At 38.8% G+C, this 72089-nt stretch overlaps 2 protein-coding genes across 2 annotated transcripts in view; both read left to right on the top strand.

The window, feature by feature from the left end:
* Window positions 1-14977: 14977 nt before the first annotated feature.
* IMPACT (impact RWD domain protein) lies at window positions 14978-41044 on the top strand (the record flags this gene model as incomplete). Its single annotated transcript, XM_079718256.1, has 11 exons — window positions 14978-15013; window positions 16179-16307; window positions 17315-17367; window positions 18553-18615; window positions 26052-26137; window positions 30424-30546; window positions 32413-32510; window positions 34602-34675; window positions 38044-38134; window positions 39896-40030; window positions 40976-41044. 11 exons carry the CDS (start codon window positions 14978-14980, stop codon window positions 41042-41044), a joined length of 957 nt encoding a protein of 318 aa, XP_079574382.1.
* Window positions 41045-68385: 27341 nt separating this feature from the next.
* The window catches only part of HRH4 (histamine receptor H4), a gene marked incomplete at both ends in the record, with an annotated part of 14565 nt that continues 10861 nt past the window's right edge, over window positions 68386-72089 (top strand). The window contains 1 exon segment of the mRNA XM_079717081.1: window positions 68386-68578. Within this exon segment, the coding sequence (XP_079573207.1) occupies window positions 68386-68578 (193 nt within the window).

The following is a 72089-nucleotide window of genomic DNA, read 5'->3' on the forward strand; positions in this document are numbered from 1 at the left end:
CAATTTACCTTGTACTTACTCCTATGATAACATTTGTCACATTGTGCCACAAATGCGTCTTTATTTGTCTGTATCTTTCATCAGACTAGAAGTGTACTGAAGGCAGGGAATGCCTTGTTCAGCAGTTCACCCCCTTTATCTAACACAGTGAATGGCACATATTAGAAAATCAATAAATATTTGCTGAATTAATGAACTTGGACTTTATGTCTAAAATGTTTTATCCAAGGTAGGAGGCAGCATAGTAAAGTGGCAGGTGCATAAAATTTTGAATCAGAAACCTGAATTGAATCCCAGCTCTCTGCCTCTTAACCAGCTGTATGACCATGAACAATCTATTTAACTTCTCTGAATTGAGAACATACCCAATGCCAGGCACTGTACTGAGTGCTTGCAAGGTAAAGAAAAAGAAAGACATGGTAACTGCCATCAAGGAAGCTGAGTCCAAAACAACGTGTAGGAGGTGGGAGGAAAGAGCATCCCAGGTAGAGGGAGTAACGTGTGAGCACTGCAGGCGAACAATTGATCATGTGCCTTCCCAGGGGAAGTGGATATAGGTCAGTAAAGCCAGAAGAGAAGGTGCAGAACAGAGAGTTGGGATGAAGCAATGAGGCTGGAGAGATACAAGGAGCCACGTCATGAAGGGTCCTTTACAATGTGTCACAGAGTTTGAGATTCATCCTCAAAGCCATGGAGTCAAAACCCCAAAGAGTTTTAAGCAGGAGAGTCACAATATCAGCTCTCTATCAGAGAAAGAGCTACATCTAGTGGCGAGGTGGAGAATGGGCTGAAAGCCAGTGAAGTCAGAGGCAGGTTAGGAGGCTGTTGAGTAGTCCAGTCAAGGGGCCTCAGCTTTGGCAAGGACTTTGAGGATGGAGAATAGTAGTAGGAGACTGATTCAAGAGACATACATGACAGAACAGAAAGAACTCGATGACTGACTGCATGAGAGGGGTGTGACACAAGGAAGAGTACAGAAGGCACCCAAGTTTCTGGTACAGGCAATTGGTATACAGAGGTGCCACTTACTGAGATGGGGACTGTGGAAGATGGAAAGGCTTTTGAAGAGAGGACTGATATGATCAGAGTGATCCTGCAATGAGAGAGTTCTGTTGGCAGGAAGCAGGGTGGGAAAGGGACATGTCTGGAGTCGGGAAAATGAGCTAAGAAGTCACTGCAGTAGTCTAGGGGGAGCTGAGAGGGCCTGAAGGTGAGCAGTGGGAATGGAAGGGAAGGTGGAGTAACAATAGACAGGGTTGGCAGTTACAGTGGAGAGTCCTAGAGGGTAGGATTACATAGCTGCATTAGGAGGGCTGACCTGAAGGTCTCTGAAAGCCAAGCAGAACTGAGACTTGATGCAATAGGAAAAAATAAAACTTTACACTATTCCTGAACAAAGTAGCACGTGAGGAATACTAGTCTAGCGATAGTATGCAAGGAGTACACTAGAACTAGAATGAGAAAAGGATGGAACCAGAACTAGAGTGAGGGGAGAGTGGAGGCTGCAAGGGGAATTGGTTACCATTCCAATACAGCACTGTGAGAAAGTGGCTATTACCAAGGAAGCACCTGAGATGCAATACTCGTGACTCATTTTGTGTGAGATGTAAAAAAGAGGAAACAACTGACATGTAACCATGGTACATGTAACATTCATCAGACTATGGTCTTCTTGAAATCAGAAACTGTGTCTTATTTATATCTTTAACATATAGTCCAGATTATGGCATAGATCAAGACTCAGTAAATATTCTGAAGTGACCAACTCAATGAATAAATAAGTTGGAAGGGCAGATTATGCATGAAACCAAGGTAGTTTGGGGATGGTTTTGAATTTGGCTGTGAACTGAGTTTAAGATGACATCTAAAATGTCCACTTGTAAATGTTTTATAGATGCTCACAAAAAGAGTAAGTGCTCAGAAGCTCAGTAGAGAGAAGAAACCCAAGAGGTACACCAGGCCGTCATCAGTATTAATCATCCCCACAGCCCCCTCCCGCCATCTGCATCTGAACAAACAACACTGCAGCCTCAGTGGCTTCCTGTTACAGTGCAGTGTGGTCAGGATGGAGGCTCTGCTCTGAGTAGCCATTCAGACCCGGGTTCCTTCCACGTGAACACCACCATCGTCAATGCACGGTCCCCAGGGTCACTGCAGGAGAGTGTAGAGGATTATCCTGCAGGTTTTACGGAGAGGCTGGAAAGTGGTTTATATCACTCCATCCTCCCGTTTTTGTTCTCTCAGGCAGGCTTCACAGAGCGCCGTTCTTGACTATCCATTTGCCTTTTCAATCCATTCTCTGCCCTCCTCTACTGTGCTCTGTGTCCTGGGAGGCTGGCCCCTAGGAAGGCTAAGCATTCTGGCACTCTGGCTTCCAGTTGGGTTCACAGAATGAGAGGAACCAGCAGGAGAGTGTAAACAGAAAGAGAGAGAGGGGCTTCCCTGGTGGCGCAGTGGTTGAGAATCTGCCTGCTAATGCAGGGGACACGGGGTCAAGCCCTGGTCTGGGAGGATCCCACATGCCGCGGAGCAACTAGACCCGTGAGCCACAACTACTGAGCCTGTGCGTCTGGAGCCTGTGCTCTGCAACAAGCGGTAGTGAGAGGCCCGTGCACCGCGATGAAGAGTGGCCCCCGCTTGCTGCAACTAGAGAAAGCCCTCACACAGAAACGAAGACCCAACACAGCAAAAATAAATAAATAAATTTAAAAAAAAAAAAGGAAGAGAGAAAGGTTGAGGTATCTATCACATCATTACCCTCACCCTTTGTCAAGAACTCCTGACAGTGGCTGCATTTTTCTATAGCCACAGCTTCTGTTGGGCAGTCCCTGTTCTATGGCTCCAGCTCTTGCTGGCCTCCAAAACTCTATTCCTTCAATTCTGGGGGTCTTAGCAGCTTCCGGCACTTAATAGTTCCTGGCTGCTTCTTGTGGGGTCCCTTAACCTTGCCCATTCTTCTGTAAACCGTCCCTTCTTAATCTCCCTTCAGTCAAATCCTTTGAGTGTGCCATTTGTATCCTACTGAAACCCTAACTGACACATTGTTGACTAGCTCACATTCATTCCATTTCAGATACCAATGTGCTCTTTTGTGGATGATTTAATTAATTTGTTCTATCAAAGAGTACAAGTGGACACTGTAGTCAAAATTCCACTTTAGAACCTCATCCTGAAAGCTTTAAGTCCACATACTCTATAGGAAGAGAGAATCCCTTCTTTTCATTAGACTCTAGAAATGGTTATGCAGATAACTCTTATCTTCCTCCATAGCTACAGACACTCCATAAAGTGACATGAGTCACTCTATTCTCTTTCTCAGTAGTTTTAGTCTTCCTTTTCCTGTTGGAGACCATTTCCACTTATGCACCCAAGGAAACATCATAGATGTATTTTTAGTAATACTAGATACCGTTTTCTGAAAGCTAAGACACATGCTAGGTGCCCCATTATTTAATTGTTTAACAACTTTCAAAATAGATATTAACATCTTTATTTCATAAGTAAGGAAACTAACACTTGGAGAAGCTAAATAACTTGTCCAAGGTCACACAATTAGTACATGAGTCAGGATATGAATCAAATACTCTACTTTTTTTTCTTTTTAGTTTTTTAAAATATATAACCCATTCGTTTTATTTAATTTTATTGTTTTTTAAAAAAATTTGGCTGCATTGGGTCTTAGTTGCGGCATGCGGGCTTCTCTCTAGTTGTGGCGTGCAGGTTTTCTTCTCTAGTTGTGGTATGCGGGCTCCAGGGCACGTGGGTTCAGCAGTTGTGGCGCACGGGATTAGTTGCCCTGCAGCATGTGGGATCCCAGTTCCCCGACCAGGGATCGAACACAAGTCCCCTGCATTGGAAGGTGGATTCTCCAGCGTTGGACCACTGGGGAAGTCCCCAAATACTCTACTTTTAAAGCTCATGCCCTTAACCTCTATGCTATCTTGCTAGGACCTAAATACCCATAAACCGGGTGATGTGCTTAGAAATAAGTGGTGGGTAATTGTAAAACAGCAGTAATGGGAAGGAGAGAGAGAGTGGGTATATAAATGAGTAGCTGTCAGAGAGATTTGCTTGGCATCGTGCAAAGACCAGGGTTAACAGAGCTAGAGTGGTGGCAAGAATCACTTTAGATAATCAACGTAGGTCACAGGAGACGGGAAAGAGGAAAAACTGATTTCATGTACACATTTAGAAAAAATAGATAAGAGGTCGAGTTTTGTTCCCACCAGCAGCTGCTGAGCTTCAGGTGGGAACTCCTTAATGGTAGGAACTGTGTCTTACTGATACTGATATCTCCAGCAAGCATGATGAATCTTCCACACAGTGTGCAGCAAAAAATATTCACTAAGTTAGATAGTGAAACTTCATACTGTTTTCTGTATGAAGTATTATAAAGATGTTTACCTTATAATGTTTATTACTTATACAGCTCTGTAAACTGTGATAAAAATAGTAGTAACATACAATAAGATGTTAAGATACAATAAGACGTAAGATACAATAGTAACATAACATACTATAACATAAACTATACTAAAATAATAATATTTACTGAATGTTTATTATATGCTAGGCAATATACTATGCCCTTTACACAGGTTAGATCATTTCATTTCCACAATAATCCTATGAAATAGATACTATTATTGTCATCCTCAGTTACAGACAAGGAAACTGAGGCACAGATCTGTTAAGTCACACAGCTAATTGTTGGCAATGTCAGTATTTTTATCTAAGCATCCTGGCTCGGGAGCCCTTCCAAAGTATGTGAAGAAACTATATACCTACTGCAGTTTAAATGTATCCCATAGCAAGTTTACAAGATGATGCTCAACAGTGCCTGGCTAAGGCTAATGATTCTGAATCTCTTCAGTGCAAATTAGTTAGGGTAGTTCAGCGTGCCACAAATAGTTGAAAATAGGTTTTGAAAAAGGCAATTATGTCTTTTCCTTTATACTTTCTTAGCTTTCTTGGAAATGAATTGCATAGTGTCTTGCACATAGCACAAAATAGGCACTTAATAAATATCTACTTAATTTAATGAAACTGGTAACTTTTCAGTAAGAAAAAGTATAAGAAGATGTTAAAAGCAAAAAAAAAAAATGGTGGTAGTAAAATATGCAAATAGTAGATATGAACATAAATCATCACTATTGCCTCCTACATACAAATTTTGCTACCTTTCGGAAGATGTTTCAATGAATATTTTCAAGACTACTGTTTAAAATGGTCACTAAGTCTTTAAGTTTTTAACTGCAGTAGAGAGCACATTTACCTGGAATGCTTCCTTTGAAAGCATCAGAATGATTTCCAAATATACCAGAGCCTTTTAATGAGAGGAAAAAGAGTTACATTCATTAACATTCTTTTCTTATGTAGGTGAATCTAGGGCCTGGACATTAAAACAAAAGCTCTGAGAAGACACTTTATGATGACCATTGTATGAAGGTGATTGAAAGACCTTGTTTTTTCAGGTTCTACTTCCTGAGGGTAATAACAATCCAAATTGACAAGGACTAGAATATCTTCTGTACCCATCTAGACAGGGAAAATTAGATTTTAACATCTCACAATCTCACAGGGCTCTTCAGTTAGAATTCAAAAGGCCATTCATTCTAGGGTTAGTAGTTTCCCAGTCTCCCAGATCAGACATCCTGACACAGGCTGACATGGCACCCAGAGGTGACTGGAAAGGGCTGCAGCATCAGGCATATGCTTCGCACTTCCTCACTTCCTTTCATGAAACTCTCTCCCACCTCCAGATGAGCCCTTCCCCCAAGCATCTAATTTATGCATCTTTTCAACTAATATTTATTGAGTATTTACCATATGTTGGGGCTGCATTTGACGTTGGAGACACAGTGATGAATGAGATGATACCATGTCCTCCTGCAGCTAATACATACATATTGAAGAAGACAGATCACACATATATTACAAATACGTAAGTTAGATCATTGTTGGATATAGATTCATAATTTGAAGAAATTACACAGGATAATGGGACAAAGTGGGAAAGAAAAAAAATCACCTGTGTGCTCGGAGCTGGCCTGGCACTCACAGCTAGACCATGGTGTTCTCTGGTCAAACATAATTTTACGGCACATCAACATGAGAGAAAGTCACTCTGTGACTGCGATGGAGGCCAAAAAAAGAAAAAAAACTACTACTCTGTAATCGTGCCTCAGCAGGCACAAAACCAAAACACTGTGCAACCACTAAAATCACCAACAGCCCCCCTCCCAGCTGACATGAGCGAATGCTGCTTCTTCATTAACTGCAGCGTTAGCCCCACTCTGCTCCTCCTGCTTCCAAGATAAAGTTCATTAAGATACCCAGTCAGACAATTACTCCCATTTCCTGACAGCCCCCAATCCAGAGCAAACCCCACTTCCTTCCCAAACCCTTAACAAGCCCCATGGTAAGACTTTCTTACTGAGATGTCCGATGTTTCGTCAAGGTGTGCAGTCTTGCTTCCTGCTGGGAGCATCGATCAACAAGCCCCACTTTGCTGGACTGCAGTGTGTTCCTGGTGATCTTTGATTAACGGGCATCAACAATAAGGAGGGGAAAATTCTTTAATTAGGGTGGTTGGGGAAGTCTTTGATGAAGGGAAGCAAGTAGCATATACATATATGTATACATATACATATACATGTTTTTTGTTTTTTGTTTTGCTGTGCCACACGGCTTGCAGGATCTCAGTTTCCCAACAAGGGATTGGACCTGGGCCACAGCAGTGAAAGCCTGGAATCCTAACCACTAGGCCACCAGGGAACTCCCACAAACAGCTTATATTTTTATCCAACATTTTAAAATTTCACATAATCATCTCCTTTGGACACTGATTTTGGGGTAAGGGAAGGGAGCTGATCCTATTCTCTGTTTCTACTTTTAATCCAAGGAAAGCTTTTACAGAAAAACAAAACTGAAGTAACATGTAAGAGGTAAGGAGGTGGAAGGTGGAAGAGCCTTGCACTGAGACAGGGTCACTGTGCTTGATGCTGAGGAAGGCTGAGCCCTAGGTTCATCCTTCTCCATTTCCCATCCACAATCCTCTTCTCTGTTGGCTGTAACTCAATCCTTCCTAAGGTTTTAACAACTAACAATAGAACTGGTAACTATCCCTTCTAGAACTTCATTCATTAAGAAGAGTTTTCTTAAAAATTAAAAAAAAAATTTCAAAAAGCCAGAGTTAATATTTTTGGCAAGTGGGGATCCAGGTCCTTCTTAATATTGGACCAGAAATAGATATAACAGTGACCTTTAACTTCTACCCCCAGGGGAACATGAGGTATTATGATGCTAAATGGGGGTAGTGCTTATCAAAATGTGTTCTAGTAATTCTACTGCTCTAAGATTTTAGGGAGTGGAGGGAGGGGGGGAGGATTCCTTAGTTAAATTCTTTCTGAAAAGCTGGATGTTACTGTCCTCTCTTGGAGATTTATACTATACATTAGAATATTAAGGGTTCTAAGAGTTTTAACATAAAATTATCAGATGAAGTGTGTTTAGCACAGAGATGATAAACTCGATTGACCACAGAACACCTCACTTTACCACCTTCTACTCTGAGGGATGAATTTCTGTGGAATACACATTTGGACACACTGCAACTGGGAAATCAGCCACTGCCCTTGAGACCACTGAAGTGGCTGCACACCTTGTTAGGAGACAGGGGTGCCTATTTCTGAAATGGGAGTGCTAACTGGATTAGTGCTGTACCAGGATCCTTACTGCACGGTTCCACTGTAGATAAGCTCTAGTATTACGCATTAGACGTCACTCTTTCACTCCCCTCAAATCTCCTGAAGTCAGGAAATGCCTGGCATCATTATTGTTTCTTACTACTGTTTGTATAATTGCCAGCTAATCTTCCCAGGCTGCAGTGTTACTTATTTATGCAGACATTAAAATATTCAAGGATTTCCTCCTGTCCCCAGTAGCTTGCTAATCTTGACTCTGTTTCCTCGACTATTTTTTTTCTTTGAGAGCTTCTCCTTAAAACTTATATTTTAGTATCCAGCATGTTAATCTTCCTTTGTACCTCTATCACATTTCTTGGCCATAATTGGTCAAACCGTTGGCCAGAACACAAACAAATGGCGCAAACAGAACCTATAGCCTCGGCAGTCACTGGCCTGGGTCTGCCACATTGGCTTTCACTAGCTGGGAGCACACAACAAACACAGGGAAGTGGGGAAAGACTCATTATTAATAGTGCACCAAGGTGTTTGTGTTTTGTTTCTTTAATATTTTAAGGACATATTTCCCTAAGAGAAATATTTTAGGAACAGATAATATGACTACAAGTCAATACTATATGGGCAGAATTCTGCTGGTCTGGGTCCTGGAGAGACAGATGCCAACATGAGGTTGTATGTGAAAGAAATTTGTTGGGGGAAATACCTGTGAGAAAAAATAGGAAGGAGCCTGAAGAGGCCCTGAGAGCCATCAAACGGATTTAAATCTGACCCTAAGCAGAGGGAGAGAGGGAAAGAAGGGACAAAGGAAGGCTATGTGACAGTAAATCTAAGGAAAGTTCAGCAAGACTTTGGGAGCCCAGGAGCCCAAGTCCCCCATCAGAGGAGTGTCTTATCTCCCAGGAATGGGTCTGTTTTGAGTAACTCTGCCATGTGCTTGCCTGAGAGCAGTCCATGGTAAGTACGGTCTCAGGACAAACAGAGTAATAGATCTCAGAGCACAGTAGCTGGGGCCGTCAGTCAATGACTCTCCCTACTCTCCAAGATCTGAGAAGTGCTTTCCCATGGTCATCACACAAGATCCTCAAAATTTGATGCGCATACAAATCACCCAGGAATCTTAGTAAAATGCAGATTCAATGGGTCTGGGGTGAGGCCTGAGTTTCCATACTTCTAACAAGCTCTCAGACAACATGATGCTGTTGTTCCAAAGACCTCACCTTAAGTATTTAACAAGGTTCTAGAGAATACTTAGAAGAGCCCCACTCAAACCATCAATGTAGGCTGAAGTAGGTTTTGTGGAGAACTGTTCACAGGCTTAATTCCTCACCGCTGATGTGACAGCCATCTCCGTTGCCATCAGAAGATGTATATACTTCCAGGTTAGGTTTTTTTCCATTCAAATAACTCATTCCCCTTCCTCTGATATCATAGCTGTCAACCCCCTCTTGTCACACTGCTTGCATAACCTGTTAATGATCATACCATGTCATCTCTCTATCTATATGCACTCATTTTGGTACCAAGAGAGACCTTTGGTCCTTTGTGATCTAAGTAACATTGCTTCTTCCTCCAAGTATTTGGTTTGGACAGTTTGTGTTTCTTAATCTAAAACAAAAAGTTTTAAGCACCTCTTTCCAACCATATTGGGTTCTAAAGTCCACCCTACAGGGACTTTCCTGGTGGTGCAGTGGTTAAGAATCTGCCTGCCAGTGCAGGGGGACATGGGTTCGATCCCTGGTCTGGGAAGATCCCACATGCCACGAAGCAACAAAACTCGTGCACCACAACTACTGAGCCTGCGCTCTAGATCCAGTGAGCCACAACTACTGAACCCGTGTGCCACAACTACTGAAGCCCATGTGCCTAGAGCCCATGCTCCACAGCAAGAGAAGCCACCACAACGAGAAGGCCGCGCACCGCAATGAAGAGTAGTCCCCACTCACCCCAACTAAAGAAAGCCCGCATGTAGCAACGAAGACCCAATGCAGCCAAAAATAAATAAATAAAATAAACAACTTTATTAAAAAAAAGATAACGTTCACCCTACATAGAAATTCTGGTGCAGCCAGTCATCATATTTCTCTTCTACGTAAGAGTTCTGAGGGATCTGGCCACATGCATCTCCTCCACATTGCCTGAAGACTTCTGCAGTTATCATCCTAATACCACGTAGCTGTCCATCTATTTTTTTAACATCTTTATTGGAGTATAATTGCTTTACAATGGTGTGTTAGTTTCTGCTTTATAACAAAGTGAATCAGCTATACATATACATATATTCCCACATCTCCTCCCTCTTGAGTCTCCCTCCCACCCTCCCTATCCCATCCCTCTAGGTGGTCACAAAGCACCGAGCTGATCCCCCTGTGCTATGCAGCTGCTTCCCACTAGCTATCTATTTTACATTTGTTAGTATATATAAGTCCATGCCACTCTCTCACTTCATCCCAGCTTACCCTTCCCCCTCCCCATGTCCTCAAGTCCATTCTCTACATCTGCATCTTTATTCCTGTCCTGCCCCTAGGTTCTTCAGAACCTTTTTTTTTGTTTTTTTAGATTCCATATATATGTGTTAGCATACGGTATTAATTTTTCTCTTTCTGACTTACTTCACTCGGTATGACAGTCTCTAGGTCCATCCACCTCACTATAAAAAACCTCAATTTCGTTTCTTTTTATGGCTGAGTAATATTCCATTGTATATATGTGCCACATATTCTTTATCCATTCATCTGTCGATGGACACTTAGGTTGCTTCCATGTCCTGGCTATTGTAAATAGAGCTGCAATGAACATCGTGGTACATGACTCTTTTTGAATTGTGGTTTTCTCAGGGTATATGCCCAGTAGTGGGATTGCTGGGTCGTATGGTAGTTCTATTTTTAGTTTTTTAAGGAACCTCCATACTGTTCTCCATAGTGGCTGTATCAATTTACATTCCCACCAACAGTGCAAGAGGGTTCCCTTTTCTCCACACCCTCTCCAGCAATTATTGTTTGTAGATTTTTTGATGATGGCCATTCTGACTGGTGTGAGGTGATACCTCATTGTAGTTTTGATTTGCATTTCTTTAATGATTAGTGTTGTTGAGCATCCTTTCATGTGTTTGTTGGCAGTCTGTATATCTTCTTTGGAGAAATATCTACTCAGTTCTTCTGCCCATTTTTGGATTGGGTTGTTTGTTTTTTTGATATTGAGCTGCACGAGCTGCTTGTAATTTTTGGACATTAATCCTTTGTCAGTTGCTTCATTTACAAATATTTTCTCCCATTCTGAGGGTTGTCTTTTTGTCTTGTTTATGGTTTCCTTTGCTGTGCAGAAGCTTTGAAGTTTCATTAGGTCCCATTTGTTTATTTTTGTTTTTATTTCCATTTCTCTAGGAGGTGGGTCAAAAAGGATCTTGCTCTGATTTATGTCATAGAGTGTTCTGCCTATGTTTTCCTCTAAGAGTTTTATAGTGTCTGGCCTTACATTTAGGTCTTTAATCCATTTTGAGTTTATTTTTTTGTATGGTGTTAGGGAGTGTACTAACTTCATTCTTTTACATGTAGCTGTCCAGTTTTCCCAGCACCACTTATTGAAGAGGCTGTCTTTTCTCCATTGTATATTCTTGCCTCCTTTATCAAAACTAAGGTGACCATATGTGCATGGGTTTATCTCTGGGCTTTCTATCCTGTTCCATTACCATTGCAACAAAAAGAATAAAATACCTAGGAGACCTAAGGAGACAGAAGACCTGTATGCAGAAAACTATAAGACACTGATGAAAGAAATTAAAGATGATACAAACAGATGGAGAGATATACTATGTTCTTGGATTAGAAGTATCAACACTGTGAAAATGACTCTACTACCCAAAGCAATCTACAGATTCAATGCAATCTCTATCAAACTACCAATGGCATTTTTCACAGAACTAGAACAAAAAATTACACAATTTGTATGGAAACACAAAAGACCCCAAATAGCCAAAGCAATCTTGAAAGAGAAAAACGGAGCTGGAGGAATCAGGCTCCCAGACTTCAGACTATACAACAAAGCTACAGTAATCAAGACAGTATGGTTCTGGCACAGAGACAGAAATAGAGATCAATGTCCATCTACTGCTAAACAGATCTGTTCTCTTCCTTCACTCTAGTTACTGGCCTCTTTGTATATCTTAACTCAACCCCCTACACAGTGTCTATGGTGTAAAATAGCAGTTTTCACACTTTGTTTTCTAAAGCCATGGAATTCAAAGAAAGCTTTAAAAAAATAGATTAGGCTGGTCTGGCTAAAACAGGGGAGATAAAATTAGAGAGGTAGCCAGGAACACACCTTGTGTGTTAAGGTGTTTAAGCATTACCATGAAAGCTATGGGGAGCAAATAAAGGATTTCAAGGGAGAAAAAACACATCAGACTTGTGCATTTTGAATGATTCCTCTGGCAGATGTGAGCAGGGTAATTTTAAGAGGGTCCAGACAGAATCAGAAAGACTAGGAAGGAGAATATGACGAATGTAAGGGATATTAAGGAATCAGAATCAATAGAACGTGCTGTCTGTATATGAAGGCAGTGAAAGAGAGGCGTATAGTATGCCTCCCAGGTTTCAAGCTTGGACAATTATTGATGCAGGGTTCAGGGGTTGCCAATTATGGAAATGGGGAAGATAGGAGGAGGAACAGATTTAGGGAGAAAGACATTGAGCTCACTTTTGAACACAATGAGTTTGAGGAAGATACCTAGTAAACCATTTGGGTAAAGGGATGTAGAAATCAGCAGAATCTGGTTTAGATACCCTGCTTGTATCCAAGTCTATATTACTATTTGCATACTATTCTCAGCCTCTGCTTAACTGCTCAAAGTTCATATTAAGTAAAGTCTTTTTCAACTAAATTGTCTATAAAGTCTTGCTTTCTTCCAATATGTTCTGCAAAATGTAGGTTGTCTGCCACACTCGTTACTGCAGTAATTACTTCTCTCCTTCTCTTTCCAAAGTGCTCTTTGCATAATCTGAGTTTTGAGCCTTATTCAGGGTTCTCTGCATTCAGAGAAATAGGGAAGGTTTTGCTTTGTGCACTTTGGCAGAAACAGTAATTTCCATCTAGAATCTGAGCTCAAAAGAAGATTTAAAGGCTCTAGCTATGAAGAAACAGGAATTAATAGAAAACCATGGGTGTAACCTGCAGAAGGTAAAATAGACTAGGTTGATATATGTGGTAAGCAAAGAGGTGCTATGTATAATAAACAAAATATATTATGCTTTGTTTAGAAGGTTAAATTGTGCTATGCATTGTTTTCTGTTACATTTTAACATGGTAGTTTTCAAATTTGGGTTGAAAGTCTTTGAGGGGCCACTGGGAGGGAGGGATGCTAGGTATTGATAGCTGGGACTTCAGGCCCATCACCACTATTTCAGCCAGAACAACCTAATCTGTTTTACATAGGCTTTCACTGAAGAAAGGATTCTATGGCTTTTTTTTTTAAGGGTGAAAATCACTGTTTTTTGCAACAGAGGCTGTAAGACATAAGAAGAGGTCAGTAGATGGACATCTAGATAGTATTAGGATGATAACTGCAGAAAGTTTCAGGCAACCTGGAGACACACAGTGACCAAACCTCTTGGCACTTCCAAGCAAATTCCTCACCAAGAAGAGAAATATCGTGATGGACTGGCTGCGCATGGACTTTGGGGCCCTACTTGGTTGGAAAGAGGGGCTTAAAACTTCTTGTATTCAAGATGAAAAATACACTGTCCAAACCAAATAAATGGAGGGTGGGGATGTTACTGACATGACAAAGGGCTAAAGTCCTCCAAGTCCTCTCTTGGAACCAAAATGAGTGCACATGTGCAGATTTATGGAGACAATCATAAAGGGATTATGCAAGCCATGTGACAAGAGGAGGTTGACAGCTGTGATGTCAGAGGCAGTGAAATGCAGGATGTTCCTTAAATGGGCCACAAATTGTCTGCCAATATTTTTTTCTCCATTTGGAACAATTTCCTTCCTTTTTCAATTAACTAACCTCTACCTCTTCTTCAATAACTCGGTTCAAACATTGTCTGAAACAAGAAGCCCAATAAAAGTTGAATAGATGGCCTTCTTTGTGATACTAACAGGACATAATTCTGGTCCATTTAAATACTGATTTACTTTTGTTCCCTCACACCTTAGCTTCTTAAAGGCAATGCACGACATCTAAATCTGCATTTCCAAAGTTTAGCACATAAGAACCTAATGTCTGTTGAATTAATAAATCCACAAGGCTTATGTTAAGATCTCTTCAAAGTAATTCGGGTGGAATTATTTACGGAATTCTCCTGATTCAGCCAAGTGTTTTAAAGGGGAAATAAAACATGCCCGTGATTAAGGAAGACGGGAGAAAGGAAAGATGTAGTATTTTGAGTTTGTGTGTGTGTGCGCGTGTGTGAAGAAAGTGAGGCAAGAAGTGATAAAAATGCCTCTCGAATAAGACATTAAGTGACTTAAGGTATCTCAACTAAAGTTACAAATATAAGTCACAACCAATGCATTGGAATGTACGTGTTGGGGACACGGGAGAAATGACACAAACTTATTCAAGTTTTTTGGATAGTGAAACAACGACCTTCATGTTGACTGGCAAAACTAGCGTCCTGAACAAAAGATGCTCCCAGACAAAATGTCCAAGGACACCAAAGAAAACTATCACAACACAACGGCGAGTGAGTTGTTTTTCCGCACGCTTTCAAAATTGCCTTCTGCTCTCTCCTGCTCTCCTGCTTTTGGTAAATCAAACCCACCCTTGCTCAAATCAGACAAAATATCTTAAAACACTTAAAACAAAAACACCGTGCCTTGAAATGCAAAGATGGGTCTTGGGCTGTGGGCTGCGGTGAGTCCCTTCCTGGGACGCTGCGGTGAAGCTGACTCCCCAATGTCTCCGGGGGGTTCCGATGGCACCGACTGCGCCGTGGGCGAGCAGAAGCCCCGGCGGGTTTCAGGAGCAGAGCCCAGACACCCTCCTGCCGCCGCTTGGGCGGGACGGCGTCCCCACGACCCGGCGGAAGACGAGGGGAAAGGCGGGCGCAAGGCCAGAACAGGAAGCCCTGGCGCCGGTATCCCCCTAGCCCCACCTGGCCCGCAACCCGGAAGCAGATGCGAGCCGCGCTGCGTGGCTGGCTTGCGGTTCCGGGTCAGGCCGCGCTGCGGGCAGCGCTGCTGGCCGCGCTTGGCTCACAGTCGCAGCGCCCCGCCCCCGCGCTCCGGACCTGGGCAGGCGGTGGCCGCTCGGCTGCTCCCGGGGCCACATGGCTGAGGGGGACGCAGGGAGCGACCAGAGGCAGGTGAGGCCCCGGCGGGGCGCCGACCTTCAGGCTCGGCTCGGCCTCGCCTCACCGTCCCGGGCCTCCTCGGCCGAGGGGCCTCTGTCCGGGGCCGCCCCCGGTCTCGCCCGCACCGCCCCCGCCCGAGGCCGCGCCGTTCGCTCCGCCGCGTCCCATTGCCTCGGCGCTTGATCTCAGCCGATCGCTCTCTGGCCGGCCGCTTACAGGTGTCGGCGCGCTGGGCCTGCCTTGGGCGCCGTCATCGTCAACCATCAACACGCGATTGAGCAGCTCCCGGCCGGAGGCAGAAACCCGGGTTCTGCTCCCCGCCCTGTCCCCGCCGGGTCACCTTGGACAGGTCACTTAAGAACCGTTTCTGCTTTCGCAAAACGGGCAATAGTAACACAGACCCTGGAGTCACTGAACCTTCCTCCTCTTGGTGTTGAGCTTTCCCCAGCGCGTGGCTCACGTGGGCGCTCTTAAAGCTTTTCCGAATGTGCTATGAGGACAAAATGAGACGATACAAAGTTGAATGTATACTTTGCTTCCCATTTTTACCTTTAGGTCCGGTTTTACTCTTCTTTAAGCCGAAACAAAAAGAGTAATTTCTGAAATGTTTCGAGGGTTTGATGACCAAAAACCCCAACAACCGCCCAGCCTCGTGCCCAAATTCAAAACAAAAACAACGAAGGAGATAGCCAGTAGTAATATAGGGAGAATATAATAAGTAACAGTGCCACCAGGGAGCGGGGGCGTGGGGTTACCTGTTAAAAAGAGAAGGTGGAGCGGAGGAGTTAATGTTTATCCTTTCATTTGTAAATCTCACTGCAGGATATGGGAGTGCATGTATATTTTGGCTCAGTAGTGGTCAAAAGCACAGTGATGTAGTGGCAAGGCTGGTGCCAGTCATTGCAATCGTGTCTTGTACCCAGAGTAGAACGTGGTGACCGGCTGCTGAGAACGTTTGGTATCGTTCATTCAGGGATCCTTCATCCAAGCTGGTGATGTTAAATACAAATACCTTATAAAGCAATATGGAAAACTCAGGTTTTTAGGGTCGGTGCATTCTTTGACTGTTTTTAGGGTCGGTGCATTCTTTGACTGTTTTTAGGGTCGGTGCATTCTTTGACTGTTTTTAGGGTCGGTGCATTCTTTGACTGTTTTTCCCCCCATCAACCTCTTTCAGAATGAGGAAATTGAAGCAATGGCAGCTATATATGGCGAGGAATGGTGTGTCATTGATGACTGTGCCAAAATATTTTGTATTAGAATTAGCGACGATATAGATGACCCCAAATGGACACTCTGCTTGCAGGTATTTTTGCCCTTCTCTACAGCCATTTTCCAGTTACAAGGTTGACTCTTGTATGATTGACTGCTATTGTATTCCTCTAATGATTATTCTTGTGTGACTTGTTCTGAATTGTCTTTTTGTTGTTGGCTTTTGTTAACGATTGATGATCTAAACATATGGGTAATTAAATCTCAGATCACTCTCAAGTAATGCTTTCATAGATAGTCTCAATCTTTTCTCTCCCAATTATTTTATTTATTTAAGTGTTCTTAATGTACCATTGGCAGACTTGAGCTTCACTTCCTTTCACTATCCTGTACGTTTAATAGAAGAGAGTCTAAACCTGGGAAGAGGACTGACATTTAAGAGGAAGAATAGGTTAGTTATTTAGATGGTTCATAGAGTAGATACTCATTTCTTTGTTAGTTGGGAATCAGTTGTGGTTAGGATAAATGAAAACATCAGCTATGGCTTTCTATTTTAATGCTTATTCTTTGATGACTACCTATACTTCCAACATAAAAGATGCCAAATTGAGTTTTTGTCAGTATTTGTTTTTATAGTAATACTGATTTGAAAAGAAACGTGCATGGTTCTCTATTAAGTGTTAGCTATTTAATGTATTTAATAGTGTCTGGTAGGATTTTTTTTTTTTAATTTCTTAAGAAAAATATCTGGAACATGTTATAATGCCGCTCTTTCATTTGGGGTTGGGGTATAAAGCCCCTATTTCAGTTTTTCTTTTCCTTTTGTCTTTGTCCTCCCCACTTATTTTCTAATTTTCATTGCTTTTGTACTTTCTCTGCAAATAATGATCTCCTTCTTAAAAGATTGGCATCATCTTAACAACGTATTTAAGGCAGAAGCATAAATATGAGGTGGGAATTCTCTCCTGAAGTTTAACAAAACAATGGTTTTGTTTCTTAGTTTGGCAAGTTAGAAATCTGTCCAATGACTGGCTTTATGAATGTTGTTATTTTTGAGCCATGATGAAGTATAAGCAGATTTGTTTTTAAACTGCTTTGTAGGTGATGCTACCGAATGAATACCCAGGTACAGCGCCACCTATTTATCAACTGAAGTAAGCTATATTTCTACATTTATATTTTTTTATAAAAAGGTTATACTTTTCAAAGATTGTTTCTCTGTACTGTACATTGTGTTCATATAGACTACCTTATCAAAATGTATATAGAAATTAAAAACACCTTTTGGACTTGATATAGAGCATTTAAATTTAAAAATTAAATTACGTAAAAACACTTTGAAGTTTGCCACTTAGTATAAAAGAGAATCAGAGGATCCATAGAGGGTAAAATAGCTACAGAATTATCTTTAGAGACAGGGAGGGAAATCTTCCTCTTTAGACAACCTAGCAATCTAGAAACCTTGGCCTATAGAGTTGCTCCTAACCTGGTTCTGCTGACCTCGCCAGTTCCTTGACATGCTTCTGTGTAAGACGGCCTGCCTTCCAGGAATCACCCATGGTGCTTGTGGTGCTTGTCCTGCCCTTGTTGTGGAGGAGCCATCTCAGCAGCCCAAGCGCAGTCTTAATGAGTCATGACCTGTTGATTGCAACTAACCTTTGCTCCACCTTGCCTGCTTGACCTACTAAGCTGTATAAACCTGTGCAGACAGAATTGCATTAAATCTCAATTACTAAAATTTTTACCTCCCAGTGGGATTGTCTTTTGTATGAGTGTTTTAAAACCATAGCGGTAAAGTTTGTTATTACTCATGGTTCTGTAATATTTCATTTTTATTGACAGTGAAAGATATTATAGAATGCTTGTAAACATCTGTGCCCTTTTCAGAAATAGTTGATTGTTTTTCTTACAGTCATGTGGCAACTGACTTATTTGTTAGAGTTGTTTTTGAGACACCAGTTAGAAAAAATTGGGAAGTCCTGATAGTGTGGCAAATACTGTGAATCTGGAAATTTAGATTCTGGAAACTCTTCTGCCTCTTAGGTAAACTAGGGCAGATTTATGATATCCTATGAACTCCTCTGTTTTTTAAGCCATATTTTAATTGAATAATAATGGTGTTGGCTTCATCATGGTTTTGGGGGAGGAATAAATGAATTAATGCCAATGAAAGCATTTTGGAACTATATCGATTTATACAACATAACATAACATTTTGATGAAAATAGAAAAAATTTTAAAGTTAAATAAAACAAGTTTGTGATTAATCAGTATTTTTTCTTTGAGATATAAACACAATCTTTGAATAATCTTCTTTATTTTGTTGTATTTAATCTTAGTGCTCCTTGGCTTCAAGGGCAAGAACGTGCAGATTTATCGAATAGCCTTGAGGAAATATATATGTAAGTGATGGATAATTTAAAAAAATTCTGAGTGACTCTATTGTGGGCCTTTGTTGGAATCATGATATGTTAGGGCCTTTTCTAAACTTTTTGTTAAGCTGCTTTTCCATTAACAAAAAGAATATACTTGAAAAATCCTTGAAAGATTGGTTATATATGTAATTTTATATATACATTTGATACGAATTCTGCTTAGAAACAAAAATACACTATTATTTAGAACTAATAGCTATAAAGACAGTTAGCCAGCTTGTGAAAGTAAATTCAGAGATACTGCTCTTATTTTGCTGTTTTCATAGGCTATGTTGAATGAAACTGGTAACAGCAGAATCCTAAGCATAATTATTCATTAAACTACTATATATTTTTAATGGTAACGTTCTTGTATTAGGCCATAAGACTGAGAGTCTATTGATATACTGTATTTTTCACTCTTTCATTCATTCAACAAATGCTATATGGCAGGCATTGTACTAGATCCTGGATACGCATAATTAGCAAAAACAGAAATGGTCCCTGTTTTCATTTAGAATTTGCAGGTAGGGGAGATATTACTCATAACATTGTAAAAATGAATGTCACACTGCAGCTGTGATAAGTTCTGTAAAAGAAAGATATTAATATACAGTACTAATTGAGTTTGAAAGAAGTCCTGACCTAGTCTAGGAGGTCAGGGATGGCTTGTTTGACTTAAGAGCTAAGTTACTTAAGTGAAGATAACTCCAGTGAAGGGCCACAGCATGTGCAAAGGCTCTCTGTCAATGAGTTTGGCACATGTTAAGATACAACGTAATGGTGGTATTAAGTGGGAAAAGAGAGGGGAGGAGAGAAGGGAACATGGTGGGAAAATGACCTAGTAAGGTAGGCAGGGGAAGTTATGGAGAGTCCTGTAGGCCACGTTGAGGATTTTTGTCTTTATCCTAAGACCTTTGGGAAGCAGAGAAGAGTTTTAAGTGGTGTGATGCCATGATAAGATTTTCATTTTGAAAACACCATTCTGTTTCTGGGTGAGAACTGATTGGAAGGGAGCAAGAATAGATGTGGGATATCAGGAGGCTAGTGAAGTAGTCCAGAGAAGATATTTCTGTGATTTGGGTTAATTTTAATGAGATACATTAATTTAGTACAACAAATAATGTTCTGGAACATCAGTTTTACTGTAATCCAGGAACTGGTAAGGATCGTCTTATATGTTGTAGGTGGCTACCCCATTTGGCACAGTGAGAGAACCCCCTTTGTATCTGTGGGATCTAGACCAGGTTTCTTTCCCTCACAGAGTATTTAATTTAAAAAGTCTTCATGGAATTGATTCTATTTGTTCCTTCCTAGAGGAAGTGTGGTCTTCCTTGAGTTCCTAGGTTTACACTTGACTCTGGAAGTAACCAAGAACTGGACATATCAATGGGAGAGGCCCCCATTTAGTGATTCAGTCATCCTCATCAGAAATGTTTTCTGATACCTGTCCCTGACCTTACTGGCCACTCCAACTTTTGTGCCCCCAACAAACTTCTTTCTGTAATCTTTTATTTATGCCTATTTACCAATTTATCTCCCCCCTAAAGTAGAATAAGATAAATATACTGCAAATTTGCTCACCAATGATGTTGTAATTATACATCTTACAGTCATTTTTCAGTTCTTATCTTACTTGACCTCTGTAACTTTTGGTGGTGTTGAACACTTTCTCTTCTTGAAAAATCTTCCAACACTTGGCTTCCATCCTGTTAATCATATTCATCAATTAGATTTTTCTCCTATCTATGCACAATGTCATGCACTCTGAAATGGCTTCCCATCTGCCTTTTTTCTGCCCCAAAAGTGCCCCCCTTTATTAAGAGATACCCTCCTATAAGGACACAACTTGCTGTTCTCCTTAAGTAGTTCACTTGAGCTACTTAGAGAATTAGGAAGGATCAGAAATAACAAAGGAGTTTGTTCTAAACATAGGATATGGTTCATACTGTCTTGTTTATTAAAAACACTTGAAAATAACCCCAGTCCAACAGTAGTATTTTCACACATGTGGTCTAAATAGAAATATACATTCTGTTTTTAAAAGTTTTATGTGACAACTTTTAATCATATTTTCCCATAAAATCCCAGCAGCGGGCAACAAGTGAAAAACCCTATTAGTCATTGAAAATTAAACATTTTAAATGTATGGATATAGTTCTTAATGTTTATAGTTTCATTATGTTCTAAATATTGTAACATTATCAAGATTTTCATATTTATTTGGCATCATTTTGAATGCTAAATTTTATTTTTGCCTATATAAGAAGATGAACTATGTTTTTTCTTATGTAAGGAGGGACGAAGTCTGAAAACTAAGTCTTTCCAGTAAACATTTTATGAGTATCTCCTATATGCTCGCACTCTGTTAGGAGTTTGGAATTTTAAAATTAATATACATTAATTGTGTACCAACACAATATAGTGACAATTACTGAGAGGTTTGGACCAAGTGCTATTGTTTTTAGAGGTCTCTGGGCATGTGGTGAGGTTGTAAAGGAGGGTTCCATTTTGAAGGTGACCTTTGGGTGTGATGTTTGGCAGGTGATCAGAGGGGAAGAGATTTTCTGATAGAAGGAACTGCATGAGCAAAATCATGTAGGTGTGAAGCAACCTGGCATCTTCAGAGTTCAGCAGATAGTTCAACATGCCAGGGATAGAAATTGAGGTAGGTGTAAGAAAAAAGAACCTGTAAGCTGGTAAGGAGTGTGGGCATTATCTTATAGGCTGTAGGCATTTTAGGCAGGGGAGCAATGTAATGAGATTTGTGTGGCAGTGTGGAGGGTGGGCTGTGAAGAGTTTGAAGCGAGGGACACCATAGGAAAAGCAGTCAGTAACTAGGAGGGAGATAGTGGAGACCTTTATTAAGGCAACAAGAATGCAAGGGAGAAGAACAGTCAGTTAAAGAAGTACTTAGGAACATAAACTAGGATTTGGTGATTGTGTAGATTTAGACTCATTTGCTTATCATACCTTATTTTTGTTTAAACATTTTACATATGGATATTTTGAATATATGAAAATAGTTTAATAAAACAAAAGGTAAATAACAGATTTAAAAATACTTTGAACATTATATAATTGGTGTTAAGAGAAAATGAAAAGGATTCAAATTTTTTTAAATTTGAATTTATGATAGTCCATTTCAACACTATTTAATTTAAATCCAAGAAAATGATTAATTTCCCACAGCTCTTCACATTCTGATGTATCATGAAGTCTTAGGTTTGGAACTTGGAGAGTGAGGCTTGTCAAAGCAGAAAGTGCACCGGACCAAATTAAACAGGCAAGGAAGACTTTCTTCAGGACTATTGCAGCAGGGGAGAGAGGCAGAACTCAGTCTGAACTCCACTTCCTGAAACAAAAGGCAGTACGGTTTTTAAGGGCTGGGATGAGCTGTAGAAAGTACTGGGGGATGCTGGGGGGAGGTTGGTCAGTGAGAGTGTCCAGCACATTAAGTTTCTTCCTGAGTTTGCAAGTGTGTTTCTCTGTGATTAGGCTATCTGTGTTTGCAAATTGTGGCTCATCAGGAGTTAGGCCCCTACTAGCCAACAGAGACTGGGAGATAGGGCACTGTCTTCCTTGATGACTGCATTTCAAAAGAATGGCTCCCAGGTCCTTGAGAAAGACACTCCTAGGTTCTAACACTGACAGAACTTCTAAAAAGATGTCCATAATTCCAAAGGAGCAAAGGAAGAATTTACAGTGACAAGTTTTGTAAAGAAAATGCTCTAAGAAGAGAGAGGTCAGGACCTAGAGTCAGGAAGCTCAGCCTGTCTGAAGTTTAGTCAAGCTGATGTTAAGGCTGTCTTTGTCAGGCTTCTGGAGTCAGTTTTTGAAATAGTGTGACCTCTTTCTCATCTGTAAAATGAGGATAAAAGAATAATATCGGGCCTCCCTGGTGGCGCAGTGGTTGAGAGTCTGCCTGCCGATGCAGGGGATACGGGTTCGTGCCCCGGTCCGGGAGGATCCCATATGCCGCGGAGCGGCTGGGCCCGTGAGCCATGGCTGCTGAGCCTGCGCATCCGGAGCCTGTGCTCCGCAACGGGAGAGGCCACAGCAGTGAGAGGCCCGCGTACCGCAAAAAAAAAAAAAAAAAAAAAAAAAAAAAGAATAATATCATTGTAAGGATTAAGTGACATAATCCATGTAATGTATTTCAACACTATATAATAGCAGCTCTCAATTTGGTTGTTCTTGTTAGAAGAATCATCTCATCCAGTTTTGTCATTTTGAAAATGAGATGATGGAAACTCAGATCAAGTGATTTGTCTAAGGTCACACAACTTAGTAGTACATTGTAGTGAATAGCTTTACCCTTAAGTCAACAAAGATAAATATTGGAATATTAAAGATACAAAAATTAGAGCCACAAGTAAAACAAGTAACTTGACTTTTGTTTTGATCATTCTGAATTGGATAATAGTTATTTAAGTGTATTTAATCGCAGTATATCTCAACTAAAATATCAGTTTTTAATCCAAGTTGATCTTTTATTCAGTTTGAAACAAATTTTGTTCTAGACTTTTTATATTCAGCTACTTTACCATAACTTAATTTCATAAATAAAAGCTTAGCATCTCACCCTATAATGAGTAGTTCTCAGATTTTGTACCAATTTTTAGGATCCAGCTGACTTCCTCAAGGACCATTGGGTGAGGGGAGGAAGGGCATAGGAGGGAAGCCTACAGCTTCTGTCTGTTTCTGTGGGAGATTTCATTACAGCGAAGGCAAAAGTGTGAAAACCACCAAATCCTAGTCTGTAGTTAAAAAATATGAACAATCAACTATACTTGAATCAAAAAAAAAGATATGAACAAATTATTGTCATGAGAGAAAACACAAATACAGCAGTAATAACAACAACAATAAAAACACCCAAACCACCATCAGTGATGAATTTGGGGGTCCAGGGGAACAAATAATTTAATTTTCATTTTCTTTAGGAAACGTTTCACATCCACTACAAGTTCCTTAAAATGGATTTCAGTAGGTCTAGTTAAATACTAGGGAAGAAGGAAGCATTTAATAAATGATTATGGGCAGAATGCTGTTGTATATTTTTCTGCAGGAAGCCATGGGCCAGAGGAGAGGAAATTTGGAGTTAAGGTTTAATTTCTTTATTATTAGGAAAAATTACCTATTAATTGTGAAAATTCTTCCAAGGTGTTTTCCATCGTCCCCTGCCTCCAATAGTCCCCTAACAACAATAACAACAAATCTGAATGTGAATATAGATTCACAGAGGGATGATTTTCCTGTCTCAAAGGGTGGTTATGAATGAGGATTAAGAGAAGTAACAAAGCATTTTCTACATCTTATATAGTAGGTGTTCAATACATACTGGATATTAGTGCTACTACTTTTGGTGATGATGATGTGATGAATTAAATAGAATGAGATTAGGGGATGGAGAGAATTACATATAAAACCATACATTTGTAAGGATAATAACTGTAAACACTGAGACAGGGGACCCTGTTTTCTCATTCACTACCATACCCCCAGGGCTGCACGTAGTACTTGGTGTATAGGCAAGGCCCTTAAAGATCTGTTGAGTGAATTAAGATAGGTCCACTTGAAAAGAGACTACTTTTGTAAAGTAAGGCAAGATGCTGTGAATCTGTTTTATAGGTGAGGAAACTGAGACTCAGAGTTCAAGTGTCTTACTTGCCTAAGGACACAGCTGCTTGATAGGAGAGCAAAACGCAGTGGGCGACCTGAGCTTTGGAGTAAGTCTGCATTCACTTTCTGGCTCTGGACTTCTTACTGCTTATTGTCTTAGACAAGTTAATTGATCTTTCTAGGTCTGCTTTCTCATCTGTACAATGGGCAAAATAAAACCTACTCTATTAGACAATTATGAGCATTAAATGTGTTGATACATATAATGTACTTTGGGCTTAGTATATACTCAGTACATTTTACCCTTCTCTGTCTCTATACCTCTAAATCTTTTATTGAGAAGAGAGGATGGGGGTAGGAATTGTTTAAAAGAAACTCAACCAACATTCTCAGTTTTTTAAAACCTTTCCAATTGACTTTTGCTCTCTCTAAATAAGACAGGTTGCCAAAGGACACGGAGGATTGTTTTAGTACTCAGGAGCTATGGGTGAGATGGGAGGGTTTGAGGATACAGAATTATTTGAAAACAGTGTTGTTTTCTTCTGAATGCTTGTTCTGAAATTTTCCTTTGGGTGCTGATGAGTGGTGATAAAAAGATGATGGTTTCAAGAGCAACTGTTAGAGGAAGGAGGTAAGGTGTCGTGAAGTAGTATGATGATTTCTTTAAACACTTATTAAAACTTATCTAAAATTAGTGTCATTTCCTAAGAGTAGACACTTGGGCCTTTATTTTATTGCTGTTGCCATCATTTAACATAATGCTATGGACATGAACTATGACATGTTCTTTTTCTCAACGAGCCTTTGAGATGGATTTAATTATCTGAGGCAGCGAGACAGCTATTTGGAACCAAAATGAATCAATTTGGGCAATAGAATATTTTGTCCAAAACAAAATAAGAATATAAAGTTTTCCATTGATTGTCTTTTAAGTCTTGTAAATTGGCTTTCTGAGGGAGTTTCTCAAATGCTTTGTATTCTTATTTGTTGAAATAAGTACATAAAAAAGTGGTTTGAAATTGTTCAAAAAGTTTAGAAAAGCAAGCAATGACTGGGCATCAATACTACAATTATATTCACTGACAGAAACTAAATCATACTTATATCTATGTTAATTCATCGAGTTCAAGTTCAGAAATTTTCTTTCCCCTCTTTGGTTGCAACTCTTCTACTTATTTTAAGTGAGCAATGTTAATTTTAACTTGGGAGCCAGTTGGAATTTTTAATGTTGATGTATTAAATACTCATCCACAAATGTTAGTAAATTGCATGTTTTTATAAATTCCTCTTTAAAAGGCATGGCTAGGGAATTCCCTGGTGGTCCAGTGGTTAAGACTCAGCTCTTTCACTGCAAGGGCCTGGGTTGAGTCCCTGGTCGGGGAACTAAGATCCCACAAGCTGCACGGCACGGCAATCCTGCTCCAAAAAAAGGCACGGCTAGATTGCATATAATTTCTTAGATTGTAAATATGTCTATATTTTCTTGAACTTGAGAAGGAAATTTTTTTAACATCTTTATTGGCATATAATTGCTTTACAATGGTGTGTTAGTTTCTGCTGTATCACAAAGTGAATCAGCTATACATATACACATATCCCCCATATCTCCGCCCTCTTGTGTCTTCCTCCCACACTCCCTATCCCACCCCTCTAGGTGGACACAAAGCACCAAGCTGGTCTCCTTGTGCTATGCAGCTGCTTCCCACTAGCTATCTATTTTACATTTGGTAGTGTATATATGTCCATGCCACTGAGAAGGAAATTTTTAATAACAGTTTTTTCCCCTGAATTTTGTTTAGACAGAATATTGGTGAAAGTATTCTTTACCTGTGGGTGGAGAAAATAAGAGATGTCCTAATACAAAAATCTCAGATGACAGAACCAGGTAGGTTTGCTCCTTTAATTTACAGTAATTAAATTTTCGTGTAGATATTTTCATTGAAACTTCTAATGAAGATCTGTATGCTGTTTTATGTTTTTATATGATAAAATATGTTTCTCTGGAAAGTTATTTACTCATGTAAATATGGTTATTTCTTTCTATAAGCTTTAGCCTCCTTGGTTTCATATTACTATAAACTCTTATAGAAATAGAATTTTATGTTTAAAGAACTTGGGTCAAAAATCTTTGCTTTCGGGCTTCCCTGGTGGCGCACTGGTTGAGAGTCCGCCTGCCGATGCAGGGGACGCGGGTTCGTGCCCCGGTCCGGGAGGATCCCGCATGCCACGGAGCGGCTGGGCCCGTGGGCCGTGGCCGCTGGGCCTGCGCATCCGGAGCCTGTGCCCCGCGGCAGGAGAGGCCACAGCAGTGGGAGGCCCACTTACCGCAAAAAAAAAAAAAAAATCTTTGCTTTCTTTGACTATTGTCATGGTAATATGAACCAGGTAACATTCTTCATGAATTATTGGACTATGTAAGTTAGACATTAGCTTCAAATGAGTGTAGTGTTTATAGAAAAAGAACTTTGGAAAACACACGGACCAGTATTTAAGATATAAAAATTGACTTTGAAAGTTGATTCTTTAATTGAGATAGAATTCACATACCATGATTATTCACTCTTTAAAATGTATAATTCAGTGGTTTTTAGTTTATTCCAAAGTTATATAACCATCACCACTATATAATTTCAGGACATTTGAAAATTGATATTTTGCTCTATTATTATAGTTTTATTGAATCATAATATACAACAACATAGAAATTTCTTATGTTTTCTATTTACTTTGCTAGTCTTTGTTCCAGTTACTACAAAAGCCCTTTAGAGAGGAAAATTACTAAGCCTCATTTTATTTCCAAATAGAGTTTTATTATTATCACTGATAGAATTATTTTCAATTTGGGGAGAAGAGGGATTAAAAAAAAAAGAAAACCCAATAGTCTGTTTACTAATTTTTAGAAGGTTATTTACATGGAACCAATTATTAAGGATTCCCTTACCAAAATCAGTATAGATTTAAAGTTGATAGAAATATATATTTTTTCAGAGCATTTTACTATTTTTCTACAGAAGCAAATGTTTTTACTGCTTCCATTAAAATCAAAGAGATAAATGGTCTGAAGATATTCTGATCATGGGACAATATTTTTTGAAGTATTTTCCTTGACTTTTTATGATTCATGTTCTGATTTTGCAGCATTTCAGGGCATCTGAGAAGAGTTTTGAAACCTCAAAACAAAAATTGAGTTTTGCCAATCCACGATTCTAGAGTGTGGGATAATTGCAAAAATGGAATATAAGCAAAAATTTAGGACTCCAAAAAGCTTGGAATCACTGAACTATTAGGAAGTTTTTTAAATTATTGATCTTAAAATGGTATTTTCCCTTTCCCACCTATATCTATAATTTAGTTTAGCCACACTAAAGATTTTCGAGTTATTGATTTAGGTTGTATAATTTATAATTTGAAAAAATTTTGTTTGGAATTTTTTAATTAGAAATTTTCTAGGGCTTCCCTGGTGGCGCAGTGGTTGAGAGTCCGCCTGCCGATGCAGGGGACGCGGGTTCGTGCCCCGGTCTGGGAGGATCCCACATGCCGCGGAGCGGCTTGGCCCATGAGCCATGGCCATTGAGCCTGAGTGTCCGGAGCCTGTGCTCCGCAACGGGAGAGGCCACGACAGTGAGAGGCCCACATACCGCAAAAAAAAAAAAAAAAAAAAAAAAAGAAATTTTCTAGACTTCATATTAAAATGGAAGGTTTAATAATTCTAAAGAATGAATAAGGGTATAAGCTAGTGATCAGGATATCTCATGAGAATTTTCTTCTCCAGGGTACCCACTTGACAAGTAATTTATTTTTATTTTACTATTAATCTTCAGTACATATTTATTCTTTATTATTTCATTTTTTTCTACTATAGAAATGTGAAATTAAAAAAATTATTTATTTTATTTATTTATTTTTGGCCGCATTGGGTCTTCATTGCTGCGCACGGGCTTTCTCTAGTTGCGGCGAGTGGGGGCTACTCTTTGTTGCGGTGCACAGGCTTCTCATTGCGGTGGCTTCTCTTGTTGCGGAGCATGGGCTCTAGGCATGAGGGCTCAGTAGTTGTGGCTTGCGGGCTCTAGAGCGCAGGCTCAGTAGTTGTGGCGTACAGGCTTAGTTGCTCCACGGCATGTGGGATCTTCCCGGACCAGGGCTCGAACCCGTGTCCCCTGCATTGGCAGGTGGATTTTTAACCACTGTGCCAGCAAGGAAACCCCAGAAATGTTAAATCTTGAAGTAATTACATACCATTTACACTTTTAAAAAATTCTGAACTAATTTTAGACTTACAGAAAAGTTGTAAAAGTAGTAGAAATAGCTCTGTTATATCCCTCACCCTGCTTTCCCTAGTAACATCTTACATAACTATATTACAATTATAAAAAACAGAAAGCAAACATTGGTGTAATATTAACTAAACTAAAGAGCTTATTCAGGGGCTTCCCTGATGGTGCAGTGGTTGAGAGTCCGCCTGCCGATGCAGGGGACACGGGTTCGTGCCCCGGTCCGGGAAGATCCCACATGCTGCGAAGCAGCTGGGCCCGTGAGCCATGGCCGCTGAGCCTGCGCGTCCGGAGCCTGTGCTCCGCAACGGGAGAGGCCACAACAGTGAGAGGCCCGTGTACAGCAAAAAAATAAAAATTAAACATTAAAAATATTAAAAAAAATAAAAATAAAGAGCTTATTCAGATTTCACTGAGTTTTCCACTAATGTTCTTTCTGCTGTTCTAGAATCCTATCTAGGATTCTTTGTTGCATTTAGTTGTTATTTCTCCTTACTCCCTTTTAGTCTATAAATAGTTCCCCAGTCTTTCCTTCACTTTTTTGACCTTTCATGACCTGACACTATTTTGTGGAATGTCCCTCAATTTGAATTTGTCCATTGTTTTCTCATGATTGGAGTAAGATTAGGCATTTTGGCAAGAATATCACAGAAATGATATTGTATCCTTCACAGTGTATTATATCAAGGAGCTAATGATAGCAATATGCTTTATTATTGGTGATATTTACCTTGATCCCTTGGTTAAGGTGGTATCTTCCAAATGTTTCCACTGTAAAGTTACTGTATTAATCAAGCATTCTCCAGAGAAACAGACCAATAAGATGTGTGTGTGTGTGTGTGTGTGTGTGTGTGTGTGTGTGTGTGTGTGTGTTATAAAGAGAGAGGAGGAGGGAAGGAATGGTTGGTGGGGGGGAGAAGGAGGGAGGGAGGGGGAGAGGGAGAGAGATTGATTGATTTTAAGGAATTGGCTCATGAGATTATGGATGCTAGCAAGTCCAAACTCTGCAAGGTAGGCTGACAGCCTGGAGACCTAGGGAAGGAATGATACTGCAAGTCTGAAGGACTTGTCTGAAGGCTGTATGTTGGCAGAATTCCCTCCTCCTCTGGGGAGGTCAGTCCTTTTTCTTTTAAGGTCTTAACTGGAGTCTCACTTGCATTATGGAGGGCAATCTGCTTTACCCAAAGTCAGCTGATTTGAATGTGAATTCCATCCAAGAAATACCTTTACAGAAACATCTAGAATAGTGTTTGACCAAATATCTGTGTACCATGGCCTAGCCAGATTGACATATAAAATTATCAGTTACTGTCTTTCCCTTTGTAGTTGATAAGTATCTTGGGGGAGATACTTTGAGGCTATGCTAATACCCTATTCCTCCTTAAACTTTAACCTACTGATTTTAGTATCCATTAGTGTATCTTATCAACAGTATTTGTAAACAATATGGTGTTGTAACAGTATGGTGATTTTCATTTCCTTCTTGCTATGATTAATTGGAATTCTATTCTGAGAACAAGATGTCTCTTTTCCACATTTATTTCTTTGATTACTTATATTAGTATGAACTCATTTTATTTCGTGAGTTAAAATTCCATACTGTCATTATTTTGTTGCTCTAATTGTTCCAGGTTTGGCCTTTAGGAGAGCTCTCAGGTAGGCTCCTGTGTTCTTTTTATAAGTTTCCATTGTTTTTTGAACATTTCTTTACTCTCTGGAATCACAAGATATAACAGGCTCATCTTGTATTTTCCTTGTCCCAACCCTGGAGTCAACCACTTCTTGTAGGAGCCCTGGTTCCTTCTGTTGAAGACTGGTGTTTAGAGACCAAGACTAATGGTTTTTTAAGTGTAATTTCTTACTGTCTTATGATCACTCATCATGTCTCATATCCACATAGGCCCAGACGTAAAGAAGAAAACTGAAGAGGAAGATATTGAATGTGAAGATGATCTCATTTTAGCATGTCAACCAGAAAATCCAGTTAAAGCATTGGATTTTGATGTCAGTGAAAATCGAACAGGTATAATGTTATTAGTTTATTTTGAGGAAAGCAGGATGGTAGCATTATGACTGGAATTTCTATACCATTTGGAATGGTATAGAAATTTAGTAAACTCACATTTTAGGAAAGTCTTATTAATTTGTAGAGAATTGGGTTATTTTTTTCCTGTCTCCTGGCCATTTTGGTGTTTGCTAGGTATATCAGAATGGTGAGGAAAAAAATAGAATTTACTTTTTTCTTTTTTTTTTTTTTGCTATTTATCTAGAGTTTTGAATTAGTGGTGAGAGAAATTGAAACTAAGAAAAGCTGTGTTAATGTTTTCAGTTCACATCCTGCTTTTATGTTTTTACTTTGAAATCCTTAGCTGTCTACTGATAGCTCAGAGTTAAATTTTAGTCTTTGCTCACAAATATAAGTACAATAATTGAAGGTACAACCACTGAATTAAAGCTAGTGAAATGCCTTTAGGATTTTAGTTTTTGCTTAAGCAAATTTATTCCATGATAAAGTAGTATTCAGCTTATGGATAGGTTGATGTGATAAATCAGCTCTATATTTCTATCAGAAAGTATGTTCCATTTTAGTACTTTAAAATTCTGAATGATATAGTTAGTTTCCTCAAGTCTCTTACAAAAACATGATAGACAAGAGGGAATGTTCATTCTCTTTGAAGATAGAGAGTTCCCTATGCCATTATACAGTAGCTTTTAAACAGTAAATGAAAATTTAAAGTTCTTGCATAGTGTCTCAGTATTAGTGGAAGGGGACAAAGAAGCCGTGAATGAGTGGGGAAGAACACCCAGGATACCTGCTGCTGTTTCACTCTAAGTAGTTCCCATTTTATTCATACACATATTTGCAGATTTGGCATAGGATGTCTTTTGGTAAAGAAGATCCACTATTAAAAGAAAAAGAGTGAAAATCATAGTCATAATAAATCGTATCCAGTTCCTATTGGCCTTAGTAGTGTACTAGCGCAGAGGTCACAGTCTGTTCAAGAAGAGAACACTACTGGGGGAAGGAAGAACATCCTGCATAAACCTGGCTTCTCGCCATGTCCTGCCACAAACCAGTGCAGTGATTTTTTGGCAAGTTATTTAAAGTGCTCCAGAAATATTTTTACACATGTTACTTGAAGTGTTTCATCACTTATAAAGCAAACTGACTTGGTAAGATTCAACAGATCAGTGAATAGAAATAGAAAAAAATTAAATTCTTTTTTTCTGAATAACTTTTCATCCTAAATGAGGCAGGTGCAGCAGCTAGGATGGCTGGTAAGTTTCTCATCTAAGTTAAGGGTAAAATTAATGGTTCTTAAGCTTGTTTAAAAGGCAGAATAACTGGAAATCACAGTACTTGATGGAATACCAACTTGGTGTACTATTGATACATGTAATTCAATCCTATGACGTAGGAACAGTTTTATTAGCAGAAGACATTATATTACAGCTATACAAAATAAAGTCATAGATTTCCCAACCCAGAGGTCCATCAGCAGTAAAATGAATAAATACTCCATATTAGCAGCTGTCAATCTTTTTGGTCTCAGGACCACTTTGTACTCTTAAAAATTAGATGTTATACCAACTTATACAACTGAAACAAGCCCAGGATTTGAGTCCCAACCTACCATTACCACTGGGTGACCTTAGCAGGTGAAAATCATTTATAAGTCAAGTAGTTTTATGTTAATGTACAATATATTAGGAAACTTTTTACTTAAAATTATAATTTAATTTTAATAGACAACCAGTATTTGTTATTTGATTTGCCATATAATTTACATCTCTTTCCCAACTCCCCCCACTATACCATTGCCAATTTTTCAGTATTTGAATGTAAGAATTTAAAAAATAAAAGTAATATAATTCTTTAAATTTATAGAAATAGAAGAATTACCTCCGATTGATCATGGCATTCCTATCACAGACCGAAGAAGTACTTTTCAGGCACACTTGGCTCCAGTAGTTTGTCCCAAACAGGTAAACTTACTGTGTCCAGTTCACTTTGATGTTGTTTTACCAAAGTAATTCAAGCAAATGGTTTTGCAATAATATCTTTGTTTTTACTATTATGTTTAATTTTCATGCAAGATAAAAATTATTTGCTAATTTTCTACTCCAAATTATTGGGAATCATGGAATATTTGTTTCTGTTTATCACTGCTTTCAAAATTGTATCCAGACTCTGATTAGGGCTTAACTCTCCAATGAATTTTCAAAGAAGAAAAACCCATTGTGGTGGTGTAGAAAATTATGATGTTTAATATCAATAGCTTGTTGAAAAATTATTTGTCTTATCGTGGGAGTTCTATAAAACCTAGCCTGTTCTATTGTTGCCCAAGTAAGGGGACAGTGGACAGACTGGTTGAGCCCAGTCTTCCTAACCTGAATTCCTTTTCCTTTCTGCTTCCTGATTTTAGGTGGCCTGATATCCACCAAAGGATATTATATGGGAAGATCTTCAGTCAAAAATAGTATTCCTAGGCCTTTGTCTTTCTCAGTCTCTTTTCAGCAGAATCATTTTCTTCTTCCTTGCTGCTATAATCTAGCCTAAACTTTATTAATGTAAGAGACAATTTCAGTACACCTATAAAGTTAAATTAACCAGAAAAGTCTTACTAGCTTACCACAGGTTTTAAGCATTGGTCTCTTCCCTTTGGTCTCTCCAAATTCTTCTAAAGCCCTGACCTATAGGAATACAGTTTTTTGCACCAGGCTGCCTTTTCACTCTCTTTTAGTCTCTGGAAGAGGAAGTTCTTTCCTTCATTGATTTGTGGTCAAAATAACAGATTTTGGTGCAAGCTTCTGGGCTTTTCTCTCAGGAACCCTATTTTGCCCTTGGCCATTGCTCATAATCTTGTTGCCAGGGTCCTCCTTAGACATTGCATTCTGAATCTCTCCATACTGGATCCTTTTTCCATTTCTGATTATAGTCACTTAGACTTACAGGATCATAATTTGTGAGAGCTGAAATAAATCTGAGAGGTCAGTGTCTACTTTATTGATCAGGAATCTGGGAGTCTGAGAAGCACAAGATTGCACAATTTCTGATCCAAATTGGTCTCTGTATCTCCAGCTTAGTCTTCCTTACCTCCAGTATTTCTTCTATGCCCCTTGCCAACTACCTTTCTAAAAGATCTGACCACGTGTCACTCCTCCCCCACATACCCAGTAATCTTCGCTGATTTCCATTGGCTACAAGGAAAAAATCTAAACACATTATACAAGGCCTTTTGTGATAAGACCCTACTTTAATCATTCTGATACATCTTCTGTCATCTCATTCATACTCTAAGGTAGAGCTACATAAAACTACTGGTCACTTCTTGAACCTTTCTCTTTTATGTCCCTGCTAAGGTTGACAGATAAAGTACAGAATAGCTAGCTAAAATTGGAATTTCAGATAAACATTATTGCATAGGCCATACTTAAAATAAAAAAATTTGTGGTTTATATGAAGTTCCAATTTAACTAAGCATCGTTTATTTCTGCTTACTAAATCTGGTACGTTTGTACATGCTGTTTCCTCTAAGTGGAACGGCTTCTTCTTGCCCCACCCCGTTCTCCCATTTTGATGCAGAACTGTCACTTATCTTTCAAGACCTGGGTCTTGTTACCTCCTCTATGAACCTTATTTGACTCCCAGAGAGAGTTTTGGTTTTATAACATTTGGAACATACCCTTATTCTGTACCTGTCACTTTGGTAAGTTTTCAGAGCTCATTTCTAGAAATTCTTATATTTTCATTTAAATTTCTCTATACAGTATGGGGAAAATTTCTTATATACAAGTATCTTGGACATGGTTACTGCTCAGATATTTGTTGATAACTGGTGGTCAAAAATACCAGGTCTATCATTTTTGTACCAATTAGAGAACCAGTTTTTGCCCCTAAAATGGGAGAAAACTTTGGAAATGGCTTTTTCAGAATGTAGTTGAATCTTTAAATAACTCTTGTTAATTTCACTACAATAGTATGTATATCAATATGCTTTAAGGTTTTTTTAGCATTTATTTACAGAGCAAATAGAAAGTATACATTAGTTTATTTACATTACTGCTGTTTTTAAGGTGAAAATGGTTCTTGCCAAATTGTACGAGAATAAGAAAATTGCTAGTGCCACCCACAACATCTACGCATACCGGTAAGTGATCATCACAATTTTAGGAATGTGCAATTGGTAAAAAATTGGACTTCTCTGGTGGCGTAGTGGTTAAGACTCTGCGCTCCCAATGCAGGGGGCCTGGGTTCAATCCCTGCTCAGGGAACTAGATCCCACATACATGCCGCAACTGAGAGTTCACCTGCCACAACTAAGACCCAGTGCAACCAAATAAATAAATATTAAAAAAAAAAATGGGGAAAACTGATGCATGATTTTAAAAAACAACAACTATTATGTGTTTTTTTTCCACTGTAAAAGTAATAATCATGTGTGGAATATTTGGAAATGGCAGAAAAAAGAATCAGAGGAAAAGTTAACCATTTTCTGCCATTAAGTGTAACTGATATTGTGAAATATTTTCTTTTTGATTCTTCTCAATGCTTTATTCTAGTATCAAAATTTTTCCTTAATGTAACAAAAGCATTTTTCCATGTTGTTATAATTGCTTTATAAACATTATTTTAATGGCTGTATAATATTTGTTTGAGGCTCCATACCACAATTTATTTAACCATTTCCTTTTTGTTTTAGTTTTTCATTTTTTCTTTTTTTTTTTTTTTTTTTTTTGCGGTACGCAGGCCTCTCACTGTTGTGGCCTCTCCCGTTGCGGAGCACAGGCTCCGGACGCGCAGGCTCAGCGGCCATGGCTCACAGGCCCAGCCGCTCCGCGGCATGCGGGATCCTCCCGGACCGGGGCACGAACCCACGTCTCCTGCATCGGCAGGCAGACTCTCAACCACTGCGCCACCAGGGAAGCCCAAGTTTTTCATTTTTTCTAAGTATTATAAAGAATAGTCCCGTGAACATCTTTGTGTACTTTTTGCATTATTTCCTCAGGATAGGTTCTGGTTGTTTCATATTGTTTTTTGAAATGAAACAGAAGTATAATTTAAAAGGAAAAAAGAATAGATTCCTAGAAGTAGAATTATCAAAAAGTATGAACATTTTTGAAACTCTTGATACATACTGCCAAATTTTTTCTAACGTTTTTCTTTAAACCAGTTTATGCAGTGAATTAAGACTGCTTCTTTCACTACATGTCTTTTAGTTTTGAGTATGAAGGTTTTATAGAAATCTGCTGGATTTGTTAGTAAAGAAATGAAGGGTATATTTTTTAAATATGCAAATTAGTACAGACTTACAGAACATAGTTTAGGACTAAAATCAGAATATAGACATAGGAATTTGGTGCAAATTTAAAATGTGATTCAGACTATTTGTAAAATCTAGGCTATCTAAAACTCAAAAAAATTTATCACTTTGGATAGGTGAGTTTTTAATATTACTAAGTTACATCCCTCTAAGTGCTCAATCTTACCAAAAAAACTATTTATTATATAATTCCCTACTTATTAGAGTATCACTACACAGAATTTTGGTTTTTTTCTTGGTGAGTTAGGGTCATCAGTATAAAAATGAGGGATTAGACTGTGCTTGGTCTCAGTGATTAGAATGTTCTGTAAAAGTATTAATAGGTACTATTCATTTGTCCCACGTGTTTGTTGAGGGCCTACTCTGTGTCATGTGCTTTACATAAGTTAAATCTAATTATTTCAGCAACTGTGCCACTGTAAAAAGGTTAACTTTTTCAAGATCATGTAGTCATTAAGTGGTAGAGCTGAATTTGAGAATCTAATTTCATTTATCTCTATCTTATTCCTACATGGCCATGTTGGCTGCACCTTCAACAGTTGCTGGACATGATACTGATCTTAAGTTATCAAAAGTTAAATAATGGGCTGGATACTCTATTTCAGGCCCCATATTTTTGTTTTTTTAAGTACTTGAGTATTTTTGCTTATTAATGGGTGATCACCTGTCACTTCTTACAGATGTCAGCATGACTGCATGTAGCAGCCCCTCCAACTCACCCCCTTATATAATTGATGCTTGGGAATGAAGGAGCTTAGCTTGTCAGAATTGTGTGTCAGATAACAATAAAAAGGCATAAAGTGGAGGCTTGAAGGACTCCACTGGGAGTTAAAGAAATAACCTTTATTTGGTACATGGACTTTGTGTTGTGTATTTTGAATGCTTAGGGTCCTTTTAAGGTTACTTCCTGGTTCTGGGGCTGTGTTCCTGCTTTGGAGTTATGGGGCACTCTTCAGGCTACTGGTACACACAGCTATCGGATGCTGCATCATTATCTTCCTGGCATGTGAGGAAAGGGTTAGTGAAAATGTCCATGGTATTTCCTTTTTTTTTTTAAACCTAACAGTACTGATTTATATAGTCAGATTTCTTCATTTGTTCTATAAATTCAACCCCGGAATCCTTTTTGCCTTAAATTTGCCATATAAAATTTTGTTTAATAGTACTAACTTTCTTTTCTTCAAATGGGGCCAACTCTAAATAATAGTAGAGCTTGGTCATAGTAGGTGGGCAGTAAATATATACTGAGTGAATGAATGAATAGATGGTTTGGTGGATGGAAAGATGAATGAATGAATAGGATTGCTATAATACAATTAATATAATTGACTTAGGTGTATAGATAAGGTAGTATTTGGCTTTTTATCACCATAACTGGAAAGATATCTTTGCTATATTTGCCTAGTCCTAGATGGTACCATTTGTAGGGGCCTAAAAAATGCACTAGATGGCATACCTTAACTGGCACTGTTTTCTTTTTATAACTCACACTTATTTGCCAAGCTTATTCATCTACAATGTAGCCCATGCTAACTTTCTAGATAATTTAAATGGGTAAAAATACCATGATTTATCTCTGATATTGATAACTATCCACGGGGAAATTACAAAGAAAAATAAATCTTATAATTCTTAGAATGGGGAAGATAGATAAATGCTTGGCGGCTAGAATAAGATGTTAGGAAAGTATAAAATTTAATGTTGGTTTTATCACCTCCATCTTTTTTATATACTTTTTTTCTCTTTCACTGGAGTTTAGGCTCTTTGATGACAGGAGTACACCACTTATTTCTTTTATACCATTTCATAGCACCTATTATGTGCCTATAATGCTTATATACAGTTTATTCTCAGTAAACGTTTTTTAGTGACTATTCTCTATAATCTCAGCTTCAAGATTAAATGAAGTGGAGGAAGTGTCAGATGTGTAAACTCACCTTCCCATAATTGTAGCATTTCTGATTTAAAGGAGGTACCCTTGATTCCTAGCTTTCCAAAATATAAAAAGTGAAGCATACTGGATAGGAAATCGTCAGTGAAAATATAGCTAATTTATAGTTCAAGAAAGATTTTTTTAAAACAAGTATGCTGATTTTGGAAGTAAATTGATGGCAACAAATATGAAGGAGTAACTTTTATTATTGAATACAATATTTCAAGGTTTTAAAGAATAACACTGTCATGTGTATTTCTAGAATATATTGTGAGGATAAACAGACCTTCTTACAGGACTGTGAGGATGACGGGGAAACAGCAGCTGGGGGGCGTCTTCTCCACCTCATGGAGGTAAGTGTGAGTTAAACCCTGTTAATCCTGTTCTGTGAACCATAAAATTTCTCAACAAAATTCATTCCTAAATTCCATTTAGGAATAAGTAAATCAGTTAGCCTAATAACATGAGATGATTTGGTTTTATTAGTAGTTAGTTTTTAAACATCGATAGATAATCTTAACCGCTGGATGTGGGGCAGAAAGCAAAAGGTTAATAGCGAGTGCTGTGCTTTCAAGCTCTTTCAGTCGTAGACAATAGAAGATTATCTTCAGCTCTGGAAAAACTTACCCTTTTTGTTTCATGACAATTTCCTCTCCTCTATTTTCTCTGTTCTGTCTTTGCAGAACTCCTGTTAGTTGGATATTGGACTTCTGGGTAGATCCAGAATGTTTCTTTTTTTATTAAGTTGTCCATCTCATTGCCTTATGTTCTAAGACATTTTCTTGACTGTCTTCCAAAATTTCTATCAAATTAAAATTTTTTTTTAGCAACCATGTATTTAATTTTCAAGAGTTCTTTCTTGTTCTCTTTTTCCCTTTTTTTTTTTTTTTTTGTGGTACACGGGCCTCTCACTGATGTGGCCTCTCCCGTTCCGGAGCACACGCTCCGGATGCGCAGACCTTAGCGGCCATGGCTCATGGGCCTATCCGCTCCGCGACATGTGGGATCTTCCCAGACCAGGGCACGAACCCGTGTGCCCTGCATCGGCAGGCAGACTCTCAACCACTGCGCCACCAGGGAAGCCCTCTTTTTCCCTTTTCATAGTGTGCTGTTCTGCTTTTATGGATACAATATCTTCTAAAAATTTTCTGAGTATACTAATTAGAGTTTCTTTTTTTAGATGTTTTCTTCCTTAAATTTTTCCTGGTCCATTTTAGTTTGTTTATCTTGTCCTTCCTCTTTCATGCTGCTGGATTTTCTTCATCTGTCTGGTGATCATTGATTGTTCATTAATTTTAAGAATGGATTGTTTTTTTCCTAAGGTAGTTGCTGTAGTTTCTTCTGCTATTGTATGTGGAGGTTTGTTTTCTAACCAGGCCCTTTCCTTGATAGGAACTCTGTGGGGGTCAGGCCTGTAGACTGGTGGGCTTCACGTTAAGGGCAGCATTTGACAAATGTCAAACTGAGGAAGACCTTACTGGTAGGCACTAGTGATTACCCATGCAGCCCCAGTTATCTATAGCTGTTTTGTTCAGAAGCAGGTTTTGTGTTGCTGTTTGACCTAGGGGTAAAAAACTGCTGGTTGGGGCCTCCCTGGTGGCGTGGTGGTTGAGAGTCCGCCTGCCGATGCAGGGGATGCGGGTTCGTGCCCCGGTCCGGGAGGATCCCATATGCCGCGGGGCGGCTGGGCCCGTGAGCCATGGCCGCTGAGCCTGCGCGTCCGGAGCCTGTGCTCCGCAGCGGGAGAGGCCACAGCAGCGAGAGGCCCGCATACCGCAAAAAAAAAAAAAAAAAAAAAAAAAAAAAAACTGCTGGTTGAAGTCACCAAGAACTGGAACCCCACTGCATGATCTCCCCTTCACTCTGCCTGGTGGTCCCCAAGTTTGCAATTCAAGGACACTGTGGAGCACAGTGTTTGTTTTCCAAATTCCCTTCTCATTCTAACATTCTGTCCCCTGAATTGTTATAAATCGCACTCTGCTTACTCATGGTTCTGCCATTAAAGTCGGGGAAATTTTATGTGCAATTTTATGTATGGGTTTTTTCATTTTCCTTTAAAACTCACATCTGTACCTGTCTATATTTGTATGTAATTATGCTTCTGAAAATAACAGATTTTGAATGTGAGAAATGTCATGGTGGTGGTATCACGCTGGTATGGAGGGATTTTGCTAGGACCAGATCGCTTCAAACATATCAACAACTGTGCCAGAAACATTCTAGTGGAGAAGAACTACACAAGTTCACCGGTAAGTGGTTACTGATATTATATCTAGAGAGTTTCTCACCACTGCCTGTGAAATTTAAAAAGAAAAAAGAGAAAGAAAATAAAGAGTGAAGCAGAACGAGTGAGGTGCATTAGAAAAACCTTTGGACTAGGAAACTGGAAGCTTAGGTTTTAGTCAGAACAGTGTGATTGATCAGTTGTGTGACCTTGGGAGGATCACTTCATCTCTTCAAACCTTAATTTTGTAGATTCATGGAGTTTTATAAAAACCTTAAAGACCAGTTCGTTTCCACTCCCTAAAACTGAGACCCATAGAAGTTTATAGCTAATGCTACAGTGAACTGGATAGTCTTTAAACATCTATAAAATTCTAACATTCTCTGTTGGTGTCAAAGTGTATCCCCTTTCCCCTGGCATGCCTTTAGATGCTTCTTCCTTTATACTTCGAGTTTTTTTGTCTTGTATTTCAGATATGTTCATATCTATTTTATTTAAACTTTGCTGCCTTACTTTGGTAAATGAACAATGGATTAAATAGTATCGAGAGGAACTCCCTGGCTGTCCAGTGGTTAGGACTTTGCACTTCCACTGCAGGAGGCATGGGTTCAGTCCCTGGTGAGGGAAGTAAGATCCCACAGGCTGCACGGTGTGGCCAAAAAAAAAAAAAAAATACACGCACACAAAAAAATAATTAAAAAAATAAACATAAATAATATTGAAATTACTCAAACATAAATCTGTTAGATAACTGAGATAAATGAGTATTTTCTTTGATTATCCTTGATTGTTTCGGAAATATTAAAATAGACTATAAATGAAAGAGCCCTGTAAAACAGAAAGATGGTACATATGGAAGTAATTATACTTTCACTATTATACATATTCTATATGACTAGATTTAAGAGTCCTAAGCTAGTACCGTCATATAAATGTAGGAAGATACTACATTGATTTATGTCTTTTTCAGGAGGAATCATCTAAGACTTTGGGAAAGAACAAAAAAGTAAGAAAAGACAAGAAGAGGAGTGAACATTAATACCTGAAACTGTATCCTGATGACTGTATCCACAGTCATCAAGGAATATGTTGTGCAGAGAGAGAATCCTGGACTGTTCAAGTCAGCCAATTCACTGGGGACACCAATATTATCTTTTCTTCTTTGGCTATATCATCTGCCAAAAATAGAGAACTTGTGATATTTTCATGAGTGTTTCAGGCTGATGCAGAAGGATTAATTTGAACTTAATCACCACTTCGTACAATTTTAGGAAGGTAACAGTTGCCCAGGGCAGCACCTGAATTAACTGCGCATTTCATTACATGTCAAGTGCCTTTGTTAGGTGGGGAAGAAGTGTCTCTAGAGGAATATAAATACCTGATTTCTTGTCATTGGGATTCTCGTTCTGTTAAATGAATATTACCTTTTACTGCTCTTTACTGCTCCGTATGGCTTATTGAAACAGGGGCTCACTGAAGATTGATCTTAGAGAGTTTCTTCTTGTGATTTTAGTTCATAAGTATGTCACCTTTCATTTTATAGTGCTCATGGAGTGATGGATTAAGTGAAAATCCAGGAGTATCCATCTGCAGTTATGTGCTGAAGTGATAATTCATCTAACAGATTCGTTAGCATAAGTGTTATGCCTCAGTTTCTGTCGCGAATTGGTGATTGTGTAATTTCAAAAAGTGATGTTCTATTCTCTACTTTTTTTGTTTAATTCTTGTACTGTTAAGCAATAAATATGGTGTGCCAGTAGTCTCCTCCCACCGCCAAAATGTGTTAGTGTAATATTCTGGTTTCCTTTAACAACCTGGAAGTACTTTCTTGTGATCTTCATTGAGAAATTAGAGCTATGCCAGAAGCTGTGCTATGGTTAATGGAACATTTATGGAATGGGGTAGAGGTGGCAGAACACCACTGGTGTAAGGTGAGAGTGTGTTGTGTAGTTCTGTAAATGGGATGCACATTTCCCATCCACACTCCTCCAGCTATCTTTCTCAACTCCATGACTTTGTGGGGAGAAGGAGCAAATCTTTGATTGGAAAAACAGAGAAAATCCCTCTTTTTTTCCATCGTGCTTTCATCAGTGCTTTATAAAAGTTCCTTCTTTCATCTGCAAGTTGTGCAGTTTACCTCTAGGCATCTAGACAATAAATTTATCCATGAGATATAAGTCATTAACTGTTCCCTTTTACATAATGATTGCAAACAATTATTAAAAATTATTGATTGGTCACAGATTTACTTGAGATTCCCTTCCAGAGAGAGGGAACAGAAATAAGGAAGCAATTTGGGATGGTGCTGGAGCATGGAAAACATCAGAGAAGAGTGGACACAGATTTTTTTTCTATTCTCTGATGCTTTACCTTTAAGAGATCTAACATCCTAACTTGGTATTTTTAATAAGAATCTAGTAAACAGCTTTACACTAGGATGGATTCTGAGAAGTAAAATCTATATTTGTTGTAAGTGTGTTTAATTGTTGTAACCTGTATTTATTTAAAACACTTACCTCAGAGTCCATGAAAAAATTAAGTATGTTTTATGTATTAACTGTTAAAATAATTAAAGAACTTAAAGACCATTAATTAACATTGAAATAATTTCACAATTTTGGCATGTCAAAACCTGTGAAAGAAGATATAAAACAGTGAGAATTGCTGCTACAGAAAAATGAATGTGAGTTAATTTTTCTGCAACACCAAATTTGAATTCCCTTTTAGCTGTTTTATCTAACATATGTTTAGGTCTTTATAGAAAACCTTTTTATCTCTGATCCCATTTTCCCTTATTAAAAAAAATATTTTTGCTTCTTCCTTTTATTAACCACATTTTCCAGCCTAAAAAAACCTAATATCCTTTGCCCAAAGTCAGATAGTAAAAAGGAGAGACCCAAAAGTCTCCAATTCTGGAACGTGAGTTATTTTACACTCTTCATTATGGACCCCTAACTAGTTATAGTATCTTTTTGTCTATTTAAAATTTCTCTTGATTAGAAGGTTTTCAAATTCTCCAAATAATAATTTTCCATAGCCAGATCTATGCTGTGGCATATTTGATAGTATATTGTGTTAGTTAGAAATATTCTCCATATGCCAGTTTGTAAGAGCAAGTAGCATCTTGCTACTTGCTCTTAAAAAGTAGCAAGTAATGGGAATAGCAGTATGATTTGGAGGTATATATCATGAAACATTTGATAATGGGAATAGCAGTATGATTTGGAGGTATATATCATGAAACATTTGATATATACCTATTTGAAGAGACATTATATCAAACTAATCACAACCAAGAAAGAATAGCATGAAGCAGATACTGCTTGAAGGCAGGTAAAATTTATTGCAGAAATTGTATAGTCACCTGTAATTCCACTGTCTAGAGATAACCATTACTAACATTTGGTATGTACGTCCTTCTATTTTTTTCCTATGTATGATTTTGTATATATGGCTATTTTTCTTTCCATAAAAATGGTACTAAACTGTATATACTGTTTTCTATCCTGCATATTTCATATAGAAGTATATTGTTAACATTTTCCCATGTCAATAAATATTCTTCTATGGCTTAATTTCTTATGGCTACACTGTATTCTATATTCTAGGTATATCAAAATATACTAACTATGTAGTATAAACTATACTTGTTTCCAATATTTAGGTTTTTTCTAATTTTTCACTATTATAAGCAACTATGAAAAATGAAATCATTGTCTGCAGATTTTTGTATATATCTCTGATTACTTTCTTAGGAAAAATTCCAGAAATGGAATTCCTTAGTCAAATGTTTGTACATTCTAAGAGCTCGACTGGTTCAGCCAATTTGCCCTGTAGAAAAGTTTCATCAGTTACACCCCGATTAGCATTGTATTAGAATATGCTTAGAATATCGGTCAAAGATGTGGAAAAATAGGCAGTCTGGTAGGTAAAACTACCGATGTCTTTTTTTATTCTTTTTCTTTTTTTTTGCCACGCCACATGGCATGCGGGATCTTAGTTCCCTGACCAGGGATCAAACCCGTGCCCCCTGCAGTGGAAGCACAGAGTCCTAACCGCTGGACTGCCAGGGAATTCCCTTAATTGATCTTTTTTGTTTTGAACTAATGATAGACTCACAAGAAGTTGTAAAAATACTCAACTTTGCCTAGTAGTAACATCTTACATAACTAAAGTATATTTATCAAAACCAAAATATATATTCTTTGTTAGGTATATGATTTGCAAATATCTTTTCCCAGTTTGTAGCTTGTCTTTTCATCCTCTTAACAGTTTTTTTTTGCAGAGTGAAAGTATTTAACTTTGATGAGATGTAATTTTACCTTTTTTTTTCTTTTCCATTTTTTTGGGGTTATGTTTTTGGTGTCATGTCTAAGGATTCTGTCTAACCCTGGGTCATAAAGACTTTCTTCTCTTTTTAGAGTTTCATGTTTTTCATTTAGATCTAATATCTATTTTTAGTTAATTTTTGTATAAGGTATGAGATTTAATTTGAAGTTCCTTTTTTTTTGCCTTTGCTTGTCCAATTATGGAAGTGACTAATTTTTAAAATCAAACCTTTTATTGATGAATTTTCACAAAATAAACACAGTTAAATAACCAGCACTTAGATGGAAAAAAGGTCAATACCAGCACTCCACAATCCCCCCTTTGTTCAGTCATTGCTGCTCTCCTCCCCGCCAAGTAACCACCTCCCTGATTTATCATCAGAGATTAATCTGGTCTTTTTTGACTTTTATGTAGAGGAATCACACAGTATGTATCCTTGTTCAGGCTCCTTTTGTTCCATCATTTTGTGAGATTCATCTGGGTTATTGCATATAGCAGTTCTTTCATTCTTATTACTGCATAGTATTCCATTGAATGGACATGAATTTATCAATTCTATTTATGGATATTTGGGTTTCAAGCCATTACAAATAATGCTGCTATGAACATTCTTGTACATGGCTTTTGGGCCATATCTGCACACATTCCTAAAGTGTGGATACCTAGAAATGGATTTGCTGAGTCACAGGATATATATATGTGGAGCTTTATTGCCTAGTGGTTTGCTGGTAAATGTTTGACAACTGGCTCTAGGGTGGGTGCTCATTTATGTTAGCCAGTTCCTGTGGTGTAAATACTCCAGCTGCCCAATTTCAAGCTACCAATGTGAAATCAGCTGATTCACAAAATTCCTGGAAATTTAACCATCACTTCTTGTGAGCTCCAGCACCCACCACTCATACTGCCAAGCAGTTTTCCAAAGTAGTTGCACCAATTTACACTCCTACCAGTAGTGAATGAGAGTTCTAGTTGCTGCTTGTCCACATTTGGTATTACCTGACTCTCATTTCACTCATGCTGCGTGGTGGATAGGGGCATCACTTTGTGGTTTTAATTTCCATTTCTCTGATGACTAATGAAACTGAACACCTTTGGCTACTACATTTTATACCTGCGGTGGCTGAGTAATCTTATACTGTCACATTTCCCTCCCTTCCAGGAATAGAAATATGGGGCTTGATATCTAGTTTGGTTCAGGTACAGAGAAATCCAGTTATAGTTTTGCATATCTGAGCATCTAGTCTATAAATTTCAACATGCCACCACCACCTCACTGGTATACTAAATCTGTGAATTTATCAGGAAATAATCTTTTTTTGTTCTTAGTTTCCTAATTTATAAAAATGTGGATTATGATTCCTCCCTGTCTGGGCTATTCTGAGGGTTAAGTGAGATGCTTTTTATGTGATACACATCCAATAAAACCATTAAATAATTATCTTTTCCCCCCTACTTAGGGGAGAACTGTCCTACAGCAATACCTCTTATTTAAGATAGACTATGTCTGAGGATTTTAACAGTACCTAGAATTTTACGTCGACATTGAGGTTACCAGGTTCTTAGTAACCTAGGTTACCTAGGTTCCCCTAGGGAGGCAATATAGCATTGCAGCTTAGAGCTGGGTCTCTGGAGACTGCCAGGTTCAAATCCTGTGTCTGCTTCTTGCTTGCCTTGCTAGCTTGGGCAGGTTATCTAATTTCTCTGTATTCAGTTATGAAAAAGTTATAAAGAGCTAAGCAGGCCATGGGCTGATATTGAAAGACTGTTTAGTTAGGAAGATACAATGGGAACTCTGAATCTGGTCAAAGACCATAGACCAAGGTTTGACAGACATTTTCTGTAAACAGCCAAATACTATATATTTTTTGCTTTGTGAGCCATCTCTTTCACAGCTATCAGTTTTGTCATAGTGTGAAAGCAATCATAAACAGTACGGACACTAATAATAGCATGGCTGTGTTCCAACAAAACTATTTATGGATGCAGAAATCTGAATTTAATGTAATTTTCATGTGTCAAGAAATATTATTCTTTTGATTTTTTTCAGTTGTATAAATATGTAAAGGAAAACACTCCTGTGTGTCTACTCTCAAAAGCTCTACTCACAGAATACTTCACTTCTGACACTAGTAGCCTTCCTACAAATCAAGTAATTCTGTGACACCAGCTTGGTGTCCTACAATTCAGTTCAGTTCTGACACTATCTACCTGGAGATAATGTCAGATCCCACAAGTTAAGGGCTCAGTCCTACAAGACTGCCTCTTCCCCCACTCCATATGCCAATCTCAAGTTCAGGTTGCTTCTAACCAACCTGGTGTAACCCGGAGGTTCTCATGACCCCCTCCTCTGGTTGGATTAATTCACTAGAGCGGCACACAGAACCCAGGAAAATGTTTTACTTACTAGATTATCAGTTTATCATAAAAGGATATAACTCAGAAATAGCCTGATGGAAGAGATGCATAGGGCAAAGTATGTGGGAAGGAGTATGGAGCTTCCAGGCTGTCTGTGAGCGTGTCCCCCTTCCTACTTCATGTATTCACCAACGGAGAAGCTTTCTGAACTCTGTCCTTTTGGATTTTTATGGAGGCTTCACTACGTAGGTATGACTGATTAAATCATTGGCCATTGGTGATTGATTCAACCTCCAGCTCCTCTCCTCTCCTGGGAGGTTGGGGGTGGGACTGAAAGTTTCAACCTTCTAATCATACGCTGGGTTCCCCTGCAACCAGCCCCCATCCTTAGGGGCTTTCCAAAAGTCACCGCATTAACTTAAACTCAGATATTGGTTAAAAGGGGCTTGTTATGAATAACAAGACATTCCTTTTATTCTTATGGCTCTGGAGCTATTTCAGGAACCAAGCACAAAAGACCAAATATTTTAATGAAAGATTCTCCCAGTGCTCTTGTCACTTAGGAAATTCCTAGGGTTTTTGGAGTTCTGTGCCAGAAATGGGGATGAGGACCAGATACATATTTCTAATTATAAATCACAATACCACAATATGTAAAAAACATTCCTAACTCAGGAGCCAAACTATGGTTTGTGATCCATTGTTTGCCAACCCCTGGTGTAGACCAGGTTGAAAGAGAAAGAGGCAAATCCAAAGTATAATGCTAACAGATAGGATTTGGGTTTCTGAGCCTAGAGAGTATTTTGTTTGTTTGTTTTTTCCATTTAGCTCAGGTTTTGAGTTGTATACTGTTTAGGGGCATGATACAGTTAATTTGTATATCAGGACCCACAAAATGGAGGTTGCCACAGTGGCCTGTCCCATGTCACAAATCTAAATCTAAGTCAGCCTGCACTGTCAAGGAAACCTAATTTACACCAACACAATCCTCCAATGCAGTTTAGCTAGCTTACCTTACCCTAGAAAATAGGACCTGCTCACCTTAAAAGATAATCCCTGACCTCCTAGCCAATAATGCCATTCCTGCCTTGCCTCTTCTAATGTGCTATAAAACTTGCTCTTGCCCAAAATCTCTCAGGAAGAGTGCTCAGCTGCTTGCAAGGCACTGTGCTCCACCAATCCAGGGACTGTTTTCCTTTGAATAAAGGCCATCAAACTCGTTACCAAATTGTATTATTTTGTCATTTGACAGCAAGAGATAAATCACAAGTATGTGTTTGTAATCAAGGAGAAGCAGATTTGGAAGTCAGAGCTGAATTTAAATTTTGGTTCCATGCCTTGGGCATGGAAACCATCTTAGACAAGTTACTCAACTTCTCTGAGCCTCATTTTCCTCATCTGTAAAATGGGGCTAATAATCCTTCCTCATAGGATATTTGGAGGGTTGAATAAAATGAGATAATGTGCGAACTGTCACTAGTCTAAAGCTTCACACACAGTGGGAGCTCAGTAGGTGATGGTTAGTATATTTCTCATTGTAAAAGAAGTGAAATCACATTGGTCTATAATCAATAAGATCTTGGTGCTGACAGACAGCTGAATATGCCACCCTAATGTATCTCTCTTTGGCATATGAGTTATTTTGAGTTGATTTTTTTCCCAGAAACTGCAAACACAGCAGAAGCTCTGAAAGCAGAGTAGAAATTACCCTTTTGTAAGGGAAATCTACGTTTATAAAGAAAATTTACATTAGAAAGGGGGCCTCTACCAGGAAGAGAGCTTTACCAGATATAACATTTTTACCTGAGAGTTTTATCCGCAAGCAGAGCAATTTTTGCTTACCAAATATTTCCTTCTCTCACCTTCTTGTAAATTGCCTCTCCCCAACGCCACCCCACCCCCCAAAAAATCTTTCTTTTGTATTTAGCTGAAGATGGTATTTAAGGTAGTGACTTGGGCCATCTCAGAAGACTTACTCTTTTTTTCCTAGGTATCTCCAATGTATACAGGAGGCATACGTGTTAATAAACTTCTCTTTGTTTTTTCTCTTGTTAATCTGTTTTTAGCCAAGAACTCAGAATGGTAGAGGGAAAATTATTTTTCCTCCCCTACAATGCAAAAGAGCGTCAAAAGAAAAGCCAGTGAGAGATGATGGTGGCCTGAATTGAGCTATTGATGGTGGGAATGGATGGAAGTAGATGGATTTAAGGTGTATTTAGGAGGTAAAATTGAGAGAACTTGGCATTGGATTTGAGGGCTGCGGGAAAGAAAGGAGTTAAGATGGCATTCAGGTCCTGGGCTGGGCAATCGGGTAGATGCCATTTAAGTCTAACCTGTTTTTCTATTTGGGAAGCCATTTCACTGCCACTTAGATACCCCTTCATTGCTGTTGCTCTGCTGTCTTACTCATTTACCCTTCAGGTAGCTGCCTGCTGAATGCTGCCAGCCTGGGTGTAATGCTTTGGTTCTGGCTGGCCCAGATGCATTATATTGGATGAGGGAGAAGCCAGACATCAGAGAAATTGGATTTCCTGAGGAGAGAACCCACAGAAACTTCCTTGAAAAGAAAAAGGGAATGACCAAATAAGCATTATGGGATGATCTCCAGTCAAAGTCGGAGATGCTCTTCGGAGCCCAGACAGGAAAGTGAGTCATGAAACTAGCAGTGAAATGCAGGAAGAAAGGCTGTTGGCTCGCATACAGCTGTGATTCTCTACTGGTGGGCTGTGCAGGAAGATGTGCATGAGAAATCCCAGAGGAGCCTTTTCTCCTTTCAAAATACCACTATGGAGTCAAGTACAGCAGCACAGCTTGAAGCCAAGGGGTAATTTAGATTTAAAATTGGCAGAGATATTGTCAAAGAAGGAATGTTGGCAGGATTGAATAATTTGTCAGAGTTAAGACTCTAGAATATATAGAAGGAAAATGTCTATAGGTTTGAACTAGATGTTTAAATTGCATGATGGAGAAGAAAACAGAGTATAGAGCTCCAATAAAAATAAGACCACATAGTATGGATAAAGTAGGCATCAATGTTGACTCTCTGGGGAAACTTTTATTCTTTTAAACTCAATATTTCTTTTCCATTTTTTTGTTTTATCTATATCTGATTCTAGTATTAAAATGCTTACAAACTAATAGGACTCATTGGAAATGACACCAAAAACACAGGCAAGGAAAGTAAAAGTAGATAAATTGGATTACTTCAAAATAAAAACTTCTTTGCGCCAAAGGACACAATCAACAGAGTGAAAAGGCAATCTATGGAATGTGAGAAAATATTTGTGAATCATGCTTTTGATAAGATATTCAGACTAATATCCAGAATATATGAAGAACTCGTAAAACTTAACAACAAAAAGCCCCCAGTTTGAAAATAGGCAAAGGACTTGAATAGATATTTATTCATAGAAGATAAACAAGTGGCCAATAAGCACATAAACAGATGCTCAACATCATGAATCATTAGGGAAATGCAAATCAAAACCACAGTGAGATACCACCTTGAACCCATTAAGATGGTTACTATCAAAAGAACAGAAAATATCAAGTGTTGGCAAGAGTGTGGAGAAATTGGAACTCTTGTGCCCTGTTGGTGGGAATGTAAAATGGTGAAGCCACTATGGAAAATGGTATGGTGATTCCTCAAAAAGTTAAACATAAAATTACCATATGGGGCTTCCCTGGTGGCGCACTGGTTGAGAGTCCGCCTGCCGATGCGGGGGACACGGGTTCGTGCCCCCGTCCAGGAAGATCCCACATGCCGCGGAGCGCGTCTGGAGCCTGTGCTCCTCAACGGGAGAGGCCACAACAGTGAGAGGCCCGCGTACGGCAAAAAAAAAAAAATTACCATATGATCCAGCAATTCCATTTCTGGGTATAAACTCAAAAGAATTGAAAGCAGGGTCTTGAAGAGATATTTGTATGTCTATGTTCATAGCATTATTCACAAAAGCCAAAAGGTAGAAGCCACCCAAGGGTCCATCACCAGATGAATATGTACAGACAATGTGTTATATACACAATGGTATATTTTTCAGCTGTAAAAAGGAAGGGAATTCTGACATATGCTACAACATGGATAAATCTTAAGGACATTATGATAAGTGAATAAGCTAGTCACAAAAGGACAGATACTGTATAATTCTACTTATATGAGATATCTAGAGTAGTCAAATTCATAGAGACAGTAAGTGGAATAGTAGTTGAGAGGACTGGAAAATGAGAAGTTGTTGGGAGTAGATAGAGATTTTGGGTTTGCAAGTTGAAAGAGTTCTGGAGATTGGTTGTACAACGATGTGAATATATTTGACACTACTGAATGGTACACTTAAAAATGGTTAAGATACTAAATTTCATTATATGTATATTTTGCCACAATTTAAAAAATAGTAATAGGACCCTAAATGGTCTAGGGTAGCAGTGGTTTTGTTGTAACTGGTGACGCAACAAGGCAGGAAGAAAGCTGAAAGAAAACTCCAGTGAAAGTAGCTGACAGAAGCTGTCCAAAGGCATGGGGCTGATGAGTGTGAGAAAAAAATCCCAACTGAAATAACGGATCTGGGGAATTGCACTGGTGGAAGGACCTACCTAACAGTTCATTTTTTTGTCATAAATTTATAGAGGACTTCTGCTTACAGGAAGTGAAGGGTCAGTGTGGCTGGAGTGCATGGGGCTAGAGAACCTTGTGAGATGAAGAAGAAGAGGTAGGCAATGAATCAGTCAAGCAGAATCTTGTAGACCCTGATAAGATCTTAAAAAGGGTAATACGAAACAACTGAATGATTTTAAGCAGAAGAGTGGAACAATCAGATTTGTCTTTTAGAAACACAATTCTGCTTGCTTGGCAAAAAATACATTGAAAAGTAACAAAAGTGAATAATGGGAAGCATTTAAGAGGCTGTTGCAGTAATAAAGAGATTGTGATAGTTTGGACTAGGATAATGGCAGTGGAGATGAAACTATGTAGACAGATTTCAAAGATATTTAGGAGCAAAGATAGAATCCGGTGATGCATTAGAGAAGAGGATGAGCCATTTGAATAGATCCATATTCTGATACTCTCATAGATATACTTGTTGAACTTTATTTTCTGGGGGTTTCTTTCGTACTCCTATCCCTAGGATTTTGTGAGTTGCCTGTGACACACGTTTGCCATCCCTCAACACAGGAATAACAAATGTGTGGCATTGTTTTCAAAACTGGAATATTACAGAATATATATCTCACATTTTCTTTATTCATTCATCTGTTGATGGACCCTTAGGTTGTTTACATGTCTTGGCTAATGTAAATAATGCTGCAATGAACATGGGGCTGCATCTATCTTTTCGAGTTAGTGTTTGCCCATTTGTTCTTGCATGCTGCCTACTTTATCGATTAGAGCTCTTAGCATATTCATCACAGTTGTTTTAAATTCCTGGCCTGGTAATTCCAACATGCCTGTCACGTTTGGTTCTGATGACTGCTCTGTCTCTTCAAACTGTTCTCTGCCTTTTAGTATGCCTTGTGATTTTTTTTTCCTTTATAGCCAGACATGATATTCTGGGTAAAAGAAACTGCTGTAAGTAGGCCTTTAGTAATGTGCTGAAAATAGGAAATGCTACAGGAACTAGCACCAGGGTAGGAAACCTGAACTATAATTGATGATTTGCTGGAGGATCAGTGCCGACAACTCTGAGAGTTAAAAACTCCACGGGGATCCAGTCCATGGGGGTCGGGGAAGTGTTCTATGTTCTATGATTAGATCCCTGTCTCTCAGTGAGTCTATGGGTCTGGACTGTGAACTTTGCAAGTGTCTCTCAGGGTTTTTTGTCTCCCCACTTAGGTAGGCCAGGATAGCTAGAGTGGGCTAGAGTTGGGTATCTCCCTTTCCCCATATCTGTTAGGGTTTGATAAAACCCCAAGCAGGTCAGGTTCCAGTTAACTAGTTTACGCTGGGCAGGCTGAGTTAAGAACAGAGTGCTCGGGTATATTTCAAAGTGGTTCCTTTTCCCCTTCCCCTGCTGGAAGCATAAGGGGATTTTTCTGATATTTACTGTGAGAACCTGGTCAAGCTCCTGGAGGTAAATCTCACAGTATTGTGGGTATCTCCCTGTGACTGGATCCCCGTGGAGTTTTTAACTCTCAGAGTTGTCAGCACTGATCCTCCAGCAAATCATTAACTATAGTTCAGGGTTCCTACCCTGGTGCTAGTTCCTGTGGCATTTCCTGTTTTCAGACTCTCTGCTCTGCTCTGGTAACTCAGGACTCTGTGTCTGTCTCTCCAATCTTGGAGACAGTGGTTTGCTCTATGTACTTTTCTCTTTTATGCATCCAAAAAGAGTTTATTTTTTAGTCCATTCACCTTTTTACTTGGTAGAGGGAGTGGCAACTTCTAAGCTCCTTACATGCAAAACCAGAAGTCTAAGACTTTATATGTTTGTATGTTACCTAACTTGTTTAAATATAGTCATAATGACTAGATTTGGAAATAAATTCTATACTTAAGACTGTGGAAAATCACACTGTTCAGTTCTGTTGTCTGTCCACTATACTGTTGTGCTATTTTGTTTTTGTTTTTATAAGGGCTTGGAAGAAGCTACATTGTTTGAATGCTAAAATGTGATCTCATATTGATCTTAAATGTTAGTGAGGTTTCTCTTTAACATTGGCTTTTCTAATGATTTCATGTCATCTTAAATTTCTGTTTCACAAGTTTTAAATATATTTTATTTGGCGTTTAAACTATAAGGATATTGGGACTTCCCTGGTGATACAGTGGTTAAGAATCTGCCTGCCAATGCAGGGTACACAGGTTCAAGCCCTGGTCTGGGAAGATCCCACATGCCATGGAGCAACAAAGCCTGTGAGCCACAACTACTGAGCCTGCGCTTTTGAGCCCATGTGCCACAACTACTGAAGCCTGCGTGCCTAAAGCCCATGCTCTGCAACAAGAGAAGCCAACACAATGAGAAGCCCAAGCACCACAACGAAGAGTAGCCCCCGCTCGCCACAACTAGAGAAAGCCCATGCCCAGGAACGAAGACCCAATGAAGCCAAAAATAAATAAATAAATAAATAAATTTAATTTTAAAAACCTTACCATTTAAAATATAAGGATATTGTTAAACTGATAAAAAATGAAGAGTATTGGTACTGGCATAAAGATAGACATATAGATCAATGGACTAGAACTGAGAGTCAAGAAATAAACCCGTACATTTGTTGTCAGTTGATTTTCTACAAGGGTGCCAAGACAATTCAATGGGCAAAAAAACAGTCTTTCTGACAAATAGTGTCAACTTCATATCCATGAGCAAAACAATGAAGCTGCACTCCTACCTCACACCATATATAAAAAATAAGCTCAAAATGTCTCAAAGACCTAAATGTAAGATCTAAAACTATAAAAGTCATAGAAGAAAACATAATAGGAAATCTTCATGACCTTGGATTAGATAATGGTTTCTTAGATATGACACCAAAAGCACAAGCAACTAACAAAAAATAAATAAATTGGAATACATCAAAATTAAAACTTCTGGGCTTCAGAGGACACTATTAAGAAAGTGAAAAGACAACACACAGAATGGGAGAAAATATTTGTAAACTGTAGGTGTGATAAAGGCCTAGTATTTAGAACACAGAAAGAAATCTTACAACTCAACAGAGTAACAAACAACCCAATTGAAAAGTAGGCAAAATACTTAAATAGACATGTTTCCAAAGACAAAATACAGATGGCCAAGAAGCACATGAAAAGATGTTCTACACTATTAGACATTAGGGAAATGTAAATCAAATCCACAATGGGAAATCACTTCATATCCACTAGGATAATACAATAATAATTTTTTAAAAATGGAAAATAACTAGTGTTGGCAACAATATGGAGAAATTTAAATCCTTGTACATTGCTGTTTAGAATGCAAAATGATGTAGCTGTTTTAGGAACCAGTTTGGCTATTCCTCAAAAAGTTAAAAATAGTGTTAGTTACCATTTGACCAACAGTTCCATTGTTAGGTATAAACTCAAGAGAACTGGAAAAAAATGTCCACACAAAAACTTATAAACAAATGTTATAGCAACATTATTCATGATAGCCCAGAAGTGAAAACAACTGAAGTGTCCATCAATAAATGAATGAAACAAATGTGGTATATCCACATAATGGAATATTATTCATCCATTAAAAAGGAATGAAATCTGATTCATGCTACAACATGGATGAACCTTGAAAACAGTATTCTGTGTGAAAGAAGCCAGTCACAAAAGAGCACATAGTGTATGATTCTAATTATATGAAATGTCCAGAATAGGCAAAACTATAGAGACAGAAAGTACATTTGTGATTTACCAAGGACTGGGAGGGAGGGGGTTGGTGGTGAAGGAATAGGAAGTGTCTGCTAATGGGTATGGGATTTCTTTTTAGGGTGATGAAAATGTTCTGGAATTCAAGTGCATAACTTTGTGAAACACAAAAAATCATTTAATTGTATCTTTAAAAGGATGAATTTTATGGTATTTGAATTATATATCTATAAAAAATTAAAAATAAAGATTGATGTATGTGATTGTCACCATCTTGGACAATGGCTTTATAAAATATAGATATGAAACTTCTGGTGTAGTAGAGCACATTCTGTAAAATACATTTTCAATTAATATAAATCAATCACCAAAACATATTGAACAGCATAAAGATATCTGATATTAGAAACATTATGAATTTTTAAACTGCATACAGCTGAAAGTCTTGTGAGTTTTGAAAACGTTTCTGATAAAGACAAAATACACATTACATAGAGAGATATGACTTAAAATAGGGTTGATTTGATTCTTTTTCCATTCATGGAATGCAAATTAATGCTAATGATCTTTTTTAAAAGTCTAAGTGATTTTCCCCGTTTGTCAATTTTTACTCTTTACATTTGTAACCTTTACTCTTCTTTGCATTTATTCATTATTACTTTTTTCTCAAGAGACACTAGGATTTTTTTCATTCTTCCACAATTAATAAAGTCCCTTTCAAAAACAGCCAGTGGGGGCTTCCCTGGTGGCGCAGTGGTTGAGAATCTGCCTGCTAGTGCAGGGGACACGGGTTCGAGCCCTGGTCTGGGAGGATCCCACATGCCGCAGAGGGACTGGGCCCGTGAGCCACAACTACTGAGCCTGCGCATCTGGAGCCTGTGCTCCGCAACAAAAGAGGCCGCGATAGTGAGAGGCCCGCGCACTGCGATGAAGAGTGGCCCCCACAACTAGAGAAAGCCCTCGCACAGAAACGAAGACGCAACACAGCAAAAATAAATTAATAAACTCCTACCCCCAACATCAAAAAAAAAAGAAAAAAGACAGGAATTTCTAAAAGGAAGAGTTCAGGGGATGGGGTGTAGAACCCCCTCGCCTGCTATTAAAAAAAAAAAAAAAAAAAAAACAGCCAGTATTTTTGCTTAGTTAACTTTCAAGGCCTTGCTATTAAAAAAGCAATGAAGCACTTGTTTTATGCAATTTCTTAATTCCAGTCTCTAAACTGGAGACACTAGAGAGCATTCAGTTTGAAAGGGAAAGGAAAGAAAGGCTGATAAATACATTGCTGATGTTGTCTGTAGTATAAGATAAGGTACAAAAATAAACAGGATGACTGTAACCACTGTAGATAAGATGGTGAAGGGGCACTGAGTGGGTTGGCCCAGAAAGTAAACATGGATTTATTTTATGGACTGTGCATGATAACCACACTGTTTTTTGTAATTCTATGTGAGAAGGGAAAGCAATTCAACAGCCTTGGGGATCTTGCCTGGTAGCCTTAGGTTGTGGCAAGATCATGCCTATGGGCTGCCAAGTAGATCAAATTCAGGAAAAAGAATAACGATGAATCATGTTGGCTACATTTCATTCTCTTACCTTGTGTGAACATAGAATGGGTTAGGAGCAAAGCTCAGAATTTTTTCTTGGTATTCTATTTGAATTTATTGAAGTGTCAAGTCTCTTTGTAACTTGTGTACCATTTCCTTCCTTTTCTATCACTCCTGATGTATATCTAACTATTCTTTTTACATATTTATGATACTTTAAAAGTTCAAGTTTTATAAATAAAAATACATAAACAAATCCCACCAACAACTAGCAATTTGCTATTAAATAATGAATTGAAATAATTTTCTTTTAGTGGACTGTGACTAGTGATCCAAGATCTTTTGATGTTGTTTACATCCTTTAACTTAATTCATTAACTTTGCTTGTATAACTAAGAACAGAAATAATCAATACCTTGCCTCATCTGGTCACTGTGAAAAAAAAGTGGATGGAAGGCAATTGAACACAGGGTTAAAGATTCATCTTGCTCATGTCAAGAGGGACAGAGCAAGGAGAGGGTGTGGAGAAAAGGGAACCCTCCTATACTGTTGGTGGGAAGGTAAATTAGTATGGCCACTATGGAGAACAATATGGAGGTTCCTTAAAAAACTAAAAATAGAGCTCCATATGATTCAGCAATCCTACTCCTGGGCATATATTTGGAGAAAACCATAATTCAAAAAGACAAATGTACCCCAATATTCATTGCAGCACTATTTACAATAGCCAGGACATGGAAGCAACCTAAAAGTCCATTAATGGAGGAATGGATAAAAAAGATGTGGTACATATATGCAATGGAATATTACTCAGCCATAAAAAAGAACAAAACAATGCCATTTTCAGCGACATGTATGGACATAGAGATTGTCATACTGAATGAAATAAGTCAGACAGAGAAAGACAAATATCATATGAATCGCTTATATGTGGAATCTAAAAAAAATGGTACAAATGCACCTATTTACAAAACAGAAATACAGTCACAGATGTAGAAAACAAACTTATGGTTACCAAGGGGGGAAGGGGAGGGAGGGATAAACTGGGAGATTGGGATTGACATATGCACACTACTATATATAAAATAGATAACTAATAAGAACCTACTGTACAGCACAGGGAACTCTACTCAACACTCTGTAATGACCTATATGGGAATAGAATCTAAAATAGAGTGGACATATGTATATGTATAACTGATTCACTTTGCTATACAGCAGAAACTAACACAACATTGTAAATTAACTATACTCCAATAAAAATTAATTTTTTAAAAAGAAAAAGAAATAGAGGGACAGAGCAAGAGCCTTAATCTCATCCAGCAGATGATGGAGTCTCACAGGGTCCAGCTCGGTTTCAGTCTCCAATGTGTTCCATTTCCTTCAGCAAACAAGGGACTAAAACCATCAACATGCAGGGACTTTCTAGCAGGTTTACATTTAGGATGAAGAAAAACTAAAAAGACCAAGCTCTTTTCTTCCTGAAACTATTTTGCATTTTCTTTATAGCTTTTTCCTTCTTTTATTCTTTTTCACATATTGATCTTTTGTCTTTTTTTCTTAAGTTAAGCTGCCTTAGATTTTCTGTATGCTTTTCAGTTTATGCATTTAAGTCCTTTTGCATTTCTAAAGGAGTAGCTGCTAAAGCTTTCTTATTATTTAATGACATTAAGTTTTATAGCTGCCACAGTTCTGTCAAGTTGCCTCTGTCTCATGGCCCTCAACTTGGTGTAGAGCTTTTGGAAGATCGCATAGAGAACAAAACAGCTGAAAACATTTATCATCCATGGGTATCCAGGAAGGAGCCCACTGTGATGTATAGGAAGCATAGCTCCTCATTCTCCAGGGCTGAGGACTCTCCAGTCTGTTCTCCATCCAGCTTCTTGGTATGTTTTCCTGAGCTACTTCTTAAAAAAAAAAAAAAAATTTTATTTATTTATTTTTTACTTTTGGCCGCACTGTGAGGCATGCGGGATCTTAGTTCCTCCATCAGGGATCGATGGAGGAACTTTATCTCCATCATTCATCCAGTTCTGGGGAAACACTAAACGTAAGGGTGCAGTAAGGATTAACTCAGCAGGCCTGGGTTGTCCAAACCCTTCATATTTTAACGAATAGTTTGGCCATTGACCAGCTCCTAGGAAATAACCCCTAAGCTCCTGGAATATCGTGCCCGTTACAGTGTTTTTGTTTACTTGGGGCCTTGATCAAGCCAGATAGTCTAGCTAACAATGTGATTCATGGTGGGGATCTTGGGCCACGTGATATCAGTTTGACCTCTGGGGGAGCTGGAGACTAAGTAATTAAGGTCAGCCATGTGGATGCTAAATGCCTATATGATCAATCTGCAATAAGACCCCTCGACACCAAGGCCCAGGTGAGCTTCACTGGTTGGCAATATTTTATGCATGTTGTTATACATCATTGCTAGAATTAAGCACTGTCCATACAACTTCACTGGGAGAGGACAACAGGACAACTGGAAGTTTGTGCCTGGTTTCTCCTGGACTCTGTGCCTTTTTTCCTTTGCTGATATTAATCTGTATCCGATTGCTGTAATAAACCATAACTGTGAGTATAACAGATTTGTTGCATTCTGCGAGCCCTTCTAGTAAATCGTTGGACCTGAAGGTGGTCTTGGTGACTCCCAACAACAGTAAGGCTGATGAGTCAGCCTCTCTGGTTCCTCCTTGAGATCTCCTCTACTGTGGGAGGTAGTGAGAGCCTGACTAGGGTCTGGGCACTCATTTGTTGCTTATGATAGCAGGTTAGCACTGTAAAAGGATCAGATAGGAAGTATTTCAGGCTTTGCAGGTCATTTGGCCTCTTGCAACAGGGTGAAAACCCACATAGCACATTTTCTCAATAAAGTTGGATCTACCCTTTGGAACAGCCACTCATTCACCAGCATCATCAACAGCATCATCAACTCTAGCACCAAAGTCACAGTAACCTCTATCATATCCTGCTCACTCTGTGAGGCTATTCTGAGCACACTTACATCTTTAGTTAGGCCAATTTTGCCCCTTGGTGTCTATCTGCTAATAGGTTTGTGTCCATGGTAGTACTGGATAAGAGGTGGCATGTACCTTCCCAGGTGGCTCAGTTCCAGGATATGAATCTAAACCATGATACAGCTGGACCAAGCACCCAAGTTCAAAAACCCCACATGGGAGCCCCCAGCGTAACCAATGAAGCAGACCACTCCCCTTCTTGTCTACAAAATGAGCCTTAGCTGCCATCTAAGAAAGTAAAAGTTGGGAACATGGTGGCTATTACTCTTTGCTGGAGAAAAGCCCTTGGGATTATAACTATGTTGTCGGTGCCCAGCCTGTTATCTCCTTTGGCCTCGTTGCTGTAGCTCATACCTGCTGACCTCCCACCTGCCAGCATCTGCATTTCTTTGCTGACGGCTTTCTCTGGTGGCCTGAGACTGCTCTGCATATGCACCTCAGGCTGGAAATACTGGAGAATTAATGCCACCCTCAAACCCTAGCAATCTTTAGCCAGTGATTTATGGCTCCCTCACAACTACGGGAATAACTGAGGAGGATGTTCTACCCTGGCTTCCAGAGTGTCCCAGTAGAATTAAGACTTCATTAGTCAAAGTATAACTTCAAAGCACCCTTCTTGGCTTGCTTCCTTTCCCCACTCTTCTCCCACTACTACTTTTCCCCTACTCTTGGAATCATATCTCAAATAAACTACTTGTACAGATCTTTGTCTCAGGATCTGCTTGTGGCATAACATAAATTAAGACACCTGTCAACTTCGCTGCTCCTTATCTGCTCTGGGACCTTCTTCTCTTTTGTTGGTTCTGAATACACACTGATCCTTGAGGCAAGTTTAGGTAGCTCTTCACTGTAAACTTTCAGTAGAGTCTGGCCAGTGCTGTGGATGGAGAGTGGCTTGGGTATTATGCCATTGGTCTTGTGACTCGGCCTTCTTGGGCTCACAAGGAGTGAGGACATAAGCCTTTAGCAGTGCTCCAAGTGAAGGCTCTCTCAGGCTTACTTTTCATTTTTCTTCTGCCTCATCCTCTTGTCTTTCTTCTTTAATCATCCCCATTTCTTACCAAAGCCCTTTCCCCTCTATTTCCTGGGATTCCCTACCCCATCTCCAACCCCAGAGAAAAGATCAAGTCCCAGTATTTTCTTGTGTCTTGCAATTTTTGACAGACTCAAGTTTCCACTGTATATCATTTAGGCTGTCTGCTTTCTGCTGGGCAAGAGATGTGAGCTGTTGTCCCAGGAGAGTGTGTGTATGCATGTGTGTGTGTGTGTCTGTGTCTGTGTGTAGCATGGGGGTGGGGAGGTGAGGAGGAGATGAGGGTGAGAAATTATGGCTGTAACTGCTTTTTTTCCTAAAGTATCTGGAATTTAAATGCACTAACGGTGACAGACAGGGTTCGATCACTAAGAAAGACTCACAGGAACCAAGCTGAAAATGCTTACAAATCTGTGGCTTATTGCAGGAAGGGGATCTGATACAGCATCAGCATAGAGGAAAGATAGGCATCACAGCGCAAGGCTGCTTCACAGTGAGGGGTTTGGAGAAGTCAGGCCTGAGCTCCAGATGTCCTCTTTTTGTAAAGGCCATACATATGTGCTTCCTCTCTAGGACCAGGACAAACTGACAGGGAACACCTTGAAACTAGGGAGCCAGAATCGGAGTCTCAGCCAGGGTTTCTTATACCTTGCAGGTCACATAGGCATATTCTTGCTACATAATTGGCCCCAACAACTCTCTGAGGTCTCATGAAGACCAGGTACAAATCATCAGTCTCACTGTTACCAATAAACAATGTTGAAAGCTGGAACAGACTAGCCAGAAACTCCTCAGACTCATGGTTACAAAGCAACACTATTAATCAGCACATTTCATGTCTTGAGCTGGCCAACTCCAGGTCTTCTGGAATTACCCCTCACAGCACAGTCTAGCTCCTTGACCTATGAGCAAGGCCTTTTTAGACCTAATGATAACTCTTGGTTTGACAGTAATTACTTGCCTTAAAGCATCATATAATCACAGAGACAATCAAAATTCACCAAATTGCAAACATCTATAATAACTAACAAGAGGTTGGTATGGATTTAAACAGATGAACAATCCAATAATATTAGCACAGAGTAGCACAAACTTTCTCATATTTTGGACTAACTTCATAATACTTTTGTTTCCCTGACTTATAGTAATCTGCACCTTAATGTACACATCTATTGGGTGAGAGAGATTACTAATTGTCAATCATCAAGTGTAAATTTTCTTCAGGCCACTTCTCCTCCATAGGGATAACATCATGAGGGAGTTTTAATCTAATCTCACAACATTTGATCAACCACCTCAGTAATATCATAAATTTGATTAGCTTCTACAATATTAAATTTACCTATGATTTGTGTATTACACCATACGGCAGTGTCATGGATACACAGTACAAATAAATCAGACATAGTTACATATCATTATTTTGTCCATCTCAATAAAATCTACCTTTTCTCATAGGAATTTAGGTTAGAAACCATGTCTGTTATTTTAGGACTCCAAACCTCTTGAAAACACAGTCAAATTCCTTTTCTCTGATACATGGCTTGAGAGATAGTGGTTCCCAGTGAGATGTGTCCCACAGCTGGGTTAATCTCTTCTCCTTGGGGAACCCTCTAGTCCTGTTTAAAGTTTGTCCAATGCCCGTGAATAATGTTAGAGGAAAGGAACGGTTCGCCCTCAGTTGCAGCACTAAAATTGTTAAAGAGCGCCTCGAGAGGTTGCGTTCTCCAATTACAAATTTCTGCAGACTGTGTAGCCCACACATCTCCCATGCGTGAGAATCTATCTCTGGCTCTTGGGCCTCAGATAGCTCAGACTCCTTTGAGTTAAGATACCAAAGAGCCCAGCTGCACTGATATACAAGCTCATTCCCATTGCTGAGTTTGGGCAGGTTATCTTGGTGTCTGCTCTGATTGCAGCCCTTTTTCCCAGTGCTGTGTTGCCATCCAGTTGTCATCCTTACCTTTCCTCCTGGAGGAAAATGCCTTGGAGGTTCCCCATTTGCTCCAGAAGCATTTGTTTTCTTCAAAATATCTTTCCTCATTGAAAGTGAATTCCTCTTCATCAATTACTCCTAGCCCAGCTCCTAATTCTCCTATGGCTCTCTTTTTTTAGGAGGCAAAAGCTGTTTGATCCACCAGACCCTCTGTTGACACTGAGTATTAGCTTCTTACATTTAGGAAATAAACCTGGGACCTGATCACACTGACCCCATTAGGCTAAGGTCCCGTGAGTAGTTGTTACCACTAAACCGACTTTGGTTTGGATATGCCACAGAGCTTCCCACAGCCATCCACATAGACTTTCTGGCTTTTCACTCTCAGGAATGTGGGCCCAACAAGTTATACTAAATTCTTTTCCTTTTTCAGTGATCCAAGTGTCCCAATTGTTCCTCTACATCTTTATGGCTTTCCACCCACACTGTTGGGCAAAGGAGCTATTTTTACACACAATGTTTTGACAGATGGAACATGTAGAAGATGAACTTTTACTGTCATACTCCAGTACCTTCCTTAAACCTTTACCATCAAAATTAATGGCCATGTAACTGTTCACCTAGATTATTATTAATCAGTGTTGTTCGGATTCAACTGGATATATATTCTCATGGTTTTCTTCCTTACTCAGGTCTTCAGTAATAGCTCTATCCTATGAAATGGGAACCAAAAGACATAGCCACCTTAGTATTGTTCCATGTGATTACAGTCAGACCTTCCACCTGTTCATCCATTATGAGGACACAGACCACTCTCAGAAGTATATATATATGTTCACTGGGTTGGCTGTTCTACTTCTTGGTTATTCAAAGGAGGAGATTTTGATAAATGAGTCCTTCACCTAAAGGGCATCTGGGTCAAAGCTAAGAGAGAATAATATTCTCATGCTCTATGCTTCTCTTAAGGCACCAGAATTTATTAGATATTCCCTTTTTAACACCCATTTATTAGCTACCCTCCCCTCAGCAACAATTTCAACTTTCTTCCATTTATCACTACTTTAATCCAAACATTTCTCCTTAATGTAGGTCCCTCTGGTTAAGTCACTGGGCTGGTCTATATGATTGGTACAAGATGAGATACTCCTAAACAACAAGGTCCTACTGTATGGCATAGGGAACAATATTCAGTACCCTACGACAAACCATAATGGAAAAGGATATGAAAAAGAATATATATATATAATATATATATATATATTATTTATATATATATATATATAATTGAGTCACTTTGCTGTACAGAAGAAACTAACACAACACTGTAAATCAGCTATATTTCAGTAAAATAAATTGTAAAAAAAGATGAGATATTCCACGATTTTCCCTTTGGTCCAATACAGAGAAATGGGATTATCCCTTTCAAGAGGCAACAAACATCTGCATAATTAGTCCCAGCTTGGCAAGGTGCAGGGAATAGATAATTCATCCCACTATCTCTTTGGAATTTTTGTATTTAGGTTCAAATTAATATACATACTGCCTTTTTTTTGGAATATTACCAGACTTTGGGATTCTTAATGGTAGCTCTAGTTTTAGGGACTAACCACTACTGAGAAAGAACATTTTGGTGAAGTTAGGAAGACATATGTAAATTCCTGTAAAGCGTAAACCCTTTCTCCTTAATTCTACCACAAAAGTGTAATCATCTATCTAACAGAAACCTATTTTTAGTTCCCCTCACCTTACATTGCAAAACACAATGCTGGAGGTTTGTAAACCAGCGCTTTGCTTCTTTGTCATGCCCATCTTCTTAAGCAGGTGTGTTAGTTAACCATTCCAATTTTCTGTTAACCTACTACTTTGAAAGTGATAAATAAAATAAGTCAACTGAATGTGATACTATTTTACTTACTGTTGCCTGCATGGGCAGTGAACTGAGGACCTTGATCTGAAGAGATGTAGCTAGGAAGGCTAAATTTACTCTAAGTTTCTATCAAGTCTGATATAAGGAGAATGGGATGGAGTGGGGAGAGATAGCTTGCCTCTTGTTTCATCAGACTCTTTCTCCTTTGGGAAACTATGTATATATGAAAGACATGTAAGTTCTGAACTCAGAGGTATTTACCTTTTTATTACCCAGATCCTATTCTTGGTTTTTGAAGTGGATACCTAAAGAGCACATATGAAGTAGAATTGTCCAGTAAGGAAGCTCCAGGCTCAGGTTATGGTTACCAAGTGAGAAAGAAAAGTTTTTTCCCTTCCAGTGAAATTGTAAAGAAAGGCGAAATGTAACCAATTCCTTTTATTCTTCACTTTAATAAATTTAAATGAAATTTAAATTTCATTTGCATTGCAAATGAAATTAATAAATTATAGTGGAGTAGAATATATAAATTTCTTTATAATTTAATCATGTAATATAGAATATATGTGAAGTACTTTAATGTAAATTTTTTTGAATTTTATTTTTTTATACAGCAGGTTATTAGTTATCCATTTTATACATATTAGGGTATATATGTCAATCCCAATCTCCCAATTCTAATGTAAATTTTGAATGTATAATTTCATTTATAAAATGCAAAAATAGGCACAGTTAATTTATGATTATAGATGTCAGGATAGTCTTACCCATGAGGGTTGAATGTTTCTTGATTTGGGTGGTGGTTACATGGGTATGTTCAATTTGTAAAAATTAATCAGTTATACATCTATGACTTGTATACTTTATACACTTATGATTTATGTACTTTTGTTTGTTTTTTAAATTTTGGCCACACTGCGCAGCATGTGGGATCTTAGTTCCCCAGCCAGGGATCGAACCTGCACCCCCTGCATTGGAAGGTGGAGTCTTAGCCACTGGACCACCGGGGAAGTCCCGATTTATACACTTTTGTTGTGTATATCACACTTAAACAAAAAGTAATAAAACAGAATGAAACGAAATGCAGCCTTAGCCCTTAGCGACTTATTTCTACTAGGAGAGACAAGCAAGAAAACCTCCATTTCTGTTGTTCTTCATTCCTTTGTATAGATTCCTATGCCCATTTGGATTCATTTTCCTCCTGCCTGAAGAACTTCCCTTCACATTTCTTGTAGTGCTAGTTTGTTGATGATGAATCCTTTCAGCTCTTATACATCTGAAAAATTCCTTATTTCGCCTTTGTTGTTGTTTTTGTTTTGTGGTATGTGGGCCTCTCATCGTTGTGGCCTCTCCCGTTGCGAAGCACAGGCTCCGGACGTGCAGGCTCAGCAGCCGTGGCTCACGGGCCCAGCCGCTCCGCGGCATGCGGGATCTTCCCAGACCGGGGCACGAACCCGTGTCCCCTGCATCGGCAGGCGGACTCTCAACCACTGCGCCACCAGGGAAGCCCCGCCTTTGTTTTTGAAAGTTATTTTTATTAGGTACAGAACTCTAGGTTGACATTTTTTTTCTTTCAGCCCTTGAAAGATGTTGGACTAGTGTCTTCTTGCTTACATTGTTTCTGATGAGAAATCTGCTGTCATCCATATCTTTTTTATTTTGTATGTAATTTTCCCTCCTCTGGCTGCTCTTAAGATTTTTTTTTTTTTAAACACTGGTTTTGAACAGTTTGATTTGATGTGCTTTGTGCAGTTTTCATCATGCTTCTTGTGTTTGAGATTCATAGAACTTCTTGGTATATAGCTTTCATCAAATTTTGAAAGCTTTTGCCCATTATTTCTGCAATATTTTTCTTCTGTTCCCTGCTCTCTATTTTCCTGCAGGGACTTCTATAGGCATATATTAGGTCCCTTGAAGTTGTCCTACAGCTTAGTGAAGCTCGGTTAAATTTTTGATGGGTGCAGCATCTCCTTTATTTTTTAATTTTTTCTTTTTTTTTTTGAAGATGTTGGGGGTAAGAGTTTATTAATATATTTTTAATTTATTTTTGCTGTGTTGGGTCTTCGTTTCTGTGCGAGGGCTTTCTCTAGTTGTGGCAAGCAGGGGCCACTCTTCATCGCGGTGCGCGGGCCTCTCACTATTGTGGCCTCTCTTCTTGCGGAGCACAGGCTCCAGACGCGCAGGCTCAGTAGTTGTGGCTCATGGGCCCAGCTGCTCTGTGGCATGTGGGATCCTCCCAGATCAGGGCTCGAACCCCCGTCCCCTGCATCAGCAGGCAGACTCTCAGCCACTGTGCCACCAGGGAAGCCCTATTTTTTTAATTTTTATTGGAGTATAGTTGATTTACAATGTTGTGTTAGTTTCAGGTGTACAGCGAAGTGAATCAATTATACATATACATATATCTACTCTTTTTTAGATTCTTTTCCCATATAGGCCATTACAGAGTACTGAGTAGAGTTCCCTGTGCTATACAGTAGGTCCTTATTAGTTATCTGTTTTATATATAGTAGTGTGTATGTCAATCCCAATCTTCCAATTTATCCCTCCCCTGAAGCTCTGTTAAATTGAAAAAAAATTCTCCTTTATCCCTGTTTTTTATTTTGGGTAGTTTACTTTGCTATATGTTCAAATTCACTAATCTCTTCTTCTGCAATTTCTGATTTGTAATTAATCCTTTGTAATGTATTTTTAGTTCAGACATTTCAATTTTCATTTCTAGAAGTTTGATTTGGGTCTTTTAAAAATAATTTTATTTCATTATATATCTGTTTAAAAATATGGAATACAGCTATAATAACTGCTTTAATGTCCTTATCTATTAATTCTAATATCTATGTCAGTTATGGGTGGTTTCAACTGATTGATTTTTCTCTGCATTATGGGTCTTATTTGCCTGCTTCTTGGCATGCCTGATAATTCTTAATTGGATTCCAGACATTATACATTTTACCTTGCTGGGGACTGGATATTTTTATGTTCTACAAATATTCTTGAGCTGTGTTCAGAGCTGCTGTTAAGTTACTTGGAACTGGTTTGGTCCTTTCAGATCTTGCTTCTAAGATTTGTGAGGCAGGATCCAAGCAGTATTCGGTATAGGGCTACCTATTTCTGACTACTAAGGCAAGACCTTTCTGAATATATTACCCAATGCCCCGTGAATTGAGTTTTGTCAGTCTGGCTGGTGGGAACAAAGTCTGTAACTGGCCCCTTGTGACCCCTGCGTATTGTTTCTTCTAATCTTTTTGAGTGGTTCTTCTTCCTGTCTGAGAACATTTCCCCACATACTGTGCTGGTCAGTACCCTGGTAAATACTTGAGAAGGGCCCTTTGCAGCTCTGAAGCACAGAGTTCTGTCTGGTACTGCCCGACTCTCAGTTCTACCTCCTCATCTCAGGGAATCTACTGGGCTCCCCCTGGATGCCCCTCTCTGCTCTGTGCCCTGGAAACTCTCTCAAGACAGTGAGCTGGGGCAACTGCAGGGCTCACCTCATTTTCTCCCCTTCTCAGGGATCACTGTCCTTCATTGCCTGATGTCCATGCCTCAAAAACCATGGTTGCATATATTTTGTACAGTTTTTTCGTTGTTTCAGATGGGATGGTGAATTCAGCCCCTGATATTCTATCTTGGTCAAACGGGAATATTTAACTGGATCTGTATCTTCTCATTTGAGCCCAATTCCTTACCTGTATAGTGTATCAATTATATTTTATATATATTATATAATATTGCTCTATTGATGGGAGATGGATGAGTCACATCAAAATGTTTAAGATAAAACATTTCACTGTCTTTTGGAAATACTTTCTCAGTGTCAGTTAAAGGGAAACTGTTAACACAAGTTTGCTTTATCAAGAATCAGGAAGTACTATAAAATCAGCATTAGATTCTAAAAACTGTTGTTATGAGTAGGAGACTATATATTTTAGGTATTCGATTGGAAAACACACTTGTCAGAATTGTCTTTCCAGCTTAGTTTGCTGTATTACTTTCTTCATCATTTGATGTGATGCCAGCTACTAATGACACAACTGATTTACCATCAGAAACTAGCATTGCTTTAGCATTTTTAATGAGCTTATTAGCTTTTGCTATAATGGTAGGAAATGCTGTGGTCATTTTAGCTTTCGTGGTGGACAAAAACCTTAGACGTCGGAGTAATTACTTTTTCCTTAACTTGGCCATTTCTGACTTCTTTGTTGGTAAGTTACATATCTTTATTTAAGATAATCTGTTTCAATTATAATTCATTTCTGAAACCTTAAAATAAGCTTTTTCATTTCAAGGGATTATTAAAACAAAAAGTTTAAGGATTGAAACTCAGGGGAGGCTATACGGCACTGTATGGGCATGTTATATATATGTAAATCAGGTTTGCAGGGGAATTTTCATCTGAAAACTGTTTCTTTTAATGGAATAAGAATAAGTCCAGTATTGCTTTAGTCTAAGAGTTATTTGTTTTTGGACCTATTTTCCTTGTATGTTTAGGTTTATAAGTATTCCTTTTTAAGTAAGCATAGTTTCTTTAATATCACAGTGTTGGAGTAATAGGAAATAATGTATATGCTGGTAATCAGCAAAATCAGAAAATAGGATGTTCAGGTCAATTACATAGTATAGTTAATAATATTATCTTATAATATGGCATAGAATGTTGTAAAGTACACCCAACACTAAACTCCCTTGCATATAATATGGAACCACAGTGTTAATAATTGTAAGAGATCACTGAAATCAAAGTAATCTTTCTTTGAAAACATGCACTATATAATTTCTTACTGCCTGATGATCATTTTTTTAACAATGCTTATCATAATGAGTGAATATGCAGAAGTGTCAACTGATGATATGGTTTTATAGGACCTTCTAGTGTAATTTAATCTGTTATTGTGTGAAGCTATATAAACGCTTGCATTTATATTAAAATGAAACAAAACTCATAGAATACTTAGTTTATTGCCTGGAACACAGTGACTGCCCAATAAATGTTAGTCTTTTCACTCTTGATCTCTCTGAAGATAAATGTCAACTCAAACCAAGTACACAAATGTTAGTAGAGTACCTACCTTGTAAGTACTGTTAGGTACCAGGTACAGTTAGATAATGAGGAGGTATCGAGAAGACTAGGTTAATCTCTTTCTTTAATAAGGTTTCAATACAGTAGAGTAGATAAGAGAAGTTCAGAAATGACTATAACAGGACATGTTGATATGAGAACCCATGAAGACCCACCCAGTGCTGCGGGCACTCAGAGGAGGGAGAAAACACATTTGGTTAGTGGGTAGTGGCCTCTGAAATGAACTTTAAAGGATGGGTAGAATTTCCATAGGCAGAGATGGAGAGGAGAGAGTATTCCAAGAATCAGCAACGATATGCTGGTTGAAAATCATCGTGTATACCTTCCTAAGTGTGAGCTCCAGGCTGGCTAGTGTGCAAATGGGCTGTATGAGAACAGCTGAGGGTGAGGTTGTAGTAGTTGGAATCTATATAGTGAAGGCCCTTGACTACTAGTGTGAGTCTGGATTGGAGTTTATTCAGCAGGCAATGTGAGATTTAAGTGAATGATTGAATGGGTTGAAGCTTTACCTCAGAGGCATCAGAAGAGACGTAGCCGGTGGGAGAAGCTGGAGCAGAGGGCAGCTTCATTTCAGAGAGAATCCTGCAGTAACCTTGGCAGAAATCAGCAGTGAGGCTCTGAGTGAGGGTGAGGGTGGACAAGAAGTTTGGGAAGCAGAGCTGCAAGGCGGGGTCAGGCAGGAGAAAGAAGAAGATGTGTTGAAGACTGAGTTCTGGGGGCAAGAGTATGACACTATTCACAGAATTAGGGAGCATTTGTGAAAGCAGCTTCTGCTTCTGATATTGCAATGATAAAAGTTTTGGAGGAAACTTCTAGTTGGAGAGATTGACTTAGGAATTCTGGTATAGAAATTATAGGGTCACAGAAAAAAGTGGGTAGCCAATATAGAAGTATTAAAAAATGCAACAATCTCCCCATTTCTCTCCTCAGTTCTGCCCCTCCAGGTAACCAACATTAACAACTTGATGTAGGTCCCTCCACATCATTCTCTATGCTCACATAAACACAGATAAATACACGAGTGTATTTATGTGAACAGAGAATATTCTATTATAAATATATGTATCCCTCTCCTCCTTCTTCACAGAACTGTACAACTTTTAGGTGACACTCAGCGCTTAAAGTGGAAAATGTATTTTGACTACCCCAAAGGGAGTGAGGCCCTGAATACCTGGTGGTCAGGAGGGATGGGGTAAAACTATATCCAACTGAGAGAGCCTGAGGCCTGAAACTTTCGAATGAAGATGGTTCTAGACAAGAACAGAGTGCCTCTGTGTAAGGCCCAATGTCAGCATCATGGCAGCCCCACCATCGTGGGCTTGAGCACCACAACATAAAGATGTGGTTTGTCTTTGAGAAATGTCCCTGCAGATGTGATGATTCAGCAGTCCTGGTGGCCTCCCTCCATCTGTAGGTGGATGGGAAGAGAAATGGCTTTGCTCCAGATGAGAGTGACTGGACACAGGCCAGAATCTCTCTTAATCTGCCGGTCTCATCCTTCATGTTTCCCCTGACCCCTGCCAGCTTCATCCAGAGGTCCACTTTCTAACACAATATTCACCATGACAGCACAAGACTTAGCAGTCTCTGAGAGCATTTTGTAACAAGATTTGAGTTTTGTGTCAACGCTCTTCTTTCTCCTTTGCCATGGTCAAAAGTGTATCTTTCAGCTCTGAGCCTGTCGGACCTCATGGTGGTAGCAGTGGACCAGGGCAGAACTTGTGAGAGATTTTCTGTAGCTACAAGATAGCAATTCTTAATATTAGGGGTCATGAGACCCAGAGCTCCAGAACCATATGGCAATGCCAGTGCAGATGAGAGCATAACATGGGCTCGGTATGGTGGGCTTTCTGGCTGAATGTCCTCTTTTCACAGGTTTCTGAACTGCCCTCCTGTTGAGAATTTAAATTTGTGGCACCTGAGAAGCTTCCCAGGCTGAATGTAGTTGAAAAGCAAAGACTTATTGAGGGAAAATTCCAGTACTAGCTACACTGATATATGTCATCTATACACTATTCCAGAAAAAAATACTACTTATATCTTTATTGATATCTATAAAATTGGTATCACATAACTGATGTTTCCATCTGTGGGTACCTTTTTCACATCTACATTTGTGTGGGCATGTATGGCCTACATAAGCATGTGATGGATGATCCAGACAGGATCTTCAAGGGCAAAAGGTGGTTGCTGATGACAGAGCCTGAACCACATTTTCAGGATGGCAAAGTTTATCTTTAGTACAGGCATAACTCAGAGGTACTGTGGGTCCTGTTCCAGACTACTGCAATAAAACAAGTATCAAAGTAGAGTCACATGAATTTGTTGGTTTCCCAATGCATATAAAAGGTATAGGTATAGTCTACTAAGTGTGCAAAAGCATTATGTCTAAAAAAACAATGTACATACCTTAATTAAAAAATACTCTATTGCTAGAAAATGCTAACGAGCATCTGAGCCTTCATTGGATCATAATCTTTTTGCTCATGGAAGGTCTTGCCTCGATGGTGATGTATGCTGACTGATCAGGGTGGTGGCTGCTGAAAGCTGGGGTGCCTGGTGGCAATTTCTTAAAATAAGACAACAGTGACAATTGCCGCATCCATTGACTCTTCCTTTCACTTGAATACTTAGAG

Source organism: Hyperoodon ampullatus, assembly GCF_949752795.1.
Source record: "Hyperoodon ampullatus genome assembly, chromosome: 13".
Classification (NCBI taxonomy): domain Eukaryota; kingdom Metazoa; phylum Chordata; class Mammalia; order Artiodactyla; family Ziphiidae; genus Hyperoodon; species Hyperoodon ampullatus.